Source organism: Pezoporus flaviventris, unplaced genomic scaffold, assembly GCF_033815535.1.
Source record: "Pezoporus flaviventris isolate CSIRO_AGI_PZ_B2104156 unplaced genomic scaffold, CSIRO_AGI_Pfla_v1 ptg000045l, whole genome shotgun sequence".
Classification (NCBI taxonomy): domain Eukaryota; kingdom Metazoa; phylum Chordata; class Aves; order Psittaciformes; family Psittacidae; genus Pezoporus; species Pezoporus flaviventris.
The window spans coordinates 24,118,793-24,190,312 of record NW_026892593.1 but is presented as its reverse complement, the minus strand read 5'-3'; the positions used below and the strand labels follow the sequence as shown (position 1 = coordinate 24,190,312).

General features: G+C 42.6%; 2 protein-coding genes across 5 annotated transcripts; both read left to right on the top strand.

The window, feature by feature from the left end:
• Positions 1-30,795: 30,795 nt before the first annotated feature.
• IFRD1 (interferon related developmental regulator 1) lies at positions 30,796-42,522 on the top strand. Of its 2 annotated transcripts, XM_061467708.1 has the most exons (12): positions 30,796-31,128; positions 33,152-33,256; positions 34,156-34,237; positions 34,684-34,808; positions 35,108-35,265; positions 36,586-36,636; positions 36,736-36,914; positions 37,018-37,126; positions 38,644-38,778; positions 39,898-40,026; positions 40,978-41,073; positions 41,835-42,522. In XM_061467708.1, the coding sequence occupies exons 1-12, from the start codon at positions 31,083-31,085 to the stop codon at positions 41,922-41,924; spliced, it is 1,305 nt and encodes a 434-aa protein (XP_061323692.1). In that variant the 5' UTR covers positions 30,796-31,082; the 3' UTR covers positions 41,925-42,522. The 2 variants fall into 2 exon arrangements, with proteins under 2 accessions (XP_061323692.1, XP_061323693.1); XM_061467709.1 differs by lacking the exon at positions 36,586-36,636.
• Positions 42,523-43,891: 1,369 nt separating this feature from the next.
• Positions 43,892-52,452, top strand: LSMEM1 (leucine rich single-pass membrane protein 1). Of its 3 annotated transcripts, XM_061467727.1 has the most exons (5): positions 43,892-44,195; positions 44,402-44,530; positions 46,383-46,523; positions 47,284-47,421; positions 49,168-52,452. In XM_061467727.1, the coding sequence occupies exons 3-5, from the start codon at positions 46,397-46,399 to the stop codon at positions 49,374-49,376; spliced, it is 474 nt and encodes a 157-aa protein (XP_061323711.1). In that variant the 5' UTR covers positions 43,892-44,195; positions 44,402-44,530; positions 46,383-46,396; the 3' UTR covers positions 49,377-52,452. The 3 variants fall into 3 exon arrangements, with proteins under 3 accessions (XP_061323711.1, XP_061323710.1, XP_061323712.1); XM_061467726.1 differs by having other exon boundaries at positions 43,892-44,530; XM_061467728.1 differs by lacking the exons at positions 43,892-44,195; positions 44,402-44,530 and having other exon boundaries at positions 44,537-46,523.
• The last annotated feature ends 19,068 nt before the right edge of the window (positions 52,453-71,520 follow it).

Genomic DNA, 71,520 nt, shown 5'->3' with positions numbered 1-71,520 from the left:
CCCAGAGTTATCCAGTGGGATGAGAAATTATTTCTTATCGTCTCTCCCTAGTTTTGATTTTGTTGAAATGCAGAGGATCTTACATGTAACTTCCATTATCCATGCAGGAAAAGTCTTTCCAATAACTGTACTCTTCTGCTAGGAGAGCTGTGAGATCATGGCTGCATTTGTAGGCTTTTCAGACAAACATTTTTTCTGACTTGGACCAAGTCTGCTCTAAGTTGTAAACCTTTCCAACCCAAACCTCATGAGAGTATGTGTCTCTGGCACGAGGCAGTTCTGTCGAGAAACACCAAGCTACTTCCAAATAAGAGCTACAGGATATGGTATTATGCCTTATAGACATTCCTCAAGCTGTTCGATTCTTTGCATGGTGCCTGCATGCTACAGAGATTGTGCATAATATAACTGGGCTGGCCATTAAAAAGATTTCCACAAAGGAAAGGTCTGCTAGAAGTTTGTGCCAACTGCATGTCCCTGCTTTAAATCTTCATTCACAGTAAGAGGGTATCCTAGGGCCATTCCAGAAATAACCCATCTACTCTCACTGCCTACGGACAGGGAGGCAGAGGATAAACCTTAACTTGTGAAGTCCTTTTTAAGAACTAATCATATACTAATCCCATTGAGCAGCCTGCTATGGTTGGAGACATGAAATGATACACAGACGTGAGAAAAAACCCTTACATTGTCCCAGGGCTGCACTCAAAAGTCCATGTACAACAGCAGGGGTCAGTTAAATGCTCAGTTACTGTGAATACCCTGAAAATCTGGCATTTCCAGAGATCAGACATGCAAGTTAGGTGCTCTGCACAGCCTTTTGCAGACTGCTGTTTTGCAACTCAGGCTCTACAGGGCTAGAAGCAAGTCAGGAAAACAAGTGAGGCAAGGGGCAGCTTGGATGACTGCTTGTGAAAGCCTTCTGCTGGAAAAGGCTCTGTGCCAGCTTTTTCTTTTCTATGACGTGTTCCTTTCAGGTTTGGGTCCAATGCCTACCTCTGCTTCTTTTGAAGAATCTTTTTCCCTTTGGACATTGCATTCTTGTTTCACAGGAAAGGAGAGCCATGGGAGCACCAGTAAGAAAAGCATTTGTAGCTCCAGTATGCAGATTTCTGTCCTCTCATTTCATTTGCTTTGGGCCTCTCGCACATATTCAAACCCCTTACAGCCCCAGTCACTGCTGGCAGCAGTGTGTTTGCCAGTTCCCAGTTTCTTTGAGCATTAGAGGTATTATTAGGGCATCACCTACTTCTGCAAGAGAAGGAGAATACTTGGAAACCTATGTAGCAATTGGAACCTAATTTCCTTAAAAAGATTGACAGGGCTTTTTTTTAGCTTGATTGTGCCTAGGAAACATCTGAAACGTGTGCTCAGCTGGTTGAAATACATAAGCCTAAATTAGATTCTCTGCAAGTGGTTACAGAAACTTGAATCTGGAATCTGGAATATTGATCAGGCAAGTAGCATGGCTGTTGAAAAAACATGTATATGATGTATAGCTGTGTCTCACAGTCTAACCTTGCCCATGCATGCTCCAGGTAACAGACCAGACTAGTCAAGTGCCTGCATCAATATTAGAGGGAGGAATATTTTTATCTTGAACATAGTTAATCTGTTTCCTGCAACCCACATTTGAAAGGCTGTGTCATGTCTTGGGCTAGGAAAATGGGATCAAAACCTTTCCTAAGGCAAATTCCCCTCTGAAGTGCATCAGACCATCATGCCAGCTGTCCCTTCACTGTGCTGCTGGCGAGCCCAGCCAGGTCTGTCTGCACTGCTGCTTCTCACCAGCAACTTTCTATGCCAGCTCTTGCCCCTTGCAACACCAAAGGCTGAGCACTTGATGTTTAAATAAGACTACACACCCTGAAAAGTGTACTACTTTGAATGAGTACGTGTTTTGTAGCACATGTTCAGAACTTGAAAACCACATGGGAGGCGGGCAATGCTGCAACTGCCGTGAGTGGTGGGTGCAAAACCAAGGTCTCCCAACAGTCAGCAGTCTCAGAAGTTTCCCAGTGTGCTATGGCTGTATACTGATGGCACGAATGTCTGCTGCCAAGAAGAGTGCAGTAAGTCTGTGCTACTTCTCTGAAATTCCCAAGTACAGCATAAACTCCCTGTGAATTGCTACTTTTTTTCACTTTCAGAGATGGATCAAAGCATAGAGAACTCAAGAAAAGAATCACAAGGGGTGGCTGAGCATGCATCTGTCTTTTAGGTTATTGAAACTCATCACTTAACTCCTCAAGCTCACCTTTCAGGAGTCATTTAAACCCAGACATAGCTATGTCACTGTAGCAACATAATAACTTAGAACACGTTCTTGTTAGAGGATTCAGCAGCAAATAAAAGCATTTTCATTTTATCATATTATCTTTTATGTAACAGTTTCTGGGAAATTTGCATTATATTCCCTCTATGTATCTTCTCACCAACACAACACAAAGACTACACGTTAAGCTGATGCTTTCAGTCTGTGGCAACAATAGCATTATGAAAATTATTTTGCTTGCATGGCAGAAAATGAAATTTACTTTGGTTGAAATTGGCTTGGTCAGTCAGATACTTTTTATTTTCATCCTTTTATCTTAGAGCTGGAAATGGATAAATGACAATAAAGACAGAAACTAACAATTGGTTATTGAAAACTTTGCTTGCTGCTCATTTAAGAAATACCAGTGGGCCACTAATGGGCCAATTTGCATTGCAAATAGTCTGCTTTTCCATCAGAGGAATACAGTTCTAGAAAGTCTGTGAACAGCTCTTTTGAAATAGTGAAGGGGATGAGTCTAACGGAGCACATGCCTATCATGGGTTTTCCCATTAATACTGTAAGAGGCACAGAACATTGACTGGCTGATTTACACACAGTCCAGAATGCTGGGATCTCCTGGGGGACACTAGAGCCTTGTGGAGATGAGAAGGAGAACTTGCTCCTTCATGGCCCCAGCAGCCAAGGCAATTAAAAGCTGCATCTCAAGACTGAAGGCTGCACACACAAGGCAGTGCACGTAGCAACCTGCCCAAGGTGCCACAACTGAGGTCGCTGCTAACTTCTCTGGACAACAGAAATCTCTCTGGAAATTTGATGGCAAAGTACCTGGACCACCAAATTGCTCAGACTCTAAAATAAACACATCATGACTACAGAGACTCAGAGACAGGAGCTCTGCTTTAGGTGTATTAAACCAATGGTTTTTTTTCTCAGGCTACGGTGAGGGACATGCTGATTCTCATGTCAGTTTGTTGGTACAGATTTCTGAAGGCAGGACAGTGATAGCTGGTTTAAAATGTGGCTGTGTGTCTGCAGGGGTCTTTCCAAAAAATCTTCCCTTCTTGTGAACACATACGAAAATAATGTGATAATCTATTATAGTATACTTAATGATCTGTTTCCTGTCTGTTCTGCCCTTCCAGGTGGTCCAGATTCTTTGTAAAATGAGGTATTTTATCCCTCATCACAGATAGGGTCACACAGACAACCGATCAGCTTTCATGTCAACAGCATCATTTCATTACCGCAGGCAATGCCAATAGACCGAGAAATCATAATCTCTCAATTTCTCTGCTAACACAAATATTGCCCTGTGCTGGACAAACCATTTGAGAAAGCTTGAAAGAAAAGTAACCCACTGTCACTTGAATGACTTTGCTGCACAAATCTGATGGATTCTGCACTGATGGAAACCCAGAGCAGAATTCAGACCGGCTTTAAATATGTGCTGTTTATTCCTTCTGCTCTGCCAAGTCATCGAAAGAGGAACACAGGCACACAAAATGATTCATGCAGGAAATCCAGAATACTGCAGAATTCATCTCTCTGCTGTGACAAGCTCATTTTAGTTTCATGCATTTTATTTCTAATGCGAATAGCTTTCAAGAGAACACACTGCTTCTGTGTTTTATCCAGGTTGCTCAGGATGCGGTGCAAGTGACATGCCTTGACACAGACAAGAATTAGGCAATACAGTACGATCTTTTGTGAATTCAAGGATTCTGCATTGCAAGCCTTCAGACTGGAGATGGCAGCGCTGCAGACACTGTTTACACTAGGAGTCAAGTTTAAGTCATGTAGCATCTCCCCGAAGGACTACCAGGCTGGAGTCAAAGGGTAAGCAGTGCAAAAAGAAGAATTTCTTTTAAGCAATCATAGAGAAAAATATATTCATTAAAAAAAAAAAAAAAGAAGAAGAAAAAAAGAAAAGAAAGAGGTAGAATATTTGAGCTTGGTACCTCACTGGTTTTCAGCTTACCCTAATCATCTGTATTGTTCCTGCAGTCACTCTGCTGTTACTGGCCTGAAAATCCCTTTGTGTTTTTACAGGTTTTGAGCGAAATCCTGGAAGCAGGGAGGGAGATAAGAGTGGACTGCCAACAGCAATCATTCAGTGCAGGGCAGTCTGCAGTGCTGGGGAGCGCCTGCCCAGGCTTCCTGGGGTACAGCGCAAGTCAGGGCAGCCTTGGGTGTGCCAGGATGCAGGCAAAACTGCGAGTCCTTCCTCCTTGCGCTAACAGAAAGCCAAATAACATGAAAAATAGCCCATCCTTTTCAGACATCAGGCATCTTTCTGGCCTCTCAGTGGTCTCACTATGGCAGTGAGTACACTCAGGAAGGACCATAGAGCATCCAGACACCCTGTGGATGAAGCAGGGCAAAGGTACATAGCCCTGCTTGGAGAGGGAGGGACCAAAGCCACCTCATCCCTTTTTCTTTCACCTCTGTTTGTGTAGGGAGAGAAACCACTCCCACTCCTGAAGGTCACCAAGGGCAGGTTTCCTTTGCTGCTCTCTGAGCCTGTGCTTGGCTGTATCCTACCTTAAAAAGCTGGTATCTGGTTGGAAGGCACTGAAAAGCAACACAGATAATGATGAAAATTTAACTGTGCTTTAAAACTGGTATTTGCCAGCATCTATGCCTCATCTTGAAATTCGAAGCACTATTAGCAAGAAATGACTAAGCTGCAGGCATACATAGTCTTTCTGGAGGGTGGAATTATGTGTTCTGGACTGAAAGCTGCGGGGATAGAAGAAGCACTTACTCACATGGATGCAGCAAGCAAGCCTCAAGTGCCAGTTCCTGGCTGCTGGTTTTCCTTCTTCCCACTGGAAAACGGAGCTCGACACTAGCATAAGCACAAAAGCCTCAGCATTACAGTAAAGGACAAGGCAACATGAACTTCCACAGCTTTAACATGTTTCATAATATTCTTCTTAATTCTGAATGTTGTAGCTCTTTGTGGTGAAAAAAAAGAACCACCACCAGCCTCCCTTTTTTTGTAAGGGTAACTCACACTCAGTGTTGGGCAACAAAAGCATGGAAACATAATGTGGATGCACCTGATTATGACAGAAACTAAGCATAAATTAACAGAAAACAGAGCAGATTTTAAGTAGCATTTTAATCGATTCTGCTCCATGAGTACATCTTTAGAAGGGTTGGTCTGACAACTCTGAAGATAAAAGGCACGACACTTTTTAGAAACACTGCAAAGGCTTTTAAAAGGCTTTCAGAGCCTTTTAATCCTACTTTTGTGTTCTGACAATCATCTTCCTCAAATTAAATACTTCCTCGGCATCAAAGATGCCCTTGGTGCAGGAGCTCTCTGCGCAATTCTCCTTCCCAGAACCACCGTAGTCTTACCCACAGCTTTTGGGAAGGTTTTTCTGATGAATCCAGTGGGTTTGCTCAGCAGGGGAGAGAGATGTAGGCAACAGGCTCGGTTTTCATTTGGTTCAGCTTTTTCAGGCGTCAGGATAACCCACGGGTAATTTTTCCCATAGATTTTGGCCTCCCCACTCCTCCCTTTTGGTATCTGTTTGGCCAATGCTCATGGGTTTCTCACCAGCACTGCTACCCGCTCTGCACTATCCACAATTGGTTTGATGAACAAACTTCTTAACACTGCCAACACAGAAGTGCCCAACTTTTTTTTTTCTAAAATGCTTTTGTTTCCCTCTTTTAGTCCCATGGCAAGTTTTGTCTTTGTTGCATGGTAGGGCAAAAAATGGTGGGAAAGGTCTGTGACCCAGGAGACCACAGTACCTCTTCTATATGCCTTCTTTCAGCTTCAAGCAGTGCACAGTGACTGGGCAAATGGGCAGCTGAAGTTAAGTCAGAGAAGAAAAGGAAGCCAGATTACAAAAACAAAAGTAGTTTTTCCTTCAGGACGATCTTGTATTTCAAGAACCGAACTCTGACTTCCTTGTCCTTTGTCTTCTGCTTGTTGTTACCAACGCTATCACACAGGAGTCAGGAAGGAAACAGAACAAAACAGTTTTAGGGAGATAACGTTATTTGCAAATATCTGAGAGTACTGTTAGGAATCACCAGTCTCCTTCTCTGTTAAGAGGATTTTAACGGTATCTTCTTAGAATAACCTAAAAATGAAAGAAATATCTGGGGAAGGTTGGGTTCCTTGTGGTTGTTTAAAAGTCGCAATACAGACTTAGAGCAGACATTTAACTAGGACTGGCTTCACACAAAGGAGAAGTATTTCAGCTTCTGTCAAATCCAGCGCTGACGCCACAGGCATCAAACTCTGCTAAGGACTTGGTTCCTGCCAGTTGTTTTGGCTATGGTGGTACCTGCATGGCTGAACACTGCTGCTGGTGCAAGCCCCTCTGTGGGTGTGAGCAGAGACAGAAGTGGGCTGTGCAAGGGGAGGGCTGAACTTCAGCCTCTAAGCACAACCCAGACACACCAGCTGCTAGCAAAACAGTGGAGGAAGATCTCCTCTCCAAACATAGAAACCTTGGTAGCAAAACACCATCTCACAGCTGCAAGACAAGTCCCAGGTACACAGGAACACTTCTCCTATGAGGAAAGGATGAGAGTTTTGGGGGTGTTCAGCCTGGAGAAGATTCCAGGGAGACCTTATTGCAGCCTTTCAGTTCTTAGAAGGGCCCTATGAGAAAGACAGGGACAGATTTTTCAGCAGGGCCTGTTGCAATAGGACGAGGGGTGATGGTTTTAAAATAAAAGAGGGGAGATTCAGGCTGAACATGAGTTAAAGATCTTTACAATGAGGGTGGTAAAACACTGGTACATGTCCAGAGAGATGGTAGATGAGCCATTCCTGGAGACATTCAAGGCCAGGCTGGGTGTGGTTCTGGGCAACCTGATCTAGTTAAAGATGTCCCTGCTCATTTCAGGGTGTTTGGACAAGATGACCTGTGAAGGTCCCCTCTAACCCAAACTATTCTGTGATTCTGTAATTTTACCTACGGCTCCATGTGCATCACATCTGCCTAGCAAGAAAACAGTTTTAGCTTTCAGAGTTTGGAAGATGCATTACAACAAAATACTTGCTGGGAATTAGGTAACACACAGGCTCACTGGACTGTTTGCTCTCATTGTCAAGGGAAACTGAAATACCTTCAGATTGAAAGCTAAAAAATCTGGCCATGCTGAGCAGGTTATAGTGCGGCAATAAACACAGAGCAGTACCTTGGTTTGCAGGGCAGGTTTTCTTTGCTTTTCAGATGGCCCGAGCCATTTCACAGCAGCCAAAGACCCTTCTCCATAGCACCCTGCAATGCAAGTAACAAACATGGGCTTGCAGCTCCTCTAATTTTCAGGCAGCCGTATTAGCCGAGCTGGAAGATTAAAATGGCAAGCCATGAAGGAAATCAGTGTACTAGTTTAGAGCAAAAGGATTCAGGCTGTCTGCAAGTGCTGTGCATAAGTAAGACACCATTCTACCTCTCCTGCTTAGCAATTCTTTTTCTTTATACTCCATTTATGCTATATTAACTATTCATAAGAGATCACTTTAAATCCCCTTTGCAGTCAGCATGTGTACATCTCATCTGAAGACTCATGGCTATTTGTTGAGGTTCCATAGCCATGAAAACACACTGGGTAATTGCCACTGTGAGGGTTTTGATGAACAGGTAAAAAGTGTTTTTAAATGGCTTTACAAAACCAGCCATTTTCCCATCTGCTCTCTCTTTATTTATGCACAAACTAAATTATTTTAGGTATGAATGCTAACACGTGATTGAGAAATAGATGTTAAACTGTGGAGAACCAACTGAATTTCATCTTTTAGAACTGGATAATTACTTTTTGCCGGTCTAAAGAGACAATGTGTGTGCTGCGCTGTGAGGAGCAGCATGCAGTGTGGTACTGCACCCTATTGGCCTGCAGCGTTATTGAAACCCAAGTGCATTCTCAGCACAACGCAAGGCAATTTCTCTTATATTAAACCTTTGTTTCAGCCAAGCTGTCTCCAAATGCAGCATGGAGGTAAGAGAGAAAGAGAAATTCATGTCCTGGAAGAGAGAGTGTGACCTACAAAGATAAGAAGAAAAAGTTGGTTTAGAAAAGCAGAAGAGACTGAAGTGTTCTTTCTCACTAGTTAGTGGGTAGAAGCAACAGAAAAAATAACATGCAAGCAAGGAAAAGGGAAGAAGGTTTTCATGCCACTTCTATGGAAGTAAAAGGAATGCTTTAAATCATTAGAAAAGAGTGACTTAAAAGTGTGACTCACATGGATTGGATGTCTTTAAAAGATCGAGTTCAGGGGAACCTGGACAACATTTTGGGAACTTGGTGCCAAAACTCAGATTCTAGAAAAGATGACGAAGAAGGCGCCTGAGTACATGGCCACTGATTTTACCTCAGAAAGACAACATCAGAGCAGCCTCCCAGCAAAGGGGGAAGAACAGGCTTCCCAGAAGGGGGTCAAGGCAAGGACAGAAGTGCCGAGGGGCTGGCAGGCTGTAGAAGAAGGCATGGATACAGGGTCAGAGTGCTACTCTGAAGTGGACAGCAAGATCAGAGAGATCTCACATCTCACACAACAAGTCAGTCAGGGAGGTGCAGAGGCAGATCCTCAGGTAGGGCACTTCTCTGCAGAGGAGCCTTGCCAGTGCACCCCACTGGTTATTTGGTCATATGTTCCTATACCATTGACACAACACAGTGCGTACTCATAAGGTAGTCTTTGCACAAGCAGCCTATAAAAATAAACTCCTGTTGAGCTGCTTATTCACTGATCACACAAGACTGTAACTTCATGTACATCATTACTCTTAATAGCTCTTTCCCAGTCCAGTCCCACTGGCTGTCATCTGTGTTGTGCCACCTCTTGCTTGGTGGGGATTTCACAGTCATTGCAGAGATCACCCCATGGTTGTTACATCCTTGCTTGCTCCCACACTGCTGCCCACCATCCCCACCTACAGAGAACTATCAGAGCTCCTTGTCCTGCCTGGCCTCTGCTTTAATCAGTTTTGGCCTGAATAACTTACACACCCCAAGGCTAAATAGGCTAGAAATAAATGCCAGGGACAAGCAGCTGGCTACAGTCACTTCTGGACTAGTACCTTAAGAGAATGGCTTTTAGGATGTTTGTGTGGTGAAACCACAGTTGTGGACAGTTGTATTTTTAAATCCACTGGATTGTAACAATATCAGAAATGGCCTGGAGATAGGATTGTTGGGTTTTCCCTCCTGAAGACACAGGCTTCAGTGACTCTTTGTGTCATTACTTACTTGTAATTTAATCTAGGATGCAATGCAAGCTGTACATGCCTGAGCATCCAAGTGCCCGCTTCTCACACAAGTGCATGATTTGTGCTGACCTGCTGTGACTTATTCTATGTATGAGACTAAATCAAAGATGAAAAGCCATAAGAAAAAGGAGGGATGGGGTGGAATGGGATAAGGGAATATCCAACACTTAAAAGGCACTGCCATTGATGTATAAGCAGGGATTTCAGATGTCACACGGCAGCTTTTCCCACAGCTAACTTTTTAAACAATTTAGGTTACATATTTGGGGGTCACAGAGGTTGTTAACTGATGGAATCAGGAGCTCCTTTTAGTTTCAGTATTATTAGCACAGTTCTTTTCCTGAGATTTGCTTTGCTTACATCTCCAAACCCCTTTTTATCTCATATACACACCAACAGCTTCACTGTCTTTCTCTCACCATCACACTGTTCCTCCAGCTGTGGTCTCCCCTTCCTTCCCCCACCACTGCATGCGGGACCTACATCTGTCGTTGGTGCCTAGCGACACCCTGCTGGGGCTCAGGTTCTCCTTGGGTGTTGCGTTTAAGGTAGGGCTTCTACTGGTACAGCTCTTCTGTAATGCACCCATCTGCTTCTCTCTGCACATTTGAATGCAAAGCACCCCTCAGACTGAGCACTTTTAGAGTTTCAACCAGCCAGGAAGAGTGTTTTGTGTCAGTGGCTGCGATATGCTGCTCTTGGAACGCTGACACAGCTCAGCACATGCATACAGACAGAGGCCATACCGCAAGCACTGTATGTTTAATTACTAATTTCTATGAGAAACCTCAGCATTTTCTTGCTCTCACTTTCTCTGGCATTTGTGTGCAGTCCCCGGCAGGAGACAGCTTCATCCCAGCAGCTATTTGTCACTGAAAGAGCTGCTGCTGGCACAGACAAGAGGCGAGGAGGTGAGAGCCAAACACCCACCACAGCCCTGGCTCCAGTGACAGCGACTCACTTGGGAGCATTGCAAGCAGTACACAAAGAAAGCCAGCATAACAATAAGGCCACAGATGTCAGTGCAGCCTTCAATATCAACCCGTATATATTGGGCGGGGGAAACGAAATCAGTGCAAGGTAGAGCAACCCACGGCAAGGTTAGCTTGTGCTACCAGCCAGGAGGGCACCGCAGCCATGCAGGGAAGCGGGAAGGCACAGGTCAAGCTGAAGCCCCAGAAATAAAGCAGCACATCAGCCCACCTGCCAAAACAGTGCTGGCTGCAAGCTGCTGCATACCACAAAGCAGGCTGTGTGCTGTGAACAGAGACTGATGGGCAGACAGGCATGTGAGAATAGCAACACCACACCGGTGCCTCTGGGCAGCCCTATGGACTGCTGAGCTCGTACACCAGCCTGCTGCAGACCTATTCCTCTCCCCAAAGGCACGGTCCATTGGATCACCAGACTTGCAGAGTGACAGAAACACAGTCTTCCTCCCAAGGAAGCCACGCCAGGAGCCTCCTCCTCCTGCCTGCAGCGTGCAGGCACCGGCTGGCCTCACAGTTGGGTGCAGAAAGCAAAAGCCACCATCGCTTCCAGAGCAACCAGCACCATTTGCAAACGTGCTTCCCCTCACCTTTACACCTCTCTCTGCTGCATGTGAGCCTGCCCGCTGCAGCCAGCAGCCTGCCTGTGTGCAGCCTGTGCCAGGAAAGGTAAGCCCACCCGGAAAGTGTTTGAGAAGCCCCTCTTGTCCACAGTCAGCAGAGAGCAAGACAGCTCTCCCCACGCTCTGTAGTTAAGAGCCAGATACATCTTCCAGCACTGCACTCTAGCTTAAGGCAGAGCATTGCCACCGTGCTGGGGTCACATGTAGGAGACAGGAATTCCCTCTGGGGTTCCAGCTAACCCTGGGGGAGGTGTCCCTCTGTTTTGAGGGATAACTTTACAAGGGCCAATGTTGATTAAGGCCATACAGTTAAACAACTAAGCCCTTGGCCCCTTTCTTTTGTATTATCTATTTCTGTCGTTGCTAAACATTGCATTTATTGGGTTCAAACTAAGGGTAACAGCAGGTATCCAAAGTGAGTAAAAACAGAAACAGAGCTTCTGGAAAACTCCCCAGGTCCAGTTTGCTGCTGCTTTGGCAGGTGCTAAACCTCAGCAATATTCTCTGTTGCCTGGGGGATGGATTACTGGCAGAGCCAAAGTATCTTGAGTACCGGTTTAATGTGCAAAGAGCAGGCATGACCGTAACACAGGAACGCAATAGTGTAAATGGTGATCCGGCATCATAGCTCTTGCCTGCTCATTTTGAAAGAGAGAAAATTTAATTTTCATTTGACTAGCCACCTGAGACAGGCAAACGTGGTGTGTATCTTACAGGACAGGGTCATAAATATTGCCACTTTTCAAACCTCTAAGAACAGGCTTACTTGTGCCTGTTTTCAGTGTTTTTCATTTATCCATCCTGGTTAGATATTTGATACTGCCTTTTCTTCCTGTGCGAGCTAACCTCTGTCTTTCTGGCCCCTTTGTGACATGAATGAATATCAAATCACTTCCCTACTGTTCAAACTAACAGGGAAACAGATTTAACTCTATCAAGCTGATTCATTATTTTGTGATGTCCCTCACCCCCAGCTGTCAGCACTGAATATCAAGGCAAAGTTTCGATCACTCCATCTTGCTTCAGACCACCCTGGAGGTGTTATTAGGTCATTATGAACACAACCTCTCTTGCTTTATTGTTTCATTACAGTTCTTAATGCTGTGGCAGTGCCATCAGCCAGCGGGTGACCTCCTGTGATGAGGTTTTTGCAGGGAGCACTGGACAGCCCCAGGTGTTTTTAAGAATTCAGAGCATGTTTCCGTGCATAACATTCCCCTCGTGATGCCCCTGACGAGCTGTGTGACAGGCAGACCTTGCTGGGGACAGCGCTCCTTGGGGTGCAGTTCTGCTCAGGACTTGTCACTCGGATGGCTGAGGGAGGCACACTCTCCCCCCCCCATGACAGATCTATGATGGAGACCTGGCACACTGAGTGCCAGAAGGTTATAGCAGCGAAAACAATACTGGGGGGTGTAAGAGCTTCTGGGGAAGAGGTCAGGGGGCAGCTTGCAGCACCTTCAATCATAGTGAAATTGGAGTTCACTGTGTGAGAGCTAATAAAGGGTTAATGAAATTTTGCTTTCGCCAAGCATATGTGGCCTGCACAAGATAAAAGCTTATCAAACATGACCATCCTGTAATGCAACACTAGTGAGAGAAACTGAAAGAACTAACACCCACAGGACTGGTCAGAACTGGCTCAAGACCCAGGGTGAAAAGTTCACCTTAGAGGAAGACGTCTTACTTCATCCCCAAAGACCACCGAGATGACCACCAGGAGGCAGAGAGCATGCGCCAAAAGGAGGAGACCAGGGCGGACTTATGGAAATCCTTTCGGAGAAGCAATTGTAATAATTCCTCCCTGTTCTCGGGGTAACTATGAATATGTATTCGGCTGATGCAGTAGAGAACAGATAAAAAGCTTGTGTACGGGTATAATGGTGTGCCTCCGGCTATGGTCATGCGCCCAGCGCTCTTTTCTTTGATCCATTGACTTTGTCCCTATCAAATTTTTTTAGAAGTGAGCACATTTCTCACAACTGGCTCCATGTGAACTGGGGCTTTTAAAACAATTTTGTGAGAAGTGATTGCCATAGAGGATAAATTTAGTCAAATCTTGTGTACTTCTATCTGTTATTACTTTCTTATTACTGTAATGGAGAATACAGAGAGCACAGATACATTTCTTGTTCCATAGACCTTGTGATCTAAATTCACGTTGAAAGATGAGAGGAAGCCTGGTAGACAGAAAAAAGAGAATGGTACTGAGTCCAGCTTCTTACGATCCATTTTCCAATGTAATTCATTTTTAGTTTGGTTCACTAAGGACCTGGAGCTGTGCAACTGCAGGGGCTGCCTGTCCTCCTGTCTGCCTCCCCTCCCCACAGGCTCCTGAAGCTGTCAGGCTGTTTTTACGCAATCTGCCAAAGAAGTACAAGTCTCAAAGACATTTAACTCCTGCAGGGATTGCTGGCGTCTGGGTAGATCTAGTAGAGAGTACTGGAGGAGCGTCCCAAAGGAGAAGAGGAAAGGATAACTCAGCCCTCCTCCACTGCGAGGCATCGCCCCCCAGTGTGAACAGCACACTGGTGAGCCGGGCAGCATACATGTAGCTCTGAACTCACCAGAGCATATATTGCCTCTTGAGCTGCCAAAAATATGGAGGCCTGAGAGGAAGATGGAGCACTGCAGTGAGGACTAGTGAAAACATGATGCACAGCTCAAGGAAAAGAGGGAAAGTCCAATGAGAGTGGGTGCCAAGGTGACAGGGAGGTGACTGGGATCATCACGTGTAGGAAGATGTGGGAAGACCCATGAAATGATCTGGGAGGAACCAGATTTTGTCTACAGGACAACTACCGCAACTCTTGTGCGGGTAACATAACTGCACACCTGGGAAAGCTGCTGGCCTGCAAAACCTGGCACCCCTGGTCCCTGATTTAGGCACAGGAGAGGCACAATGGAGTCAGCAGCAAATCAACATCTGACCCATTGGTAAGGAACACTTTCAAGGCAAGGTGAGCCTGTCATTCACCGAGCCACTCAATCTCCTGTTTCCTTCCTGGGGTCAATGATAAAACTGAGCAGCTAAGTGCAGTGGAAGCATTTTGGAAAGCGCTGCAAGCCCCACCTGCAGAGCTGCCGCACCTGAATATGTGTTCTTCCAGCTTTCCTCCTGCTCACGTGCACACACGCTGCTGACTGAAATGCTTCTTTCAGGCTGCCGTCTGCCTGCAAATGCTTGCGGGCATCTGCTTCTGCCAGATAAGGGGAGTTTTCCCACAGGTACATGAAGCAGTTATGAAAACACAAATAAATCATAAATATTTTATATTGTCTTCTGTGCACCTTTGTTCTCACCCATTGTATGAGAAAGCACTGCCTGATATTCGTTGCTGTGAGCAGCCCCTCAAACCATACCAGAACCCTGCCCACTGCCATGGCTGTCACCATGCAGTCCGTGCTCATCCTGCCATTCCTCATTCCTCATCCGGTGAATTCCTCATTAGGCCACACTTATCTCTAATGGTTCTAATTGTGCTTTTACACACATTCTTAATGTGTGAACTAGGAGAGTCCTAAGAGCAGCAAAAAGAAGAGTATACTTGCTTATCTTACTCTGAACAGAATTGACACAATATACAAAATGAGTCCAAATACTTAGCACAGTTTTTCCTGAGGAATTTCATGAGAGCCAGTTGTGTTTCACACGAGTAATTGCCAGTGGGATTAAAAAATAGAGAATGACAGGTAAAAATTACTCAGTTCATTGCATGGGGTAGAGGTTCATACAGAAAATTTTCTTCAAGCCTATTACTTTACTCCACCATGCAAGAAAAATAGCTGTGCCTAAGGCTGGGATTTACATTTCTGGGGGTTGCATTCATTTTTGTACGCAAAATATTTGTGGAGAGTAAATGACTATGCTCCAGAGAGTGCTGTGCACTGACAAATCATTTATTATCCCAAAATAATTTAATCTGATCATATGGAAACCATGCTGAACTCCAGAAACCTGGATGCCATACAGGCAGGCTGCCAGCCAGGGTAAACCAAAGACATTTTGTCCTTGGGGTGGGAAAGGTACACAGTTGGCATGAGCACTTAGAAAGAAAATCAGCATCAGGAAGTATCTTGGCCAAGAGGAACTTGGCAGAGCAGTATTTTAGCTCTGCTGAGGGACTGTGTATGCCCATTGAAATGGTAACATCTGTGGAGGAAGGGCAGAGCGCGTGGGTACAATGCAGTTTTATGGCAGCACTGCTTAGTCAGGGAAAGGGACTCCAAAGGGAGCCAATGCAGCCAGCTGGAGGGCTGATGAATGGAGTAACGATTGTGGAAGAGATCAGAAAGCACAGGAGTGCTCCATCACCCCCCGTAACAGCAGCAGTATAAATTTCTGAGCCTTAGTGAAGCTTGTAGTTGAAGTGCATTGGTGTGATTTTGGGAAATATCAAGCGCTTTTCGGATTCTTAAATCATTAAAAATTAATTTGAGCACACGAGCAAGCCAACACAGGAACAAAACTCCAAAGAATCTGAAACTCAGCACGAATGAATGGAACACAGACAGAATACTGTGCTTCTGTTCACAAAACGAGGGCAGAAATTCATCGTATTTTGTATTGGTTTGATGGATTCCCACTGGACTCAGCTGTGCACCTCAAGAAGCTGCTCTCTGTGCAGAGCACAACAAAGACCATTTTTGCTCTGAAATGTCTTGTGGTGGTGGGCAGCAAAAATAGCTCCTAAATATATTTATTTATTTTTGTTCAGGTTACTGCTGTTTTTTATTTTGCCTTTACTGAACTTTTACGAAATATATTCATTTTTCTTCCCTTTACCACCGCTACCAAATCACAATAACTATAGGGACATTGTCAGCTCATCAGTCCCAAAAAGTAAATTAAAGTCCTTTCTAACCCTGCACCTCTCCTTGAACTTTCCTGGGGAATTTCCATTATTTCACATTTACCTGTTTCACATAAAGCCCTAAATGTTCTTCTTCTCTTTTTCCCCACTCTGAAAGAGCCATACCGACAGAGAGGAAATGTCTTCAGCAAAGCCATAAAATTGATTGCAGAGCTGCAATATCAAACGCTTTCCAAAACACCAAGAAATACAATTTTTTTTATGTTTTCTAATATCATCATGGGTGTTACATCGATACTACAACAGGCAAGTCAGTTCCAGGGAGCACTGCAATTTTCAGCTGGCAATGGTCCTTCTGGTGTGCATTACCTTTTAAGACGCTTTTCTGGCATCTAACAGCTGCCTTCAGGAAGATTTATATGCTATTTGGGTTTGTTTAATTTGTCTTCACTGTTAATGTGCCTTTGTTATTGCGGTGTGGAGTTCATTAACTGCACCAGAAGATGGCAGCAATGGAAACCACTTTCGTGCCTCCCATTCCTAAGTGCTGTTTCATGCTGAGCAGCAATCAGCGATACGATAATATCAATCAGCGTTTAAAAATTGTTTAAAAAAAAAAAACAAAAACAAACAAACAAGAAAATCAGTCTCCATACTGAAAAATATTAAAAAAGCTGTGAAATGTGGAAGGAACTACGTGCTCCCTTCCTAGCATTCATAGGTCATGTTTTCAACACCTAAGTTGCAAAGACCAGGGATAGAGATGTCAATAACTAAAACTGACGGAAGGCATGCCTTTCCCAGACTACCATGTCCCAAAAAGTCTGAAGTAGCCTTAATCCATTTGATCTTCATGGTACACACCAAAAAGCATGTGAATCTGGAGTGGAAGACTGAGGAGGGTCTGAAGAGAAATTGTAAAGATCAGATACATTTTTGGGATGCTGGAGGTTGACTTGTGTCACTGAATCAGTAAGAATAGGCACTGGGAGCAAGATGTTTATTTAGTTGTTTTTATAAACCATGTGCAGGAACACACAGAGCCAGACAGAGCGTTTCCTTAGGAGGAATGCGTGTTTACACTGGCAAATTAGCATACATATTTCCCACAGGACACAAGCATTATTAGACCTGTTATGAGCTCTGTCAGAAACCACTGAGGAAAGAAGGAATCTTATTTACCCTTCTAAATATGGACCAGTCTTCAGGGCAATACAGCTGCTAAACTTACTGACATGGGTGCTTGTGTTGCAGCCAGGATTTATCATGCACGTCAAATGCAAAACTGTCTCAACTTCAGTGACAAGCTTTTGCTACTAGAATATATTTATATTCTATATATATGATATATATTCTACATTTATTTACTGCCTAAAATAAAGAGCACATGGGGGAAATGAGCTGCCCTGCTGGGGGTAGTGTTTGTGTGCTGCTGAAAAGCACGGGCAGTGAAGCTGAAGGCCACAGTGAAGCAGGGCAGCAACGGCAGCGCCAGCACTGAGCACTCCGGCTGGCACAGATGCTCTGATTCGTCCACAGCTTTCAGCACAGCTGAGGCAACCCTGAGCACATGTCCACGTGGAAGGTTAGGAGGCAAAGGTTGCTGGCTACGTGCTCTCCTGAAAGGGAATTTGAGCAGTGAGAAAAGACATGGCCCCTCATCATGTTTCTTGTTGAATTTGGGGATGTAAGTTTTCTTGCTGCTTTTGTAAATTAACAGGAACTCCCACCCCAGAGAAATATCTGCTTTCATCATCAATGTATCCCCACAGAAAACTGTAACACTGAAGGCTTTGGCTAATCGCTTGTTATAATGAGATAGATAACAAAGTAAATCATGTTTATGGCCATAAATCTTTCATGCCTCGCACTTTTCATGAGTGAGAAATGAGTTGCAACTACTGAAAACAAATGATGTTATGAGTTTTCATGAGGTTTGCTTGAGTTAGAAAGGCTAATACTGCCAGAAGGAATACATGGGGTTTGTAGCTACGGGCCATTTCAATCAAGATAGAGACTTCTGAGCAATTTTGCTTTCTGAAAATTAAAGATCCACAAGCCTTAAGGTGTAACAACCTTTGTTGCAAGAAAATCTCACTAAAACTGCTCAGAGAGTGCCCTGTGCAAACCAGGTCAGTGATTATTTTGATGTAAAGCACCATGATCTAAACAAAGTGCAGATCAAAGAAACCTCTTTTAGTTATACTAAAAACCTGTAATTGCGAGGTTAGTTAATTTGCAGAACAAAAGCTCTCAACCTCTGGGTTTGTTCATAGTTTAATATACTCTGTGTCTGAGAGCACATGAGGAAAATGGACTTTTGAACCTCTAATCATTCCTATGGTTAATGTGTATGAGGAGCCTTCTCTTAAAAACCTCAAATGTAATTATGTCCTATTATTACCTGTGTCAAAAATTTTATTACAAGCTACATGGAGTATTCATTCATCCTACTTGTGTCTATAATACTCCAGTATGTAAATCTGTCTCTCTTCCTTATTTCTAGCTACTCAACTGCATCAAAAGGCAGCCATAGTTACATTTTCAGCGTGTTATTCTACTGCTCCTGAGATATTTTCAAACAAAAAAATGGAAGGAATGGTACCTGCAGCACTACTGGTATGTTGTTAATCTATAGGGTATGCCTCATTCCTTCACCCCTTTTTATATAATATATAAATAGACTGGAGAGATTTAAAGATATTTTAATAAACCTAAGTACCATTATGTATAGACAAATTCTGTGACGCAAGAAGGGGGAAACAGTGTCTAACTGTCCTCTGAGCAGATTTTCTTAATGCTGGCTAAAAGGGCTGGCAGCGGTGTGGCATCACACCCAAGCATGGAGGTCCCGGGCAGCAGCATCCCAGAGGGGCCTGCTCTAATTTTTTTTCTCCATAGGCTTTGCCCCGCAGGAGGAGAAAAGGACTTGTAAGCTCCATCTCTCTCCCTGCTGCAGGCTGGCTGCTGGCTGCCTTTTCAAGTTGCAGCACAGAGCTTTACTGTGACCCTCCTTAAAAAGTGAGATGCCCTCTGAAATGCCCGAATTTAGATGCAGATGTATCATAGCGATGTCACCAGACAGAAGGGAGCTTTCTCTAGATTTAGCAGTGGAATCTCAAAAAAAAACAACTCACCAAACACCACCAAAACCCACACAAATTGAAAACAACTCAGAAGAATCACCTTGCCCTCCCTTGTTGCTTGTTCCACCTAGAGTTCTCATAACCACAGAAGTAAAATCTTATGCAATACAATACTGCATTGTATTGCACTATGTCTAGTGATATCTTTTCCATTATAGCCTTGCTGATATCGTTTTCTGTCCAGAGTCCACTCACTCTGTTCTAGAAATAGCAGGGTGACAGTGGAGTGGAGCTGCCACACTTCAGGAGACCCATCACCATGCCTGATCGTGACCCCTACCCACATGCGGAGGTCCACATGCTGGTGTCCCAGCCTGGCCTTGGCCCATGCCCCTCCCCATGGGCAGTATGCCTGATGGCTGGGGCTGACAAAAAGGCAGTAAAGGACTAGGCTTTGGTGCTGACTTCTTGGAGATGAGGCTTTTAATGACATTACTGGCAGGTGTGGCAAAGTGCTGGCATCATTCTGACTGGTTTGGGATGCTGACCTCAAGGCAGAGGAATGCTGCCTGTGCTACACATTGTGATTATCACCTCCAAGGAGCCAGCTCACGAGGCACCACGTCTGTGGATATTTCCACTGCGTCCCTGCTACAGTATTCATGACAGCTCCCATTATGGGGCATTTTGAACCCCCTCAGGGATGGTGGGGGCAATCCCTCTGTGCTGCTGCCTGCAGACACAAACATCAGAGGTGATGGGTGAGGAGGCTGCAGGGAATCCCAGAATCACTATCTCTTTGAGAGATACCATGTACATGGCAGGGGGCTGGAACTAGATGATCCAAACGTCCTTTCCAACCCTTACTATTCTATGATTCTGTGTTCCTCAGTGCACAGCAAGGGTCCAGCAGGCATTATTTTCAGTACTTTTCTCTCTTATACAAGAAAGCAAGCTCTGGTGACAGATATGTGGAGCCTTCTGCATCTGAGCACTCAATGTGAAACTGATGCAGGGTCACGTTATTTTCCTCTCTCTTTTTTTTTTTTTTAATTCAAAGTTTCTTCTTCCTCTTTCTTCTTAAGGTCCTTTTGCCAGGAATGCCCAAAGATCAGGAAGACAGCACGTTTTTACCCACAGACCTCACCCTGAACGAGATTTTGTATTTCCGATGGCACATACATGTGTATTTTCCAAAAGCTTCTCTTGGGCGCGGGGGCTTACACAACACTTCTCATGATCAAATTCTGCTTTGCTTAAACCACCTGCAAAAATTGCTTGCATGCCATAGGAATACCTTGCAAGGAGGGTGAGAGCAGGCCCCCAGAAAAATGAAGAGTTTGTGCTGCTGTGTCCCTGAAGTTGAAGCACACTTGAGAGCGGGTGAGAGCTGTGTGGCAGCGGGGCAGGTCAGTGAGATGGGGGTGCTGAGCACAGAATCAGGCAAAGGTGACAGAGCTGGGACAGGCGGTGTAGGCTACTGACGTGGCAAAAGTATTGTGGCTTGTCACGTGTCACTGAGTAGCTGGTTGTGAAAGACACTGTTTAAACAAACTGCTGCGTACATTTCCATGCCAGTACCTGTCTGCCTGGATTCTTATTTTCAAAGGGAAGCCCTTAAGCATATTCAAATGAGTCATTACTTTTGGTCAGCATTGACACCAACTGGAAAATCTAAACATTATTGCCCTGTACATCCCCCGCACTCCAGAGATCACACAGGAGTTTCCTATATGGGTTGCATCCTATTTCTGCTCCATTCACAGTCTCTTTTTTTCTGTTTTCATCTGAGAGCTTTCTTGTTCTGCCAGGAAGGACTCTCCGATGCCTGCCAAACCTGTACATTTCTTTCCTTGTTGCAAAAGCACTTCTGTATAGTTGCTTATTGAGCAAATAGTGACTATGTGGCACTAGCAATTTGATTCTGTTAATTTTATACATCATGAGCAGTAGCTTGAAATGCTAATGCAGCTTTTGCAACCAGGAGTGAGTCCTCACCTCTGGGTGAGAAACCCTGAGTTGAAACCAGGGCCCACCAAAACCTTCATACCCATCTCTGCTTATTTATATTTGCCTGTAATAGGGTAACCGTACAGCATTGCATCCAGGCATTTCCCAAACATTGGAGGAATGTTACAGACATTCTTGGGCAGAAACTGCCTGACTTTGAAGCGAGTCAACTTGAGAGTAGTGGTTAGAGCTTCTAGTTAGCACATCCAGCACTTCTAAGAATAGCTGGAAGTGGCCACCTCTCAGAAAATAAGTTGATGAAATCTTCCAGCATTGCAAAGATCCCAGTGCTTCTCAGAGTAAGTCTGAAGGGTTCGAGTAAGTATGTGAAAGAGAAGTGGAGAAGGATGAGTGAGAGAGGAATCGCAGTGGCCATAGTGAGGGAAAAGGAAGCTGAACCCCTTGAGGGAAGAACAGTGTACCCAGTGACACAGAAGCCCTGGAGTGAGGGAGGACTTGGAGATGGTGAATAGAGAGGGACAAGAAGGGAGCACACAGTCATCCTGTGGAGAAGAGGAAGGCAGGAATGCATCTGGGATGTGCCAGGACTTTGACGGTGAGGCACTACAAGGTGTACAGCCTGGTATTTCTTTGCTTTGATTTAAGTAGAATAAAGACCATGTAGCTATTGGCTCTCTTTATACCACAGAGAAAGACAGAGCCTCCCTTCTTTGGAGATTACCTCTGCCACTCCTATCAGTATCTTGCTCAACAAGTCTCTAAGCCAGCAGCTGAAACAATTTTCCCTCCAACAATGAGCCACTCTTCATATTTCCAGTTTTGATGTAAAGAGAAATATGAAGACTGTGGAGCACGGGCTTTGGCAGGTCCCAGCAGCTACATTGAGACTTGCAGAGAGAAATCACCTTCCAAATAAGCAGCAATCAAGCACCAATCAAATAATCATCTTTCAAATAAGCAGCAGTTTCCACTGACAGAATGAAAATAGGGCTGCAATTACATGATAGCTGATAACAGCTTTATTGTTACATTTCCTTCCATTTCAAGAACAAATTTATAATTAAGAAATGTCACTTTTTGATATTCATGATTTGGGCAGCCTGGCAAATGTATAAGCAACAAGTGAGTGACTATTCAACACAAAATATTTTCAACACAAAAATATGTTCAGCACTTCCAACAGGAATTTCTTGTTCCTGGGAGCAAGCAGCCTAATGCTGCCAAGTAATTACCAAGACATCAGAAGCAAGAGGGTGTTAATGAAATTAAGAATGCCACATAAAGTGGAAGGTGATGTATTTATAAAGGAGATTTTAACTATTGCCTAAGAAGAACTGACCATGAGGTCTAGTGAAATTAATAATAAACTAAAATGTAATAATCCAGGGTGAAAGATCGTGGACTTCAGGGATAACATGAATTTCAGGTCTCAACTAGGGAGTTAATGAACTGTAAATCACAGGGAGGAAGGAAATACAATACAGAATACAGGCCTGTTTAAAGCAAACATGATGGCAAACTATTTCAGACAGGGTATTGCCAAGTGACAGAGAAGCAGGAAAGCTGATGGCAATGATGAGGTGTCATCTGGAATATTGGTCATCTATGTCAAAGAAAGATAAATTCCCATAGGAACCACTGCAGAGAAGGACTTCAAGAAAGGACACAAAACCCCACAGCATTTAAAGCCCACATTCCTGCTGCCCAACTTCAGGTACTTCACAAAGACACACAAATTAGGAGTATAGTCACTAGGGACTTCTGTAGTCAACGGGAAGAGATGGGCATCTCCAGTCATTCAGCCTACCTAAGTTCTGACTTGGCTCCTAAATTAGATGTTTTATTGAAACACTTTAAACTACACAGGAAGAATATTGCCCTAGGGAATTGGCATGGTGCTCTCAAAAACAAAGGCTTGAGAGAAAGGAACCAGCTGCTCCAAGAAGGGTAAACATCACAAAAGAGGTGAAGGTCAGGTTCATCGGCAGGACAAGCTGATAAATGCTGGGCACAAATAAACTGTTCTGAGAAACAGAAGGTTGATCTTTGCAAACAGCCTTCCACGGGGAATAAAAAACTTGGCTAGAATTAAATCGCAGCTGAACGAGTTCATTTAAGAGGTTATGTGATGAACATACCTGGAAGAGCAAACATTTGGACTGGCAGATACAGAAAGATCTCTTCTGATCCTCTGTGCTATGCTGTTTCATTTGGATTTGTTGTTACTGAATACAGCCAGAACTAATCCTTTATATCTGCATCAAAAGGGATGTCTTGCAAAATGATGTGTGTTTTGGTAAAGAATTATTGAAAGTTACCGCTGCCTTGCTGTTAATAGGCATCAAAGGGAAGGATGGCAAAATCTATTTCCTAGGACCAGAACTGCTCAAGAGGAAAAACGAGAAGAGCTACAGCACTGAGCGTCTGAGCTACCCTTGTGCTGCCTATCCCTGCAAACTGAGCAAAATGCTTGTGCTGCCCAGGTGAGGGAGGCCCACTCTCTTAAGAGGTGGGCAAGCACATGGCAAGGTGCTATTCAGAAGCAACAGAAACACCATAAACGTGCTTGTAGTTGTCACTGGCAAATATGGCGCGTGTGGCAGGGTGTGTAACTGTTGGCAAGTTAGGCCAAGTAAGTGTCCTTCCACTGCTTCTGCTGTTGCAGTAATGGAAAATCATTGCCCATAGGCCAGGCCCACAGGTTAAGGCTGAAGTGCTTGGGTCACCTGGCTAAAAATGCCCCAGCAATACAAACATGGACTATCAATTGCAGCTGTGTATTGCCAAATGAGGTGGCAGAGCACAGCCAAGTGCCTGGCAAAAAGCTAGAAAAGGACATGGGAGTGTGAGCCTGGAGGGGTTTTGGCTAAAGCATTGGCGAAAGTAAGATCTGGAGTATTGTCTCCTGATATTTAATCCTTCCTAATTTTCAGTGAAATGAGCCTCTACACACACTGCCTGAAAATAATGGGGCAGAAACAGAAATATCTGATTGCCCTACAAATGACACTGAATATTGGCTAACCAGTTTGGTCAACAGCATTTTAGTGCAATAGAAACATGTTTGCTAAGGGGAACGGATGTGTATTCCTCATTACTGTATCATATGCCAGGGTAAATGCTGTGTCACAGTCTTCTAATTCTATCCAACCCTGATATTTTGAAGCTAATTTGGAGGGATGGAAGTGATTAAAAATTTTAAGTTTAAACTTGAACCTGGATAGAAAAAAAAACACAACAAAACCTCATTTCAGAATAGCAGAAAACTGCTGACTTTCCTCAGTAATACTTAGGTCAACTTAGTGGTTGATATTAGGAAACCCAAAATTTTGCAAAACAGGCAGTGAACCAAGTGAAGCAAGACACAAACTGACAACATACGAGGCTTTAACAGGCACGAAATAGTTGCTTTTACAACACAATTTTACAATAGCACTGACATTCATTACTCAAAGTTGTTTTTCACTAAAGCCACACAAGAAACAGTAAGCTAGAGAAATCCAGCATCCCACACATTTTTTTTGTTCACCCTTTTTCTAGCAAAATCTTATTACCTATTGCAAAATGTTTGCAAGGGCTTTATGTTTGACAAAGAGACTCATCTTTCGTTTTCCATGGGGGCACAGTTGCTCTGTAATGCTGTTATTGTTAGGGATAATGTTTGTGGTCAGTTGCTATCGACAGTTACAGTCGAAGTTCAGGCAGCCAAATTTAGACATGAAATTAATAATTGCATATGTACCAGAGAGCTTAAGTATGAATTGTTTCTTCATGACTTACCAGGAAAAATTCTCACTGAGATCCAAGAAGTTTTGGCATGAATAAGTTGTGAATATGGAACAAAGGATCTGCCTCAAGAAAAGGAGGCAAGTATCAGTACAATATGGATAAAATCAACCAAAACATCTGAAGTATGAATGCAGCTGAACTCCCCTGCCATAGAAAGTCAGGGTGGTCTGTGACTGAGGATGTGCTCAGCTGCATAAAATATACAGTGTTTGATGAAGTCCACATACGTTGTACTGCAGAAATCAGTCATTTAAAGAGGACTGTAAATATGAAAAAAAGCATGAGCCATCATTCTTGTTATGTGCCGAGTACAATATATTCTTCTAGCACTGTGTATATTATATAAGCATGACTTTATGTAGGGCATTGAAAGGTTGGTACGTGTGACCATTAACCACGTAGCTGATTTGCATGGTCATGCCTCTGTCTCATCAGGCAGGCTTGCTAAATCCATCCACTCACCGTATATAATTGAACTTTCCAGATTGCTGTCTTTTCCCTTCAAATGTCTTCTGCATGTCCATACACTGAGGGCTACAGAAATAAGGGAAAACAATATGGGCTGCTTTCACATCACCTTAAAGCTCTGAGCTTCAGCCAGATGTAGGCACCAAGAGCTTTCCTCAGTGTCTGCAGTTACTCCTTCAGCTAAGACAAAACTTTCTCAGGCTCTAATAATAGTGACTCTAATACTGAGCCTCCTATCACATTTATAAAATAAAAAAAAATAAATGCTCTCACATTTTTAAAATAAAATTATTTATTTTGAACTTGGGGTTCTTGGGGTGTACTTGAATCACAACTGGTCAGGCTTCCAAAGTATAAGTAAGAAGAGGAGAGGTAAATGATGTAAGAAAACTGAAAGGACCTCCAGTCTTTATGCTATACAACTTTTGTTGCAATGTAATGCCCCTGAAATATTATAGTGGGAACTGCTTAGCCCTCCAATACGAGTTCCAGCAGTCAAAGGGAAAAAGCTGCAGCTCTTGGCTTTCCTCTCTGTATGCTTATTTGAAGTTTGTATCTTACTGTTGTCCAATAAAAAAATCATATCCCTTGCAATTGCTATCTCAGAAATGTCATTAATCACTCTGTAAGACCTGACTGGATACACCTTCATGTATGCCTGGAAATACCATGCATCCATCTAAGCACCTTCACAGTGAAGACCTGACATAAGCTTTCCCTTCCATCTTAGTCCTTCTCCCCAGATACAAGTCCAGGTGCAGAGGAAACGAATGAGTTGCCTTCACCTACAGGGCTGAGTAAAACCCCAACCAAGTATATACCTCTGTAGCAACTACGGCCAGAATGGAAGAGGGCTGTGGCTGTTAATTTGTTATGGGCAGATTTATTTTGGGCAGTGAGGCTACACATCAATGCTGACACCATTTAGAGCATTAAGTGTTCCAGAGTGAGGACCGTGGCACTGCTAACAAGTTCATACTCTGAAGGCCTATCAGTCCTGATAGGCCGCGAGAAGCACAGGTGTTACGGAGTATTTGTGCAGGGATTGCTTTAGCATAACCCATCTTCCAAGCTTTGGACTCTTTCTTGGTGCTGAGATCTTTTACGATTGTGAGAAACTTGACTGTGCAATACAAGGCAACCAGCATAAGCCTGGGATTCTCTTCTGTGTCTGAAGAGAGTTGTATCCTAAGGAGTAGCAGAAAGAAGAAAATCCAAAGGATTTTGTCTGCAAAGACAGCAAAACCGTCATGTCTAAAGAGGAAGAAAAAATACCCACATGAATCAAGGATCCACATAATTCCCTCATTTCTGACTTTCATTGTGTAAACAGAGTACATCTGGCCATGCCTCCAATTGTTTGTAAATAATGATGGTTTACATGTCTTTAAAATAAACTCTGACACACAAATACTTGCTAAGCCACATCTACTGAGTCAGTCACATACAGTCACATATGTATGTCCCTCTTTGCTGAAGTTCTTCATTAGACCTCTTCCTGGGGCCTCTGTTAGCAGGAAGCTGTCTATGCTCGAAGGCAGCCCTGCCATAGTGCAGCCGTGTGGCCTTGGATCAGCTCCATGAGAAAGCTCTAAGGAGCAATAGCAGCTTACCATTGGTCAGAAGCTGTGCTTACGCTGAAGCACTCTCCCCTGGTCCTTGCCTGAGTGATATTACAGATATGCCTGTGCCAGCCCCTATGTGTGCTGGTACAGATCCTGACCCATCTGCGATGATCTCGGATCCTTCAAATCACTGTGGGCTTCTCCAGTGACGACCAGACTGGTGGCTGGCTGGCGCCGGTATCGTAACTGAACCGGATTCTTACCCTAACTGGTAAGCCCTTCCTGGCTTTACCTCAGACCTCCTTGTCACTATGGTCACTTGGGTCACTGCTGGCTATCTGTACTGTTAGCTGAAACTAGTAACCACCACCAGACCTGCTTTTCTATTTTTGTTTGGTACTTTTGGGCTTCTCCTGCTTAGTAGGGAAGCCACTGCCATGCCTGCCTTGCTGTGACACTCCGTTCCCAGCTTGACTTGCCACTTCTTGAAACTTGTTTCTTTGAAGGATGCCACTTCTCATCTACAACTGTTATCATTGGTGCCAGTGGGATTGTGGCTTCCCTGACCGGCGCAAGCCAGACGATAGGTACACAGATTGCCAGCACCACATTACTCTTCTTCTAACCAAAGATTTTTGATAGAAAGGTGTCTTGAGCCAGCCTACTGGTGCCATGCATTCCTGCCAGTAGCATAAATCATGACAGTGGGCAAGAAGTCAGCAAGTGAGACAAAGAGTCTGCTCTGTCACAGAGAGATGGCAAAACTAAGCAGTGATATGCAACTCTTCTTGTGCGATCTCACTGATCTCTTGGTCAGATATCCAGGGAATCTGAGCAGCCTGGAGACTTGTGCATTTCAGAAGCCCAAATGTTGTGGTTTAAGCCCAGCTGGCAACCCAGAACCAAGCAGCCGCTCGCTCACTCCCCTCAATTCCTCCCCCCGCTCCTGGAGGGATGGGGAGGAGAATCAAAAGAATGTAACTCCCATTGGCTGAGATAAGAACAGTCCAGTAACTAAGGTATAAGACAAACCACTGCTGCTACCACCAATAATAATAAGGAAAATAACAAGGGAAGAGAACACAACCACTCACCACCTGCTGACCAATACCCAGGTAGAGCCAAGCAGTGATCTAGCCCTTTCGGGTAACTGCCCCCGGTTTATATACGGGGTATGACATGCTGTGGTATGGAATACCTCTTTGGCTAGTTTGGGTCAGGTATCCTGTCTCTGCTTCCTCCCAGGTTCCCCTCCTCCCTGGCAGACCATGAGACTCAGAAAGTCCTTGGTCAGAGTAAACATTACTGAGCAACAACTAAAACCACCGGTGTTATCAGCGCTGTTCCCAGGCTGAAAGTCAAAACCACAGTGCTGCACCAGCTACAAAGAAGGAGAAAAATGACTACTACTGCTGAACCCAGGACACCAAGTGAAATTCAAAGTGGTCACATTTCCGAAGCAGTCACGACTTCTCTGGTCACCTTTTATAATTTTTTTTGGTTGTCCAAGTCTGACAACACCTTTCTGTGCTTTGGCAGTTGCTTTTTCCACCTTAAATGCAACATTCTCTCCCTCTCCAGGGCTTTACCTCCACCTGTCCTGGTGATACGTCTCCATAGAATCACGGTTTGGGTTGGAAGGGACCTTACATCTCATCCAGTTCCAACCCCCCTGCCATGGGCAGGGACACCTTCCACTAGACCAGGTTGCTCCAAGCCCCATCCGACCTGGTCCTGAACGCTGTCAGAGACAGGGCAGCCACAGCTTCTTGGGGCAACCTGTTCCAGTGTCTCACCACTCTCACTGTAAACTTCTTCCCCGTATCTGATATAAATCCATGCTCTGTCAATTTAAAGCCATTCTTCCTTGTCCTGTCACTAAATGCCCTTGTGAAAAGTCCTTCTCCAGGTTTCTTGTAGGCCTCCATTAGGTACTGGAAGGCTGCTGTAAGGTCTCCCCAGAGACTTCTCTTTTCCAGGCTGAACAAGCCCAGCTCCCTTTCCTTGTCTTCACAGGAGAAGCTTCACCCTTTCAGTTCTTCCAATTCCACCACGAATTAATACTGTGGCTGTCGCACCTGCCTGCTACAAGACACCTGGACTACCACATGTACGTGCACAGTTCTGCACATTGTTCAGACTGTCACACCTGCAAGGAGTTCACCATTAAATCTAATCCCTCACCAACAGCCTCAAACAGCACTGCTGTGAGATGGGGCTACCAGCATGAAGGAAACGACTGCAGTTCAGTCCAGGCCAGACAGCTTGCACCTCTGCCATTAATCGATGTATTAAGAGAGCCAGCACACAGGAAATGGTTAGGACATGGCTGACTTCACTAAAATGGTATTGGTATCTTGTACTGCAAATACTCCCACCATATAAGTTTGCTTGGCTGCTGTTAGGTGTTGTAGAGTACCCAACATAGTTCCCTGGTTTTAGTAACTTGCGTACCAAAGCGTACAGTTATGCCTTCTGTATTTAATTGCAAGTCCTTGTCCTCCACCCGCTTACCTGGAAGGCTGTCCTTTGCTCTAACATTTCATCATGAAGAAAACCCAGTGGCTTTGAGACATCCATGTGTTGCCCTATACACATGTGGTATGGACTGACTTCTGTCTCTTTTTGGCTCTTTACTAGGATGCCAGAACTGGCTAGACCTTTTCAGCAACTTGACTCTCCCATGCTCAGTGAACTGTTCATCAGGAGGGTCTTACTCTACAGCAATGCTCCACCAGTGCCCACATGTATTACAGTCAACAGCTACTGCTTCCCCAATAAACGCTACTAGTGTTTCCTTACTCAGCATGCACAAACAGGTCATTAAACCCCACTTCCTTCATTTTTCATGTAGCATTTATACAGAATTGTTATGAAAGTTCACCTTCCTGGAAGTCAGTGTAAATGTATTTCGTATGCAAAAGAATTCCGTGTAATTGCTATTAAGTCTTATGTAACTTTCCAGCATGTTCCGCAAAGTTGTCTTCCCTCTGATCAACACCACAGTACTTGTGGCCCACATTCATAAACATTCACATTTCAGAAATGCTATAAACAAATCTCTTTTCGATCGATAGGAATGTTATTTTTACTTGAAGATCGGAAAACAGTAAAAAAAAAAAATCAATTTTGCATTAAAAATGAAACCACTTGGACCTGAAGTACCAGTCTCTACACTGGAAGATGTAACTAACACATGACAACAAAACCCGTTTATGTGCGTGGAAGAAAACCTGCTGTGCGCAGACCAGCTCAGTCCCGCGTGTTGTGAAGCAAGGGGGGCGCAGCTGACTCCTGAGGGCACTTCTCACGAGCCCTACATCGCGACCAGCGCCAAGGCAGCCCCGTACCCCTACAGTGCTCCCCCGACAAACCGATCCAACAGTGCCCGCTGCCACCGCCGGACACGGCACGAGCCCCGGCACAACAGACCGGCACGTACGTCCCTGGCATCCCCCGCCCAGGAGACAGCTCGGTACTCCACATGCCCAGAAGGGCGCCAGCGCGGGGACACTCAATCGCACCGCCCCTCTGCCCCGCGCCTGCCCCCGAAGCCATCCCCCTACCCCCAAGCGTCACCGAGCTCGGTGCGGGCTGCGGAGGCCGCTGCCAGCTCCCAAGGCCGCGGCACAGCGCTGGCCAGACCGGGCCGGGCCACACTGCTACTGCTACTGCTACTGCTACTACCACTACTACCACTACCACTACCACTACCTCTACTACCGCCACCGCCACCGCCACACCCGTGCGCTGGCGGCCAACCCCGCCGTTCCCAGCATACACTGCGGCGTGCTCCGCCAAGCGCCAATGACGTCCCCATCCCGCCACCGGGCGGCAGCGCGGTGGCGTCACGGTCTCACGCAACGAGTCACCCGCGCGTGTCGCAACGCCCAGCCATTGGTGGAGGCAACGGCGCGTCTCGTGGTCCCGCCCCCGCATTGCGGCCGGCTATAAAAGCGGCTCCGGCACCCGCTCCGCGCCTTTAGCCCCGGGTGTCTGAGAGGAGAAAGATGCATCGACTCCGCTCACGGGCCTCCACGGGGATTTCTGCCTTCGCCGCCGATTCGTCTTCCGCCTGCTTTCGCCAATCACCCCCGCTGCCCCGGACCGCGAAGTCAACCTCGCAGAGGCGTTGGAGTAAAAAGCGATCCTGCTCTTCTATCGGCTGATTGTCGCTGATTCCCGGGCGGGGGGGAGCAGAGAGACGGAGACCCGGAGAGGGGCCGCGGGAGCCGAGCTGAGCGCCGCTGCGACCATGCCTAAGCCTAAGAAGCGGGGGAGCAACCACCAGCGCGGGGCCGGTGAGTGTGGCCGGGCCGCGGGTGGGGACTCGGGGCTGGCGGGGGCTCGGGGAAGGCGGCCTTGCCGGGTGGGGAGTTCACGCGCCGTTTCCTGTGGCCGCTGTCGGGGGAAGGGAGGCGGCCTTTGCCGGAGTGAGGGGCCGCGGCCGGATGGGCTCCCCGGCTCCCTGCAGGACCAGCGGAGAAGCGGCAGGACGGGCGGGCGCGGCCGCTGGGCGCGACGGAGCTGGAGCCCGGCACGGGCCGGGCGGCGCCGCCAGGGTGACAGGAGCCGACCCCGAAACCGCCACCTCACGCCGCTTGCGCGCATGCGCCCGGCGGCGCGGGCGGCCCCGGGGTGGCGGCGGCCAGCGGCTGTGCCTGGCGCCGCCGGCGACCAGCGGGGCTCTGGGGACCGCGGCCGGCGCCGGGCCCGCCGGGGCCTCCCGACAGCCGCGGTCGCGGGTGTTGCATGGCCAGAGGCCCTAGGGCAGCCCGGGGAGGCCGGGCGCGCGGGGGGCTGGAGCTCGTCCTCGGCACGCACAGCCTTCCGTGTCAGCGTTGCTGCACGGCCGGCAGCGTGGGCCCTTCCGGGGCGGGGGGACAGGACAGCTGGTGCTGTCATTCCGGTGTCCCTGGTGTGGCTGCATGTCAGCGTATTGTGCTCTGAAAGGCTGCAGGGTCCTTAAAAGCAAAAAACAAAACAACACATCTTCTTAGCCTGAAAGAGGGTATTATAAAAGAAACAGTGTTCGTACAGTCTGGAATCCATGCGGCCAGGGTGCTGATGCCAGAGCAAAACAAAGGTTTTGTGGAGTTGGTGAGAAGTTTCACTTTAGCCTACCATAGCTGTGAGCAGAATGTGTTTCTAGTATCAAATGTTTAGGAAATGAGCAATTCACTGGGTCTTTCTGCAGCTGCTTTTGTTTTAGTTCGTGAAGGGCTGGAAACCAGAAAGTGGCCATGCCAGGTCTCTGAGCTTGCAAGTTTTTTCATCCATGCATTGGCTAGTGTTTTCCTTTGTAACTACAGGAAACATCAAAGGTTATGATCAGTGGTACAAGCAGGTGGTTTATGGCTAAGAGCTGCAAAACCTCTGGAGTACAGATTTAACTTGGACAGTGATTAACTTGAGGTTGATTCTGGCTGGGTGAAAATGGGGCTTTGGGGGGTTTTGGTAGTCAGGAAACCTGCCCAAAGCTGGCAAGCACTTTGCAGTGCCTTGTTAAATAATTTAGAATCATTTGAACCACAAAAAAATAGGTGGAAGAGCAGAATCCCAGGGTTTGTAAATGGCATTTGGGAGCTGTTGGAGAAATAGCAGTGAAACTATTTTGCTAATCAACCATAGATGCAAGTTAAGGGCTAGGCTAGGACAGCGGTTGAAATTACAGTGTTTTCCGGTTGAACTCTTAATCTTGTAACAATAAGATACAGGTATGAAAAGTTGTAGAGATGAGCATTGGTAAAAATAATACTGCTTTCTTTAAAAGGACTGAAGTTACTGAACTGAGGCCTTCTTGGTGCTGAGAGGGGACAACTTTTCTCCCCTATTGAAGCATTTAATGCTCTGGCTTGTATTTGCAATTCAGCTGGCTATAGGGTTGGACATTGCTTATCCTGCACATATTACACTTAATCATGTAAATTCTGCAGTGAACTGGGTAATGTATAACTTACCGTGGCCTGAAGTCTCTCTAAGTTGAAAAATAAGATTATATAGCAATTTTTACATAGCTTTTCCTAACAGTTTTTAAAGCACAGTCACAGGGAATTGCATTAACTTGAAGTTGACTGTAGAAGGATCCTAAATCTAGAGTTAGGAGTTCTACCAATACATTGAAAATGATCTTCCAGAACAGAGCCAACTAAATCTTCAGGTCAGGTGGGAGTGAGAGAACCATCAGAGGAAGAATATGTGCTTTCCATGAATGGGTCAGGGAGAGTGAGTCTGTTGGGAGGGTTGAATTCTACTTTTGGTGTTCAGATATGCCTTTTCCATGTGAAAAAAATGACCAAACTATTGTATTTATCTTTCCTTAAGGCGGTCAGCCCAGAAGTGTGCAGCCTTTTAGTGATGAAGATGCTTCAATTGAAACTATGAGCCACTGCAGTGGCTTCAGTGATCCTGCTAGCTTCACTGAGGATGGTATATTTTTCTTTTGTACCTATTCATCTGTTCAAAACCATAAAATCTTAATTGACTTAGCAGTTTATGTACTAGACTGTAAGTAGCAGTAGCACAATAATGGCATGATTGTTAATTTAATGGTTGTTGTTTTTGTTTGGCAAGCATATACTCCAGGTTTCATGACCCTCTCCTGAAACTATTAGGCTTTTTTCTATTAAAATTATACAAGACTAACTTTTGGAGACAGTAAGAATTATAAAGTATTGATAAGGTATTGATTTTAGGTATTAGGTATTAACATAGTTGAGGTGTAAGAACTGCAGAAGAATTTGAGATGGAAAGATTTGCCTGTTTTGAACTAGATTTATGCTTTATCTTCTACCATCTCTGAAACTTGGGCTGCTGTTAAGGCCTTTTTTGGGAAGAAGGGACCTGAAAGCCTCCAACAGTAGCATAAGGCAGGGAGGCTTCACTGTGAATGCTTGCTGCTCTTAACGGAGCTGCTGTCGCAGAGACATCTGAAGCGATGGCAGATGGGGCAGGCTGCTTAGGGAGTACTTACTCGCTGTATCAACAGTGAACACCCTGCTCTATTTCAGGGGTAGATGTAGTGTATTGCATGCAAATGTGTTGCTGACAGGGTTGGCAGATGGGTGTCAGTTGTAGCAAATTATGTAACAGATGATTAGCTTCATTCCTGGCACATCTAAGAAGCAGGTATAGAAACACCACAGATGTATCAATAGATCAATTTTTATGAAATTATTTTAAGGGGCAGTTTGTTGTAGGTATAACACCATTCTGTAGTTATTTATGTTAAATTGCTTTTTTTTAATTAGTATTAAAAGTATTAACTGTTGGATGCTACTCTGTCCACTAATAAAATGTGTGGAACTAAATTATTTTATCTGGATTAGGGCCTGAAATTGATGAAGAAGCCACTCAAGAAGACTTAGAATACAAATTGAAGGGATTTATTGATCTTACATTGGACAAGAGGTATAGTATGCTTTGAAGAAATGTTCATATATTGCTTACTGGTTTCCTCTGATTATGATAAGGGAAATACGCATCAAACTTCTTTATATGCTTACTGAAATGACAATTATTTCATGCTGGGGAGGACTGGCTTTTCTTCTGGATCTGAAAAGATCTTTTTCCCTCCAGAGTTTTTGGATAAGTGAGAGTCAGACTTCCCTTTCCTAATAGCTTGAAGCAGAGGGACTTTTATTTCTAGTCTAGTATACTGTTGTGAGTTCTATCTCCAATCTTAAGTCTTTATCCTTGAGGGAAGGAGGCAATTCATAGCATCTAATACTTGATGGTGCTTCTGTGGGTTACTGTATTTGACTGTATCCAATAGAAGAGACTACCGTAAAAAACAAAGGCTGAGCTTTAACTGATGTATGCTGATTTCAGGATGTCTTTCTTCTCTCTTCTAACAGTGCAAAGACAAGACAAGCAGCTCTTGAAAGCCTGAAAAATGCTTTTTCTTCTAAAATACTGTATGAATTTATCATGGAAAGGAGAATGACACTAACTGATAGCATTGAACGCTGCATAAAGAAAGGTAATAACATGCTTGCTATTAGAAGGCAATAATCCTTATGAAATAGCTCATTGTTTCAAAGGAATCAAGACTGTGAGGCTTCTCTAGTACTTTAGAGTGCTTAATAATTTAGTTATGTAACAGTCCTTTTTCTTATTTCATTTAGATGTCACATTTTACACCACCTAGAAAATTAAATTATCTTCTGGCTGTTGGCTTCTGCATTTCCTTTTGAAAGTTTTCAGACTATTATTTTTAAAGGGTTAAAGGATGGAAGCAATGCAGAAGGAGATCACTCATCATAGTATGTTACTCTCTAGGTAAGAGTGATGAACAGTGTGCAGCTGCTGGACTGGCATGTCTTCTGTGTGTGCAGATGGGGTCAGGAATTGAAAGTGAAGAGATTTTTAAGACCCTTGGTCCAGTTCTAAAGAAGATTGTCTGTGATGGAACAGCAAGCATACAAGCCAGACAAGCTGTAAGTATGAAATGTTTATTTGCCAGGCAGGGACAGAGGGCAGTTTTTGATCAGCTCACTATTGTGTAATCCAGACTAAAGGCTATTACACAAGTGTAAACTCATACTGTTGAGATATACTCTGAATGAGCCATAGCAGTTCTCACTGACTTAGGAAGTTCCGCATAAAAGTTGACTGTCATCCTCTTCTTCAACCTAGGAATTTCATTAAAGAACTGCTAGATCTAGTACTTTTGTGTCAAGTGTCTGCACTCATTATGTTGCAGTCTCCTTACTGCAGTTCTGAGGGCTGATGTTGAAGGCCTATAGGAGGAAAAAAAAGTTTTTCCACTGACTGTTATATCCTTCTTGTATTAATTTTAATTTCTTTAACTGCAGAGAAATGTTACTTATGCAAATAAATTTACATATGATAAAATTACATATAGCATATCTAGAAGTAAGTTGATACATTTGTCCTACCAAAGTATTTTGCCCAGTCATCTCACTTGTGCATCAGCAGTATACTTGAAATATTGACTGAAGACAGTCTAAAGCTCTTGCTAATATTTTCTTAAACTTTATAGTTATAAGTGATACTCTCCAGTTTGCCTTTATTATTACATAGCTGGCTACTTCTGTTGTACTCAAGCTGTGTTACAACAGATACTATCAGCTGGAAGAGGAGGAAGTCTTAGTTCAACAGCAGTTATTTTTGCAAGCAAACAAAAGCTATTGAAGCTTCTCCTATTTCAAGTGTAGTTTTGAGTCCTGTGTGGTTAGTGCAAACATCACTTTCAAACACTTTTGTCCTACTCTTTGTAGGAGGACACAGAGTAGAATATGGGGGATAGGGAAGAGATGAGTGGGACCTTGCAGCAATAGTTGGAAATTTCCAGGAATGGTTCTTGGAGTCCAGTGTTTTCATGCCATTTAATTATAAGAGAGAGCAGAAAAGGGAAAGTACTTTCACACAGTTGTGAATAAATGTGTTCATTACCAATTATCAGCATAATTTCTGCTAGCTTGATCCTAGTGGGATTTAAAATAATTGGGTGAAAGGAGTGCTACATGTTGCTTTATGTAAATTATATTAACTAAACCAGCATGAAAAGTAAAGGCTTGTGAGTAGCATCTGTTATAAAATCATCCTGAGAGTACACAGGAACTATGAGCTAACTACTGCAAAGAGGCTGAATTAAACAGTGTTGAAGACTTGTACTCTGCTAAGGTCTTAATCTCAAGTTTTAGTTGCTCTGGATGTTAAATTTCAAAGGTCAAAGTTTTGTCAACAATAAGGTTAATGTCAAATAATACTGACTTTTTTTCTTTCGTGTCTAGTGTGCAACCTGCTTGGGGATTTGCTGTTTCATTGTCACTGATGACATTACGGTGAGGAGTTAATACTTTTTTGTTTTTCTTTTTAATGCATTTACAATACAAAAATGTGTGAATCTTAAACCATTGCTGTTACTTTTTTCCTCTGTTCAGGAGCTGTACTCTACCATGGAGTGCCTGGAAAACATCTTCACAAAGGCCTATCAGAGAGATAGAGACACTAATGGTGTATCGAGTACACATAACACCGTGCTTCACATCAGTGCTCTCTTAGCGTGGACACTGTTGTTGACCATTTGTCCAATGAATGAAGTGAAGAAGAAAATAGAAATGTGAGTGTCTATCCTGGAAAACAAAATTTGTAATGACTTTTTATATGCAGTGAAGCAGGGTCAACAAAACTTACATCTTAATGAAATGTGACTTTGTCCTTAGGCACTTGCATAAACTTCCAAGTCTGCTGTCTTGTGATGATCTCAACATGAGAATAGCTGCTGGAGAAACACTAGCCCTTCTGTTTGAACTAGCACGCGAAACAGATGCTGTAAGTAGATGTCAGCAGCTCCGTCTTCTTGCACTGGGATGATAAGGCATATTACTTAACCTGTGTTGCATAGCACCCTAGATTTCAACAAGTGGCAGATAATTTGCTGGTTTATGTTCTTTATAGTGAGGCTGCCCAAATCTAAGTGGGTATAGCCGTGTTTCACAGCTATTTAGCTAGCATTTTTATACCAATTTCCACATTGAAAAACAGGGCCAGTATAACAAAACACATCAAACAGTACTGAAGAGCAATTAGAAATGTGGCATGTAAGCTTTAAAATGCAAATCCAGTGCCAGCTTTTAAGAAAAATAACAAAAAAATACAACCAAAAAACCCAAACAAAAAAAAAAAAGCCCTGGAGACATCCCAGGCTAAAACTCATTAGACACTTGGGCAATAAAGTTCCAGTGATTCAAAACCTGCACAGTTCTGCACCCACAGCTAAAAATATATTCTTCAGTAGAAATCGTGTTGACTTCCAGTATTGTGTTTTCAGTATTCTTATTTAGGTACCTTGAAAAGCAGAAATAGTATTGCATGATGGTTTCATAGCATTTGTGACAATTTTAGTCAGTTGGGACTATAAGGGGGAAGATTTTTAAAGGAGTCGCATGGCTAAGCATACCTTTACATTCTTCAATATGTCTTAACTGGTTTTTGAACTGTTTTATTGTCAGCAGTGAAGGAAACAGCCTCTACTTACTCCCATGGCACAGTGTGAGAGAGTTGCCTGAGTGGTTTCTAGCTTGAACAAGCTGGGTTTTGCCAGAACACTGTCCAAAGTGAAATGATAACTCCAGTTGAGTCAGGATATGTGGCACGCTTAACACTGCATAATCTGAAACAATATGCTGAGATCTGTTACAGTTGCAGACAGCAGGGATTTGGGTCTTTTGGCTATGGAAGCCAACTTTGAAAGGTAACAAAAATAAGAGAGATGGAAACTGATCCGTTACTTGGTCACACTGACTGCAAGTAACTAAAACCTTAAAATGCATTAATAAATGAGTCTTGCATTCAGCAAAAATATCTTGGGTTCCACTGAGGAAATGTCTCTGTAATCATTGCAAAGTATTCTCTTTGGATCCTTAACAGTCAGCACAGATTACAAATGCTTACTGTGTTTTGCCTTTGACCAGTTTATTTCAAAAAGCATGCAGTAAACTCAGCCTGGTGAATAGACATGACAACATTCAGATTAAAATAAAAAAAACACTGTACCCAGCACTGAAGGAGCTGTACTATTTCATGTGGCTCTGGCTACCAGGATAGATAGAGCTTGGTGGTGGCCTACTTGGTAAAGTGGATGCTGTGACTTTGTTCTTACTGGCTTAAATGCTGCAAATGGAACAGCAGGAAGTTAGTGCCATCTTGGTGTCTTTAAATAACAAAGTAACATGTAGGGATCTAGGTGCCCAGAATTTGGGGAGATCCATCTTCCTATTTGCAGGGGAAGATGTTGAGGCCAGAAGCTCAAGTGTTTTGTTATGTTTTTTTTTCTTTCCTTTCACTAGGATTTCTTTTATGAAGACATGGAACTTCTAACAGAAAAACTAAGAGCTCTGGCTACTGATGGAAACAAGCACCGAGCCAAAGTAGATAAGAGAAAGCAGCGATCTGTTTTCAGAGATGTGCTACGAGCTGTTGAGGTGATTCTTTGGTCTTTCTTTAAATGTCTGGATCTTAACTGTGCAGTGTACAATCTAATGAAAATGGTTTTATTATTAAATAGAATTGCTGTTTCAGTAAGAGCAACAGAAACAAACTATTTTAAATGATACTTCAAATTCTGATTACTTTATTCTGCATTTCTAAAAAAGTAGTTATATTTCATGTAAGTTTTTTATTTTGCTTCAAGCTTGACTCCATGTTTCTTTCAAGAAGGTTAAACATTATACTGTAAATACTAAATTCTTATTTTATTCCATGAGCAGATTTGTTTTCCATAGAAGACTTTGTAGGACATCCAAATCAGTGTCCTGAATTCTGTAAAAAGGTTCATTCTAAAATCTGCTACTGAACTGCTGTGCATAATAAACAAAAAAACAACTTGGTAGTAAAATACATTTCCAACTGGCACCTGTCAGGGGCTGAAGAAGGAAGGCAGGGGAAAGGTGGATTGTCACTGTCCTAATTGTTGTGCTGTAATCTTTCGGCTTTCCATATCCAAAGTAAGAGAACAATATGCAAAGCAGGACTTCCAAAATTTCTGGTTAGCAAGGTGTTTTAGAGGCTTCACTGTCAAATTTCTGTCACTTCAGTGGGTTGTTATTTTACACCTCTCAATAGATTTTTGTTTTTTTTTCCTTGCCAGATAATTGCTTCTTACATAGTTGTATTGGTAAGACCAACTAAATATTAGTTGACATTCAAAACAGTTGACCTCTCGGAAGCTAAAGAGGAGGCTTTGAAGAGATTCCGAGTCACTTTTGAGATCTGCCTGTAGAAGATGTCACAAATGTAGCTCACAGCACCTGAAAAGTGGGGACTAAATGAGGTTTACAGACAGACTTCAAGGTCACTGCTGAACTCAGAACTGGCTTTTCTGGAGATTCTGGAGTCCAATTCTTAAGCTCACTTTAAAGATGAAAGTCAAGTGTTCTTTCTTTAAAATGCTTTCTGAGTTGAAGAATGTCAGCTTCAAGTCTTACATGAGATTTAACTTTAGGTTAAACTCATCAGTTTATGAATAAATACAGTGTTTATATATATGTATTATTTTGAAGGTTATTAAAATTATACATGTTGTTTCCTTTACTTTTGAATAGGAGCGTGACTTCCCTACAGAGATGGTTAAGTTTGGACCTGAGCGTATGTATATTGACTGCTGGGTTAAAAAACAAACTTATGATACCTTCAAGGATATTCTGGGGTCTGGGATGCAGTATCATTTACAGGTGAGCTGCTGTTTGATGCATGCTCAGACTGTTGTTCTCTGTCTGGCTTCTTTGTAGCAGTTTGGTCTGAATTATGAAGTCATGAGTAGAACTTGGTGGAATGATGAGCTTTGCATTAGAAGTGTTAAAAGACAGCACTTACAAAATGAACTAGAGCTTTTTCTGAGTTGTAGCCTGAGTGTGCTGTGGGTTAGCAATTAGAAGATTTCTCTAAGAAGTAAGATACTTGAGCTGAATACCTTCTTAGCTTCAGGGGTTTTCCTGAATCTGTGCTTTCAGCAGTGCTGTAGTTGACCGGCTGTTAAAGAGCTACATGCCTCCACCCTTCCTGGTCAAGCCTGTGAAAAGGAATGCAAAGTTTTAGTCTAAAGTGATGAACACAACTTGCAGCCCAATGATGACAGCATTCCAGAAGGGAAAGAATAAGTCCTTATTTGTTCACTAGTCATCTATTCAGATAGGTAACAGAAACAGGAATTGTAGCTTGGGGTATATGCACCGAAATTGCTATGATAGTCATGGGGTTAAAATCTTCAGTCCGGTGCCAGCTGATTTTCAAGGTGACTGAGGGAGCCCAGGCATGTGACAGCTTCTTCAGTTTTTAAAATACATTTACAGCCAGATACTTTAAAATTGCTGTGTTGTGAAACCATACAGATCTGTGTCCCACTGCCTGATCTTGTATAGACAGTGTCATAGAACAGTGTCTTCATTTTCAAGGACAAAAAAATCCATAGGGGGGACGACCTGTTTCTGTCTCAAGAGGGCAGTTGTAGTTGTTAGCCTTTTTCTGATTAAAGGAAGTGTTCCCTGGCTTAATTGCAAAAGTTACTAAGATCTGTGTCAGACTGCTGCAATTTCTTACTGTAATACTTGATATTTAACAGTAGTCATCTTTGGAGACTTGATAACCAGGGGAGAAACTGATTGTTTGATGTGTTTCTTGTTTAGTCAAATGACTTTCTTCGGAATGTGTTTGAGCTTGGTCCACCAGTAATGGTAGATGCTGCAACTCTTAAAACAATGAAGATATCCCGTTTTGAAAGGGTAGGTGCTTGCACTTTAATATTGATACATTAATATATTTCTCCTAAATTAAATGGTATTCCAAACATGCGGTTGAGAAGCTGTCATATTTAAGGTGTCACTTTAGAACTAAGTGTTCTATCTTATCCTGAATGAAACCAAACCTTGCTTTTGTGGGTGTCTTTGAGCTCTTATTTTAGCTCTTCCACTGAGCATGTGTCTGCTACTGCTTTTTCTTCCAAGGAGGTCTGGAGGTTGATGTGCTTCCTGACTGGTATCAGATTCGTGCTCTCTGCGTGTGCAGCTAGGGCTCTAAGGAAAGCCATAGGATTTTGGGCAGGGACCTACAGGAAGCTGTAGAAACCAGGTCTTACTGAAGACAGTCGCAAACTTCGCAGTGTGAAGGGGACACTGGCAGGATGATGGTTTTGTTCTGTTCGTTGTGAATGTACTTATCCTGTACGAACCATTTGTGAAATGGTGCTGCCAAATTTAATTGGGGGGCAGACTTAATCTACGTTGTGCCTCTGTGTGATGTTCAGCGCTGACTGGCTTCAGGATTGCTCCTAGCTCAGGCTTTCTTACACAGTCCAAGTTTCTTTTAAATGTGTACATATTGAAATGAATCTGTCTTTGGTGCACAAAGATACTATAAATTTCAGAAGGCCTACCAATTTTTTCAAAGATTAATAAAAATTTATTTCAAGGTGCTTCTTAAGATGAAAAACAATGTACATAAGCTTTTTAATATCTGCTATTAATGTTTTCCTTTTATTTTGTAGCACTTGTACAACTCTGCAGCATTCAAGGCTCGGACAAAGGCTAGAAGTAAATGTCGTGATAAAAGAGCAGACGTGGGAGAGTTTTTCTAGATCTCCTTTTCCATGGCTTTCAATATTCATAATTGAAATGTATTTTTAACTTTTAAATGATTTTTTTATTTCTGTAGTCTGCACTTGTGCACAGAGATGTTGTATAAAGTCTGTAAATATAATGCATGTTGTTGCTTAGTTGCATATACACTGTACATAGATGGGTGTAAGATGGGGTGCAGGGATACGTTGTAACACTTGCATTAGACGCAACTTGCTCCAAAGTCTGAATATGCTGTTACTGAACTGTTCAGTGGGGTGGGCAACTGTAGTCAAATGCCATGTGTCAGATAGGATTCCTTACTTCACATCAAGGCAAACTAAATGAGTTCATTGGCCAAGTGTTCTGGTAAGAATGTGCTAACCTCAAAAGATGAACTTGCTCATGTGAAGTTAATTTGGTAGCTTTTTAAACTCCTCTGGCTGGCAGGTAGACAAATTTCTGCATAGTGTGACTATCCTGTGAAGTTCCATTACCTTCACTTACAGTGAAGTACTAAATGAGAAGTACTTGCCTCAATGTAAAATAAACCCAAGATTCTTATGCTCTGAAATTGGAAGTTTAATTTTTGGAATAAAATTGTTTCTTGTTGCTTGCTTTCTGTGTAAAAGTGATTACTACACGAATGAAAACTGAACACTAGCAACACCCAGAAGTTGAAACAGATGGGTTTATTTGCCTGTTCAGCAATGTGGTTGGGTTAGTCTCCATGCTTTAGTTGCTGCCTTGCTGAGTTCTGAAGGTGTCTGATCAACATAGGGTCTGTCATGACATTTCTCATGGTGAAATGTTGTCTAGGTCTGGTACTGCACAACACCTTCTCCCTTATCTTACCAGAGCCATTCCATCTGCCCTACTTTCGACATGTTAAAAACTACTCCTAGCCTCGGTTTCTAGCTCTAGAACACTGAAATGTGCCAATACCCTAGAACTGTCTTGTCATAGGGATGGGGGGCTGTTATACAATAAAGACACTAAATCCCAGCTAGCTGAAGTTTCTGAACTAGATGATCTGTAAGTAAAGGTGCTTGTTAAACATTCTTAAAAGTGTAAGTCAAGTTATCAGCAGAGGAAATGAACCTCACACCCCAAACCAACCCCACCCCCTAAAAATTACTGCTTGTTCTGATAAGGATGTTTTGGTTTGAGATTTTTTTTTTTTTTTAAGCTTCTGATTATAGCAGAAGCTATTCCAGAAACTCCATACATGCCAATCAGCTGTACCTTCTAACCTTTTTTTCACTGAAATAAGGTATTATGTGTGAACTTGTTTGGCTTACATAACTGATTCTACACATTACAAGGCCTTCACCTGAGGTCTCTGTTATTACTGTTGTGTGCTGTCAGTATTTGTCATGCAAGCGGAGAAGTAACTTCTGATCCCTGGGCTATATGAAGTTTTTGTTTCCCCATCCCAAGTGTTCCCACAAGCCTGGTGGTCTCTGCCCTGGCTGCTGGTACTGCCTTTGGCACCCTTTGCTCATGTAAAGCAGCACTTTTGATAGCTTCCTGTCTTGGCAGTGTTTTCCAGTGCTTTCCACAGCCCCTTCTGGCTGATGGCCCAGCACGTGGTTGCCCTTTCCCCCATTACCCTGCCACTGCCAACTGCAGACCAGCATGGCTTCCAAGGCTGGCTGATGAGGGACAGGTCTCTGCTGCCCTGTATGCTCTGATGGGTTTGTAGACCTTGCCTCTGGGCTGCAGAGACCTGGGTCCTTGTTACTTGGTCCAGGTAGCAGCAGAGCTTGTCAGCTTGGGGTGGGAGCTGTGAGTCAGAAGATGGATCCTCTTGTTTCCTGGAAGACAAATACTTCGTCGGCTTAAAAGGTCTCGAGATTCTAGACGTAGAGGATGACTTCAGAATGGGATTGTTGTTTCAAGCTGTGATGCTTTCATATGAGTGTCAGCTGCCTGTCATTGCAGTGTGCTGGAACATCACATTTGGCAACATCAGAGAGAGGAGCTGTCTGCGAAGGAACAGTTACCAGTGCTCACAACACAGCTCATCAGAATCTGACTTTTAAAGAGCTAGCAATGTTGTACAAATTAGTCTATCCCATAATACTCTCCCACTTGAATTGGTAAGGTGTGGGGGAGGAGGAGGAAAATACCCTGAGTTTTTTTAGCCTATGCCTTTAATGTACTCACGTCTGCAATACTGTAGATATGACACTTCTGCATAGCAAACTGGTTAATCATAGCTACGGTCTGGTAGCTATGACTCTTCTGCATAAGCAAATGAGTTTTGGAAAGGCATCATAAACCAAAAGGTTAGTGAAATATTGATCATCAGTAACAAGCCGCCTCATTTTCCATGACAGGATATTATAATGATAATTCCAATATAATAAAAAATAACCATGTATGTGCTGATTCCTTTATAAACAGATCAATACTGTGAAGTCAGCATACTTAGCCAAGATGAAGTCTAAATATAGATGGAAAGGGACAGGCTGTTTCTTAGCTGCCTTCACAGATTCTGCTGGGGTTGACAGCTTCCTATGGCTCTAAAAGTAGAGAAAGAACAGCAGAACAAGTGTTCTTCGGGTGATTTTCACTGGCTGATCTCTTCCATACTGGCACATTACCTGAACGTAGTTATGTTGTAAGTAATGTTTCACTCTCTTGCTTTTTAATTGCTTTTAGATTTTACTTCTTTCTTTTCTGTGAAGAATTTTTGGTGTGTTCTTATTCTAATTTTACCAGAACAGCTTAAGAAGAAATTTAAAAGTCACATAGGGAAAAAAATATTTAAGCAAGCTTAAAGCATAAGATAAGAGTAACTCACAAAACCCCAGTGTGTAGATCAGTTTGTTGGGAGAATAATACCTTTGGCCAGTAACATTGATGTCTCTCTTACCCTCTCTCCTTTGTTTGGCATGTCAATAGAATCAAACAAATGTAATATACTTTGTTGAATTAATAATGGTTATCATCTTCACTGTGATTACACGCACAGTGAGGAAATCAGTTTTAAATAATTAACAAAGAATGCAGAAACATAATAATATTAATGAATTGAAGGTACTCACGTTTATTACCACTCAAGCTGTTGAGTCTTCCCTGAAGTTGCAGGGAGGTACTAATCAAAATGTTCAAGAGAAACAACTGCTCTTTGGAAGCTAAAAATAACCAAAAAGCCTCTGTGCCCCGAGGTGGTAACTCCTAGCATGCCATTGTTGAAACACTGGGCTCCTAATGATGGCAGCTGGCTACGGATGTGCTTGTGGGGAGACAGCACAGAAGGTGCTGCCTGGCACCATGTGGCAATCTAGTGGAAGGGCAGTGGACACAGTCATCCGTCCTGAAATTACTGCTGGACACCTAAAAATCATACTCTCGGTAGGGGGAACCACTACTGTGCCAACTTTCCACCTTATCTTTGTATTTTGTAGCAACGCTTCTGAGCAGAGGAAAAGATTAAGCAGTAATCTTTCCTACACTCTATTAAACAGAAATATGTGTACATGTAGGCCTGTCAATCTCCACTATTAGGCGAATGAGACCCATTGCCAGGAAGGATTTAAGCACTTAGTGTTCAGACTTAGTGCGGCTCAGTGAAGTTTGGCTGTGTGGTCCTATCCGGGGGAATTACAGCAATCTTCTGCATTTGGTTTGATGAGGGAAGGAGTGGGTCTTTTCCCTAAACACTCAGGGCTATTCCTCTAACTTCAGGTTTTTAACTTAAGCACTATGTTAGGAAGCTGGTCACATTGTGTGCAATTCATAGAGGAGCCTGCTTAGGTATTGCTTCTTTTCTATGTATAATCTTCTTCAGAACTGTATTTATATAAACAATCATTCAATAAGTTCATGCACCCAGACTCTGCTGAGAAGTGCTGATTAGGCACCATCCAGTGTGTTTTTTCAAAGCAAGCAGTATTCGTCTGAAAAAAAGGCTTTTCTGTCAGGCTTTAATTTGTCCAAAACTAGCATCTATGTGGAGTAGAGCTGTATTTGACTAATTTTTGCTCCATTCATCACAAATAGTAACTTCACAGTGATATTCTAAGCAGAGGACCTGAGTGACATCCTTCCCGGCAGTGTCAGTGAAGGTTTGGCTTTCACTATAGTCAGGCTATCACCCTATATTCTACCAAGTACACACCAGATCAAAAGGGTTATGCAACAAAATAACTAAAGTCAAATGAATGGTGGTATCTGTCAAAGAGATTTTTCTGTTTCTCTCCTTCTCCACACACATACATATGTATGCATAAGTATGCACATGTGCACAAACACAATGCAGAGATTTATAGTCATCAAAGATCTCCAAGAAAAAACAACTGCTATGTACTGAGTTACCCTTGCCTTCAAGACCTAGGAAGTATGCTGGTCCTTCAAATCCCTTTATTTTACAGGTTGTTAAGGCTGCTCATCATTTTCTTAGAACAGGACACCAACTGTTACCAGTTATTTTCCATATCCCTATTTTAATTTACTTTTTTAATTATTAGTTCTTTTAGATACAATGGAGAGGCCTTCCTTGGAAATTAACCTGCCCAATACTCAGGAAGAAGGGAAACTTTACGTAGTTGATTCCTTAAACAACCTAAACAAACTAAATGTTTGTCCAGATGGATCCCAACATGTGCTAGGTACGTACAATAGGCGATGCTCTGTGGTTTTCTGTACATACAACAGGCCATCAAAAAGAGTTATGTATGACATTTGAAAAGCCTGATCTTATAGTGTATCACTGCTGTCAACAGCCCAATAGGCCAATATGTATGTCAAGCTCTGCACTGAAAAATGTAAGAAGATGGAAAATGGTGTAATTTAGATCAAATTAATTGTTTAGCTGCTCCTGCTGAGTATTTAAGTTATCAGGTTCTTGAAAATCCTTGCATTTAGCTAGGGATTCACTGTCAAGCATGAACTTACCTTCCATTTCAACTGGGATTCATTGAGTGATCCCTTGCAGGATAATGTCTCTTGTAATGCTCTATAAACACCTACTACATAAATTGCATTGTAACTCTGTGAGTACTGTCACAAGCAATAAATTCACAGATGGCAACAGAAACACTAGAGGAAAAACTGTTCCTTCTTTTAAGACACATCTCCTAAGGAGTCAAACCAGTTACCTGAAATATTCCATGACACTTTCAAGCATTTTAATTCACAGCCTCTTTATTTACAGCTTCAGGTATGGGCTCTCACACTTCTACTGGTTTTATATGGCTTTTATCTTTGATTTCTCATGGCAACCAGAATATTTTCAGTCAGTAAGAGCTACAATATATTTGAATTATGATACATTCTGCATTGTTTCATGAATCTATAAGCATTTTGTCATGTTTATCATAACCAACCTTAACAAACTTTACCACCAAATAATTTATCATCTCATAATAGAGGAGGAAGAGAACGTTGGTGCTACTGAAGAAAACACGTCAGGGAGCAACATCAGGAACCAGCGCTTGTTCTTCGTCACCTTCATTCTTACTTTGATCATCAGTTTGGCACTTGTTTCATTTGTAATATTCATAATAAGTAAGTAAACCAAACAGTGGTTCTTGAAAATATAAGGCAAATTAGAAGAACTCTGCTGAAATATGTCATGCTACCATGCAACATTCTACTGCTGTATCTGCATGGTCAAAGGTTTTGGCGGGATATAGGCAGTGGGTCTTGGTCCTGGGTCCAAAACCACAGGCCTCTACTCTGTGACCTAGAATGCACACTTTTCTTCTTAGTGAAAAGGTTTTATGAGCTTCAACAGCTGTCAAGAATTCAGCTCAGCAGGGTTATACTGTGCTGCTAAAAATGCTGGCTGGAAATTGAATTTTAAAGATGACTGTATGGCAGTGAGATACTTTGACAACATGCCTTCCATTCTTTTCCAAATAAAACTCAGTCCTGGTGTCATTTTGCTGCAACTGGAATTACACCCAGGCTAAAGCTTAAATCAGGCTACCTGCATAAGGACCTGAAGCTTGCCAGCTAAACACTGACTGGAAATTGGTTTGGAACTACAAAAATGTCAAACATAAGAACCAAAAAAAACTGATAAGATGTATAAAAATTGGCATGCATCATTCAGTCTGTAGATGAAATTGCCATTCTGCTTCAGCTGGGCTGGTTGGGCTGGCTTAGCTAAGGTGACCTTTGGCTACAGGTGACCTTTCTTTATGGAGCCCTTGCCATCTTAGGCTTTTCTGGACTAATGGTATTGAACAGAGTATGAGATGCATTCTTTTAACTTACAAGTTTATTTTCAATGAATTGGAATCCATGTGAAGTTAAGATTTCTTTTATCCTATAGTAGGGGATTCAGTGGGTTATAGCAAAAATCCTCATTTTCCTTTTTGAATAGGAAATTAACCCTTGACTTGTGGACACATGCTCGAAGAACAGAATATCAGACAATTAAAGAGCACAAAGGAGATTTTAAATGGCATAATTGTAAAACCCTAATTAAAATACCTCATACTCGAATTCCATATTTATTTAATGGGGAACTGCTAAAAGTGGAGCTCCAGTATAGAAAAATGAGCAATGTGCCCCTCTAGTGGAAAACTGGTAAACAGTGAAAAGGCTACTTACTAGGGTTAAAGGAGTTTGCTTAGGCTCAGGTTGGTGTAGGTTTATGGTTTTTGAAACTGATTTCCAGTAGTGCTTCAGATTATGTTACAAATAATCTGAGATTATGTTTGCAATCCATAGACAGATTTGTTTACCACTAGCACTACTAGTTTAAGCTTCAAAACATGGGTAAATTTTGTTAACTTCAGAAGGCCAAAATAAAAATAGCTCCAGAAGTGTACACAGCGGTTATGCATACTGGTGTTCCAGGGGAAACTGGCCTCCAAATGCCAGTATTTGCAAGACTTCTTCTTTAATCTAAATGCGTTAGGAAAGTGATGTGGCTGTAGTCTGCTGTGTGTTTTAGTAATTCTACTTTTAGAAAAATACAGATGCATGCTGCCCACAAATAACACCCTGCAGCCCCTAAATAAGACATATTCCTGTGGACAGCAATGAAATTGATATACTCCTGAAGACTACAAAATTTTTCTGGGCCGTATTTGATTTTGTTTCTCTACACTAACCTGAACCAGAAAATAAGCAATTAAATAAGCAACGTAACTTCTTATCATTAGGTCCTGCAGTTGCTTTCCAGTTTAATATTTTTGCTCATCATAATTCCCTACAGACTCCCATGGGAATGCAAGAGAGCATAATGATTTTCTTGACTTAAATGCTGCCAATTTAATGTGGTACATTTTCCTTTTCAAGTTCAAACTAGAAACAAGATGGACCAAATATCAAGCAGACTAATAGCTGAAAAGAAGAACATAGAAGAGCTTAAGAAAATTAACAATATGATATTAAAGCATCTAAATCAATCAGGAATTAAGGAAAATGGGAGCTACCTCTTCACACAGTCTCCTGATCTTCACAGTTACCTCTTTGCCCATGCTGAGCTGAAAGTCCCTGAAGAATAGATCTTCTTTGGTATGAAATTCAGTGTATTTATGTACTCAAGCTATTTTCACATATGGCACATGGGTCACTTAAACATTCTGACATGGTCACAGGAGCATTAGAAAAGCCAGATGTATGAAAGACAGTAGAAAACAGTTTTTTATCCTGTTTCATATGAATATAGAGTTGACAACAAACTATGATTTATAATAAATGATGGATTATCAATGATTTTGGGCAAGAGTTCCAGATTCTCCGTGCATTCTAAATTGAAGGGCTAAGGGCTTAGTTTTACTTTAAATGTGAGTGATCACAGAAAATAGTAATTTCTGTTCACATGATTTCAGCATGACCTTGTTCACTTAGTCATTCTCCTCTTGGTTTTTTTTTTTTTTTGAACAAGTTTTGTGTTTGCTTCTGTATTATTTGTATTTAAGGATAACTTCAGATTCCTTAACTTATAAATAAATCCCATTTCTGCCATGGACTTTGGTGGTTTTCCTTTCTGTTCATCTAAACAGATTGACTTACTACTGCTTTTGTGAGAAAACAAACTTGAGTAAAATCAAAGCATTTCATAACATGCCATATTCCTCCCAAATTTATATTGGCTGAACACGTGTATTATATTGTCTTATATGGGAAACAGGTTTAGAGGACTCAGTCTGGGAATACCCATCTCATAACAATGCTAAGTGTTCTGTCATCAGTATTTGCTGGTAGTTTCTGGGAGAAGACCAAGTGTTTTTATAAAGCAACATGGGGAAAATGCTACATGTTCTTGTACTCTTCCCTATAGTTGTTGTTGGCTACTACCAGAAAACAGCCAAGTAAAATCTGGTCTGAACCTTCATGTTTTTAAAATGGAGCAATACCTCAGAGGGTAAAAGCAGGAGCCAATGCTTTCTTGCTCCGACTTTATACAGCTGTGGAGACCAACACCCAGAAGAGTGAACACTTAACACACTGGTGGGTATTGTTGCCATTTTAGCATTAAGAACCTTCTACTGGCACATACATTAAGAAGCCACCTCCATTATCAATAAATTAATCGGTTACTCCTATCTCAACAGTGCAATGGCAGCTGACACTATGGAGTATGTGCAACATCTTCTCTTTTACTCTGAGGTCTGTTTGTCATTCAATGCTTCCTTATCTCTTCTGGACAATTTTACAAAAACATCACCAAAGCTGACAACTTTCATCGCAGTCTCTTCTTCCAGAATAACTGATAGTCCTTTCTGTGCTGGCTACTTCATTGTCTACAACAGAGTGAAGAACTACGCCCAGGAATCTTTCCTGGTATCACTCTACTCGGATTTGCCCAACCATTCTATTCCTGCTATTAGGAGTGCTTTGCTTTACACCTATGTTTTAGACCACCTACTTTATATTTCTTTTCTTTTCCTGACACATTACTATCAAGTCACTCATGAAAACTGTGAAGTCATTCTCAAGACTTCATTACTCCTGTTGTTAATGCCCAGCTGCAGTTGCAACTATCTACTCTGGACATCACAAGTAGTTGTTACAAAGATGACTTTAAAATAGCTAACAAAGAATGATAAAAAGTAACTGTAGAAGTTGTAAGGAAAGAAATCCTAAAAGCTCAACCCACACATCTTTCTGTATATGCTGGTAAACAATGAAAGAAAAGGTATTGTAAGACTAAAAATATGACACTCGCAGCATTGCTTCTCTGTTCTTTGAGCTGTCAGCTGATTTTTAGTGACAATATTAAGTTCGCATCTCTCCCACTCATCTTGTAGCTATTCTAAGTGCTTTCAAGCTCCTGTCTTGCACTGACACACATCTGTACTTGTTAGCCAGGGAGAAACAACTCTAGTATTTGGTACTCAGTGCATCTCAAAAACATGGATTTGTCACATCCTTTGTTGCAACTGCAGCTATTAGAGCAGTGTGTGGTCCACTAGAAACTGACACAGTCAATAGTTTTTTTTTCTGGCAGGAGACTGTAAATAAAATCTGTGCTATAGCAACAGTCCCCAAAGAAATTAAAGCTTAGTTATCTCTCTGATCCTGTCCTCAATTACTCTTAATCTAGTTATTTGATCAGTACTCATAATAAATCTACTTTTCCTGTCTTCATTGTTGATTAGAAGTGTCGGGGCGGTGTGGGAGAGGGTTCACTCCATGGTTTGATCCTGCAAGGTGCTGAGTGCCCTTATGTGCCACAGACTTAGGACCAGCTCAGGCATACAGATGTGCAGGCATGCTGAGTACCACACAGGTCTGAGGCTCCAAGTCATCCTTTCTTGCTTCTTCAGTTGCAGTGGTCAGCTATTAAGATTAGTGACTGAAGCAGTGCAAAGATCCAAGGGCCTCCTAGGCTCATTCTGCTAGCACTGCTGAAACACATTTGTTGTTGGAGCCACTGGTGTACAAGGGAGAAACGGAGCAGCACTGCTTATGGCTGCTTATGGCTTCTCATCTCAAGATACCAACATCCATTTACAGTTAGAACTGCTTCCATATGAGACCAGAGCAAGGGTTTACAGGGCTGCCTTGACAGCAGAGTGCCACAACCATTCCACCAACACTTTCTGGAGTACCCCCCTAAATAGAAGAAAGTAGCGTTTCCTGCATGGGGACATTTCTGTCTAATCTACTGACAGTTAAATAGTCCCAAAGAAAGCTTGACTCCTAAAATTTTCTACAAACTTGACCCTGAAGTGAACTTCAGCTCATTCCAGAGCTCCACAATCCTCATCTTGAATAAACAGCTAAGTGACTAGTAAACTCCAAGCTCCAGCTGCATGTGGTGTAACCGCCGTGCTGTATAGGTATATTACAATGTCTCCTGTAGACACCGGCAGCACACCTCAGGAGTCTTTGCAAAGTCTGCTATAATGACAAAGAACAGGAGCAAGGTGATCTGACAGTCACAATTTCATCTTATAGCAGCCACAGCCGTTTTCCTCAGTAGTGATGCTACTTTATCTCTGATTTGCAGGCTATAGAGGTATCTATCCAAAATAACTTCGTTTTCAGTATTTTGCTGAGTCCACTGTAAATTAAAATGATGCAAAGGGGTTCGGGCAGATGTAACAACATGCAACTGACACTCATCTCTCTCAACAGCTGCAGCTGCTATCATTGCTGAAACAACAACTTGGCTTCAGGCAATTTTCTGGTGAATAAATCTGGACAATACTAGAAAGATGTTGGTAAGCAAGGAGAAACACTTGGAAGATTTATCCAGTAAATTATCTTCAACTTCCATCAAAAGCATCATGGTGTTGGTCCCTGAAGTGCTATCTGAACCTTTAGGTGGTTAGGTAGTATCAGTAGACAAAATACTTTCTTCCTCTGGTTAGTCTGCTGAGAAATACACTCCTTTGCTTCAGCTATCCACAACAGCCCATGTTCTTGTTAAGCCAAAACCATTGGACTGTATCTGACTATGTGAAAAGTACATCTGGAGAGACTACACAGTAAAAAATAGTAGTGGGTCAGCTAGTGCAGGCATTTAATTTCCTTTTTTGGGGGTCATGTTACCATGAGAACACCAATTTGTACTCGGCCTTCTGCTCTTCTAGAGGGAAACAGAGCTCAGCATCTACAAGCAGCATGTAAGAACTGAGGACAAAACATTCTTTAAAGAGACCGGTCTATGAACCAGTAGGAGGTTAGGCAAATCCAAGCAGTAGGTATCTTCAGTAGAAAATGATGCACAGACAGTAAGGGGGCATTTTTGAGAGGCAGTCAAATCCATCCCTTTGCCTGACAGCAGCATCAGATTTACTTCAACTATTCCTGACAGATGCTTTTCCATTCACACTGTAAAATATTTAAATGATGGAACTTCCACTGCTTAACTAACCTTATTTTTTTTCCTTAAGTCTAACTAAAGTTTTCCCTGTTGAAATTTAAGCCCACTATTACCTGACCTATTGCTTGTGAATATGAAAAAGTTTGTTACCTTTTTTTGTTATTACATATTATACTAACTCCACAAGCAATTTTACTCTTAAGACAGCTTTTTCACCCTCTGAGATACTTGCAATTTTAATATAACATTTATTCTTAAATTCTAGTATGAGTTCAGTTCACATGCTTCCTTCACTGGTAACAATACAAAGCTGAACATGGATAAAAACCTATAATGATGTGCCTACTCTGAATCTGGAAAAAAGAGAAAACTCCAGGAGTGGCAAAAGGACTGTCACAAATTTTGTTAGACCATATGCTCTCGAAGGTGATGTACTGAGTGCTGCACACAGTCCAGACTGTTCAGGAACACTAAATGCTGTGTCTAGGTATTTGCAAAATGAGCAGAGTGAAACAATGTTGGACAAAACAGCAGGATTGTCAGAACTAGAATCCCTTGAAGAACAAAACCCCTTTCATTGAGTTTGAAGTCTCTGAAGATCAAATACTTATTTTCATTCTACCAAAGCATAATCTTGTTAAATAACACATGAAATTACTTGCAAATATGCATTTTCAGTTCCAAAATTCCAAGTTTTCTTACTCACTTCACCCTGACTGGAGTTTCAGCTTTGAGACCCAGAACCTACCCCACTGAAAACAGCACCAAAGTAATGTCCTCTATTGAAAGTGTCAGTGTTTTGAAAATGTTTATTCTGACAAATTTGCAACCAGTTAGTTACAACTGGAACTGTGATTAAGCAACACCTATACATACATATATATAGAGGTGTTTTAGTTATATATATAAAAGCCAAACAGCAACTAAAAATTGGTTTTATGTTTTGACTAGTAACTGAAAGTCACTATGTCTGAGAAGGTGCTTAACTTGATCTTCTTATAGGTAATGGGCATAATTTATCTTGGAAGATGTTGGCAAATAATGAAAGTTGGATTAAAACCTTAGATCGCAGCCCAGTGCTGCTGAGGTTAAGGGAACTGTTCTCTTCAATTAAGGAAAAAAGCACATTCAGTCCATTACATGTTGCTGTTCTTATTTTCCCACCATATTAACAAAGATACTGAGATTTAAAGAGAGGGACAGAGGGGACGAATGTATTGTCACTTCCTCCAGGACAAATAAATAATAACACTGTGGCCAAAGAGGTTGTTAGTCTTATCTGAGAACCCAATCAGTCTTAGAATTCAGGAAAAAGCTTCTATAGACTCAGTCTCCTCTCCTTTCTCCAGTTTCTGGAACACATTTCAGCAATCGGAACGCTGTCCACGATTCAGTGACGAGCCAGCAAAACCCCTGAATGGTAATGAGAACCTTCCAGTAGGAACAGTCACACCACAGCACTGCTCCTAATTTATCACTGTGAGGCAAAACACATTACACACAAGGGTGAAAGGACAATTTAAAAATCGATTGCCTGCCGATTTAAAAATTTATTAATAATTGTGGATTTGCTTTTCAAGTTCTGCACTGCTCATTTAACCTTGAACATTTTCTTCACCACACACGCATTAAGTGACTTTGTAAAACAACGCTTGTCTACAAGGTGACACAGAATTTTGACACATAGACTCCCTTTGCTCCTCAGCAAAAGCTTATGGCTAATTCATTAACTTCCAATAATGCTTCAATTTTTCTGTGAAAGGAACTCTGACGCATTTTCTTCAGAAAGGCCTCTCCCTGAGTACTTAAAATCATATGGGTAGATATGTAGGTGATAACAATATTTTCACTGATTTTTCAACAGAAGGTGTGACACTGATCCTACCTTTTGTGCATCAGCTTTGATCTGAAGCAGCTCTGGGGTTGCACTTCTTGTCTGACATGGATGTAAGTGAATGACTTTAAGAGAGTGCTCGCTGGTTCTAACGTTTAGGGGCCGGTCTGAACTACATTGAGCTTTACACAGAACTCGGCAGCAGAAGAATCCCCAGCTAAGTAAGCCAGCTCACTGAAGTATGTGGGGAGTGAATGAAACCTACTGAGCTGATTCAGCACCTATAAATAAATACTGACTGACTCATTGTGGCCTCCTTCAGAGGAACAGTGGTAACAGATAAAGCGGTAAAAGAGGAAACAGCCCTGAGCTGGAAAGCTCTTCCTTAACGCTCTGCACGTTCTGTGTCTCCCGCTGGAGAGACAGAGCAGCTGTCTCCCTCTCCAGGCAGAACAGCTGCTTTAAGGTCTTTATTCAAGCACCACGGCACAGGGATGCAGCAATCTCTGGTCAGCTCAGACCTCTGCCAGCAGGCCTGTAAAAAACGCCACCTCTTTCTATGTACGCAGTCCCCGAGAAGGGTTGCTGTTGTTAATTCCAGGAAGATCTTCCATTTATTAAGACTCTATGGCCCCTGCAGTGAGGGGAAGCCTGCTGGCCGTGGGAAACAGGCCCAAGAGAGACAGCGCGGCTGCCACTGCAAACCGCGGCCCTGCTCCCTTGCACTGCCCGACCGGAACCCCACACCTCTCCCAGCCCAACACCGGCGACAACTCCCCGTCGGCGCAGGCGCCGGGGCCCTATCGCTAGGCGGCGGACGAGGGAGACCCCTGGCGGCCGGGACCGGCAGGGCGGCTGCGAGCGAGCCTCAGGCCGAAGGGCACAGGAGAGGCGAATGTAGCTGCGGCGGAATCCCTCGGGAAGTGGCCTCGTCACCTTGGAGGGTCTGGTGCGGGTCGAAAGGCCGGGAACGGGCGCGGGCGACGGGCGCTTCTGCAGCCCAGTAATCCGAGTGCGAGCTGAGGGCACGGCGGGAAGCACGGTGGGCTGCAGGGCTGTGCCCGGAGACAGGCACAGGTGTGTCGGGGGTGAAGAGAAATGAAACGCCTCCCTGTGCTTAGGCCAACAGGCACTGCTGTGCAGAGCCCGTTGTCAGAAAAGCCTCATTTTCATCGGTGGCTCTCTTCCCTTCTTCCCCGAGGGACAGCATTAATTTGGTGGAAATTGTCAAGTCATGCTAGGCTTACTTATGGAGAAGCAAGGTGATTTGTCAAAAGTGCAGCTGATCAAAAATATTAGCTTGAGAGAAATAGGAATGCACTATTGTAAATTTTCGTATTTACAATCCAGTCACTGCCAGCTCCATTGTCATTATAGAATCATACCATCATAGAATGGTTTGGGCTGAAAGGGACATTAACGATTGTCTCGTTCCAGCCCCCTGCCATGGGCAGGGACACCTTCCACTAGACCAGGTTGCTCTAAGTCACCCCATTCAAACGATGATCAGTTAAATTGCAGAAGCACTGGCCATCACTTTGGTCGGAGCTTCCTGAGTTGTCAGGCCAGGAGAATCATGGAATGGAATCACAGAATAGTTTGGGTTGGACTGGACCTTAAAGACCATCCAGTTCCAACCCCCTGCCATGGGCAGGGACACCTTCTACTAGACCATGTTGATCCAAGCCCCATCCAACCTGGCTTTGAACACTACTAGGGGTGGGGCAGCCACAGCTTCTCTGGGCAACCTGTGCCAGTGCCTCAGCACCCTCATAGGGAAGAATTTTTCCCTAATATCTAGTCTAAATCTGCCCTCTTTCAGTTTAAAGCCATTCCCCCTTGTCCTGTCACAACATGTCCTTGTAGTGACCTATCCTAGGTCCAAGAAGCTACTCCGCTGTGTGCTACACTGGTACACCCAGGTGCCCATAACCAAATCAAGTGTAAAAAGGAATTAAGCAACATGAGTGTCTTGTGAAATACCCCTGGGTGTTCCAGTGCTCCTCTTCACTGCAAACATGGCAGCCTTTCAGGAGAACAGGGAAGAGCAACTGCCAACGTGAAGTCCGCACTGCTCTCCCAGCCTGGGGAGGTAGGATGGAGGGAGGAAGAAAGGGAAGTAAGGGAAGGAGGGAGGAAGGAGCAGAAGGAAGGCAAGGCCTGAACTGGAGGAGGGGGCTGTCTGATGAGTCAGTCCCAGAAAATACAGACCTCTCAAATACCTGCTTTGGCAATGTATGGGGCAGAGCTGGGGTAGGGGCTGTCATAGGAGGAACCTCAGCCCATCTTGGAGATGGGGAATGGGCATTTTCTGGCCAGCAGATCGTGCTGTGTGCATTTCCAGGAAAGGGTCTGTGGTGACCCTTATAGACATGTGAAATGCAGCCCTGCGTGGGGGCACGTGAGGTAGGAATGAAGGAGCCCTGTGCTCAGCACATGGCATTTGCCAGGCCCAGGAGCTGGGGTAGTGTTCTCTGAGAGGTGGTTAACTTGGCTGTCACTAGTCTGTTCAGCATCACTTGTTCTTCCTTCACATTTGTAAAAAATTACATTTTGCCAGTGACTAGAATGGCCATTCACATGCTGATGGAGGACATACTGCTAAGCCTATTAGACAATCACTGACATGGAGTCACACACTTGAGTCATTACTTTGACAAGGGTTAGGCATATGCATTGATTCGGGGGAGATGTAGGCCCTCTTGAAAATTACTATAATGCAAGGGGCAATTTTATATCCATGATCTATCCACTCATTTTGAGATGGAGAATTTTTTATGCCACTTAACACTTCCCAGTACTCTGAGGGCTAGTAAAGATGAGGGCATTTCTGTCATAAACATCCTCCATTATGTTTTATAGACCAACATTTTCTTTTCTGTAAGAATCTGGGATTTGTAGTTTGAATTTCTATGATCCTACTGGAGTAGCTGTGTTAGCTGTCCCCGTACAATGTTATTATGCAATACCTGCCAGCCCAAAGTAGCCAGCAAACTGCCTCTCTGCTCTTGAAAGGAGCAGTTACATACTTCAGAGTGAGCTGGGTCTGCTCCAATGGGTTGGACCTCTCATCACTGTGACACTGCAGCCTCCTCTGTTCACATTTCTTTCTGGAGGACCTCTGGTTTGGGATCAGTCATCACAGGATAGCTGCCACCTGACTGATTTATCTATTCTGAGTGACTGTAATCTGTTGCATCTTAAGACATTTCAAGACAAATCTTGCTTGTCTCCTTAAAGCTGTTATTCTGGTATAGAAGGAATTTTAACCAGTATTTATAGTTAATTTAGTTATCCATCTTAGCAGAAAGTGAAGCATCTTATTTATAACAGATATCATCCTGGTTCTGTGCATCTTATGGCAGAGTCATAGATTCATAGAATGGTTTGGGTTGGAAGGGACCTTCAGATCATCTAGTTCCAACGCCCCTGCCATGGGCAGGGACACCTGACACTAGACCAGGTTGCTCAAAGCCCCATCCAGCCTGCCCTTGCACACTGCCAGGAATGGGGCATCCACAGCTTCCTTGGGCAACCTGTGCCAGTGCCTCACCACCCTCACAGCAGACAGTTTCTTCCGTATATCTAATCTAAATCTCCCCTGTTGAAGTTTGAACCCGTTACCTCTTGTCCTATTGCTGCAATCCCTGATGAAGAATCCCTGTCTGGCATCCTTGTAGGCCCCCTTCAGATATTGGAAGGCTGCTATGAGGTCTCCACGCAGCCTTCTCTTCTCCAGGCTGAACAGCCCCAACTTTCTCAGCCTGTCTTCATACAGGAGGTGCTCCAGCCCCAAGATCATCCTTGTGGCCCTCCTCTGGACTTGTTCCAACAGTTCCATGTCGTTTTGTGCTGAAGACACCAGAACTGCACACAACACTCCAAGTGAGATCTCACAAGAGCAGAGTAGAGGGGCAGGATCACCTCCTTGGACCTGCTGGTCACACTCCTTTTGATGCAGCCCAGGATACGGTTGGCTTTCTGGGCTGCGAGTGCACACTGAAGCTGGCTCATGTTCATTTTCTCATCAACCAACACCCCCAAGTCCTTCTCCACAGGGCTGCTCTGAATCTCTTCTCTGCCCAACCTGTAGCTGTGCCTGGGGTTGCTCTGACCCAGGTGTAGGACCTTGCACTTGGCATGGTTGAACTTCATGAGGTATTGCCACCTCACAAGTGTGTCAAGGTCCCTCTGGATTGCATTTGTTCCCTCCAGCATATCAACCAAGCCACACAGCTTGGCATCACTGGCAAACTTTTCCTGTTTCCATTTAATGGACTGCAGGCTCTACATTTTTGTAACCACAGAAGTATTAAACAGGCTAATCAGAAGGGAAACACACCCTTCCCAAACAGTCAATACAGTCTCCAATCCTTTCCTTAGGAATAACAAGCACTAATACTATTGCTTGGCATGCAGTAAACTATTTAGTAAACTTTCCATCCAGGCTCTCCTTGCCACCTCCAGGTGTCCTTTGCAAGTAAAAAGTCTTTACGGCAGTTTCCAACAATTTGTCTTGTATAGCTTAATTCTCTTTGTTAAACATCTAAAAAAGCAACGAGGTTTCTCATTTCTAATTAAGTTTCCTCTTTGGGGGATTCTTTTAGGAATGCCACAGACTATACTTCTCACCTGCTTTTAATCTGTTGCCAGCTATTTCTTGTGTTTTCTTGTTCCTCCTGCAGAAACATAAACTTCATCTGGAAGTCCTAGCTACTGATACATTTACTTGAAACTGTTCCTTTCTCAACTGTGTGTTTTCCATGTAAATGCTACAGCTTTAACAAGTGTCACTGAGAACTATATCTAAATGCCCTGTAATTTGAGAGCTATAGCCCTCTCCTTAAGCCTGACACATGACAGCTGAGCAGTAGCCTTTTATTGAGCTACTGGACAAAGTAGGAGAGGATAGTAAAACTACCATTGCTTTTTTTGTATCCTGTGTAGACTATGATTCATCAGATGTACTCGAAAAAAACTGAGCAGATTGGGTGCTGTAGGAGAGAGAGAGATGTGTAAACAGCTCATTTCTTAATCCTGGCAGACCTTATCTGTGAACTAGATGCTAACTGATCAGCATTGCCAGGAGAGAGTATTAGATGCTCAGGGAGATCTGCTGTTGCAAAGATGTGTTTGCATGCTTCCAATGTTACAGGGCAAATTAGCTGGAGTTTTGAAGATCTCAGTTTTGAGCACAGAGGAATGAAGTGGCAGTTAGCTTGAAATAAGGTGCTGGGGAAAAAAAAAACTGTGTCCAGGTTTGTTTTTGTTTTGGTTTGTTTTTTTTTTCAATCCAGTAAGAAGTCCAAATGATTAGGAAGATAACCAAACAGGAGCAGTATCTCCCAGGATCTCTGTGGCACCCAAATCCTAATAACTCCTAAAGGTGGTATAATTCCTAAAGGTGACTAGCTATCATGATGACAGCCCTTTGTAAATCTACACCTTAATCTTCCTAGTGTGAAGTGGAGGTAGTAGCATTTTCCTAATTCAAAGAGACATGATGAGGGTAAGCTAAATAGTGTGAGTCATCTAGTGATAAGAACCAGATAATGGTATCTCTCTTTTTTTTATCCCAGGGAAAACAATAGGAAAAATCCTGTTTGGTTCAACAGACACAGGATTTTTCTCAGCGTTTTATTCTATCTTGGATAATGTGAAAGGAATAGAGCTTCTTAACCCCGTTGCTCTTATCTCTGGCAGTTCACGTTCAAAGCTGTATCTGAAAAGTAGTTCCTATTTGGAGGCCAAAGGAGGCATATGACCATTGTGGGGTTTGGCATAGTATGCACATGGGGATCAGGTCTTCCTGCAAAGCAGATGGGCTGCAGGAAAGCAGTGACATTCATTGGCAGATCTTGCTCCATTTTTAAGCTTTCCACTTTTCCTCACCTTACCAATTGCTGAATTGAAAACACAGACATACAATTCCCATATATTGAGACATATGGTCTGTGGAATATGTAATGTCTGACTTCTTCAAGGAGAGCTGTATACACCTGGGCACATTCACCAGCGCATGGAAAAAATAAAACTGCTTTGGTAGTGTAAGTGTTGGAAAAAGGGAGCTTGGGATGGGAAGGTTTAAACCAGGCACTAGAGAGAAATCTGAGCCAAGCTTTCCGGGAGACAATACAGACTTTTTCCACTAGGTGGTGGAAATCTGCCACCATCCAGAGCTTTTTAAAAACAAGAAAAAAATCCACGTAATTATGAAGGGCAGGCTGAATTAAGATAGAAAATAGCTGTAATAACAGCTTACAATGTATCGATTAAAATGAGTTCTCTGCCTGTTGAAGAGACAATCATAGAAAATTATTCTTAATGCTATCCCTGACACAAAGGCAAAAATATCGGTTAGGGAGGTTTTCTGATGTTTTAGAAAAGGAAATGAAAGGATAATTTAATCTGAATAAATTCTCTCACCCTCTAAGGAAGGACTGTCATCTGTAATTTCAGACCATGGAAACTCAGGAAACAAATCTCTCATGCATTTATTTATCTTCAACTGCCAAAATATATTTTTTAAATTAGTAATTTTAATTAACATGCTTCATACTTCTCCCACAGCCCAACACTCACTGTCACGTGAGCATTGTTTCTAAAGGTGTCCTCATGGTGGCAGCAAAACGATCAATTATTTAACAATAACAGATTTGAAAATGACACAATTTTCTGTTGTTCTTGACATAATTCATGCCTGGAACAGCAGAGACAAAGCGCATGCTCTGGTGCTGACATCACAGAAGGACCAAGGATTTGCAAAGTCACTTGCAATACAGCACCAACAAAAAACCTGCTGCTGACTTTATTCCACCCTTCGTTCTTCAAAGAAGCCATACGTGATATATAATTCAAGTTTGAAGATGAAAGCAACTATTATGGTCACAGATTTTGAAGACATTGAGGACTATATTATACATTTGGTAGCCTCTAGTCAACTGGGGCCTCCCCGGTTAAGCCAGGAGTGTTCATAAATGATGGAAAGTGGCTTGGTGAGCACTTCTGCCAGCTCCCTCAGTATGCTTCGCTTGGGTGAATCACATCTGGCCCTTTAGACGTGTGTGTGACTTAGGGCTGTAGCAGGTCGCTGACCGTTTTGCCTTGGATTATGGGGGTTTCATTCTGCTCCTGATCCCTGTCTTCTAGCTCAGGGACTAGGTACCCTGAAACTGGTCTTACTATAAAAGACTAAGGCAAAGAAGGCATTAATCTCAGCCTCTTCCTCATCCTTTGTCACTGTGTTTCCCTCCCGCTTCCAATAAAGGATAGGAGTTCTCCATAGCCCTCTTTTTGTTGCTAATGTATTTACATAAACATTTTTTATTGTCTTTTGTGGCAGCCAGATTAAGTTTTAGCTGGGCTTTGGCCCTTCTAATTTTCTTCATGCATAATCTCACAACATCCTTATAGTCCTCCTGAGTTGCCTGCCCCTTCTTTCCAAAGTCATAAACTCTCCTTTTGTTCTTGAGTTCCAGCCAAATCTCTCTGTTCAGCTAAACCAAGCTTCTTCCTCAGCAGCTCATCTTTTGGCACATGGGGGATGTCCTGCTCCTGCATGTTGAAGATTTCCTTCCTGAACCATGTTCAGCCTTCCTGGACACTTTTGCCCTTCAGGACTGCCATCCAAAGACTCTAAACAAGCCAAAGTCTGCCCTCCAGAACTCCAAGGCAGTAGTTCTGCTGACCTGCCTCCTTACACCTCCAAGAATCAAAAACTGTAATTTTGTGACAGCTGTGCCCAAGACGGTCTCTAACCATCACATCACCCACAAGTCCTCTGCTCACAAATGCCATGTTCAACAGGGCACCTTCCCTAGTTGGCTTCCTCACCAGCTGTGTCAGGAAGTTGTCTTCCACACACTCTATGAACCTCTTAGATTGCTTCTTGTGTTCCCCATGGACTTCTTTTATACTGGAGAAAGGGTTTGACCACCATTTCTCCTGGTCTGGCACAGGTTCCATCAGCTGCCATCATGTGAGCGGCAGGGTCCTGGCAGAACTCTTGGCTCCCCCTGAGGTTCCACTCATTCAAGAACCCCCCCTGTGCAATTGATGCCTTGTGGATTGTGAAATTAAGCTGTACTGTGTAGTCAGTGTGCTGGGTACTATCGGGAGAATTTTGAAAAAGAAATTCACAGGCAAGTGGAAAACAAAACAGAAAAGTGTCAGCACTTTTCTAGGGAATTGCCATGAACCTCAACACTGGTAGTGATAACCAGAAGAGGGCTTGTTCAATTCTGTCTACTTTAAAAGCCTTTCTTATCATCTCTGCTTTTCCTGGATAAAGTGATTGTGCCAGGGAACCTAGTTACACTTATCTCCACCTCATTGCCAAAAAATAATGGAGCATACAGTGGTTATTCTGAAACTAATGAAAAATACTTTTTCATGAATTAGCCATTCATGTACTTGGGTGACCTCTGAAGTTGATATACTTTTTCTGCTTTGTTTGGTTTTTTTTTTTTGGGGGGGGGTTTAGATGAATATTTGGTTGCTGCTCAACTGACATCTAACCAAACAAATATGCTGACTACATAGACAGTATAATGGGAAGTCCAGATCAGAACTGGAATGATTTGCTCTAACGATGAGAGACAGAAAATTTCAAGTTAGCCAGCAATGCTTAGACAGGTATTACCATAACTAGATTATTTTTCTCCTATTAATTAAAGGTTTTGTTCTTTTTCTTGTTTTCTTGGTTGGGTGTTTTTAATGGACTGCTGATATCCACAGCAAATAATATTGCAGAGGAAATGCTAATAAAGGAGGTGGTTACTCCCTTTTTATTTGCTTTCTGGAGTGTCATTCAAAAAGTTAAGTTGTTTGAAGAATTGAAGACAGCCTCATTTTTTGTCCTGCCTACGAATAAGGAGTAGAAGCTCTGCATTCCACAGTTCCACAATGGATTCCAGAAATCCATTATTCATTAAATGTTACACCTAATTTTAGGTCTCTCATTTTGCAGTGTTATCCTTCACCCTCAAAAATCTAGTATCACCTACATAAGGGTTATTTTAGATGCTTCTATAACACAGAATCACGTTAGCAATCCAAACCATTTCTTTTCTGTGCAGAGACTTTCACCCAGGACAGTATTATTAAAATGCACAAGCTATAGTACTTCTCTTCAACTTTGTTTGCCTTTTAACAGTCCTGGTAAAGTACTGTTTCATTTGCAAATGCTTCCCATCATGAAAATGGAATATATCAACATGAAATTTTCTTAACTGAGCTGGCTTGGGTACACTAGCAGCAACACTTATCTCAGATTATAGCGCTCACCCAAGACAGTAAGAAGCACAGGGACAAGCCTGTGCTGAATGTAACAGCTACATTTCCCTGAGAACCCACACTAGTTAGTTTTAAGTTAGGGTTTCTACAGCTTTACAAATCAAGCATTTGGCTGCAGAAGAGACAAGCTTTGGAGTCTGTGATACTAATTTCTACAATGCGAATATAACCTCAGGGTTCAAGGCAAACTTGGTTCCAGGCAATGGCATGATACCTATGCAGCTTACAGTTTCTTTTGTAAACCAGTGAGCATATGTGAAAAAATTTACAACCTTTATTATAGAACTTCTCTGTAAAGTCTAACGTAGGCTTACTCAGCACTTGTTAGACCACATCTAGATGATAGTGCATCCAGTGTTGGGCCCCCCCAGTACAAGGACCCTAATAAACTAGTGTGAGTTCAGCAGAAGGCACCAGGACAGTCAGTGGCTGGAGCACTTGTCCTGTGAGGAGAAGCTGAGGGAAGGAGGCTGCTTCGGTTTGGAGAAGAGCTGGCTTTGGGGGCAGCTCGCACCAGCCTGCCAATCAATACCTGTGGGGAAGGCATCAAAAAGATGGAGCCAGACTCTTCAAAGCAGTGCATAGCAGGAAAATGAATGACAAGGAACATAAACTGAATCAAGAGAGGTTCTGACTGGATATAAAGTACATTTTTTTTCTCATGAGGACAGTCAGGCCCTGGAACAGGCTGCTTAGAAAGGTTGTACAAGCTCAGCCTTGGACCTTGTCAAGAATCAACTTGAGAGAAATCATTGAGCAATCTCGTCTGAGCTTACAGGTGACCTTGCTTTGAGCAGAAGGTTAGACTATAGACCTCCTCAGGTCTCTTCCAATCCATGTTATCCTATGATCTTGTTTGTTAACATTTATTAATTCCTGTATGTAGCACTAGACAGGTTTTCAGTGGAGCGGTCTTTAGTTTGATTCACCACTGGGAGGCAACACCACTGCCTAATAACCTTGGTGGTCTGGTTTTCCAAGATGGAAGATCACTTGGATCACAGTCTCAACACTGAATTCATCATGACACTAGATAGTTAACTGGAAAGACTTCTGAGGGATTCCTCTAGCACACAGTACTGTAACATTGGAGCTGTTTCTCCAAAGAGAGAGAAGCACAGCAGCAACAACCTGAAGAAACTGGGTTTTATCTGTTCATGTTTGTCTGATGTGATTAGGTAGCTCTCAACAAAAAGTAGTTGCTTGAGCATTTGACTCCCAGGTGGTACATAACTTCCCTTTTCCTGTATCTATTTTTAGTTTAAGCTCTTTGCAGAAGAGGCTTTGTTATTTTGATTTTGTATTTTGCGGAGAACAAAGTAAATTCAAATTTAGTTGGTCTTAGGTATAGTAATAAACCCAACAAATGATATTCAAGTCAGGAGGATGTACAACACCCCCATGTATTAGCAGTAACTGCATGATATTGCAATTCCCTTAGTGCCATAAGGAGAAAGAGATTAAGGTAAGCAAGATGCCTGGAGGACAGAACACTTCCTATATTAGAGTGCTATAAAACCAGTCACCTGGGCTGGCTGCTTCAGCTTTTTGTAATATATACCACTATGGCAAAAGAGGAATTTTACCTCTGAGCTATGGTCTGCAGAGACAAAGGATAGGTAGGAAGTGAGAAGAAAACTTGAAGGAAGAATAATTTTATTCTCCTAATTTCTGTATACTAAATGGCTATCATTGTTTGAAACAGAAAATTTGAACACCTGTTCAAATAAGAGTATGAATGTGGAATGGAAGATAAAAGTATGAAATGGGTTAATAATAATAACAATAATTAGAATTAAATTATGCAATTTTATTTGTGTGTGCATATGTGTTTTCTGAGAAGCTGACAAGAGCTGACGTGTGAATGGTATTCATACTCTTCCTTCTGAATAAGAGAGCCAATGATAGTGCACTGGCAGCTTTCATTCTAGCATTTTCTGATTTCTGAATACCTGAAATTGCAACCTGAATATTCTTTTGCTGTAGGCTTTTTTATACTACACACAGACATATGGATGATAAAGGGCATACCCAAATGCACACATAGAAGCTGTATTAAATTCACACACTTCTAAACACATAATAATAAAGAAGTTATTGGTACTCAAAAATGCCTTTGATCTTACACACACAGGTGCAAAACCAGCTTAAAAAATCCAGAAGTGCAGGTGAGCACAGGTGTAACATTTAATCTCAACATGGACTTTTTCATTTTTATTAAAAAAGGGTTCTATCCAATGGGGGCAATTTTATACTAGTCTGGAAGATTGCTTAGTAAGCATGAGACAAATTCCAAGTGTTAACTGTTATGTCTGATGCTGAATTTAATACACGGTAGGAAACTGCAGGCTGAACATGTTCTAGGAACAATTTTCTTACATTTCAAGGTTCAGGAGCCCATAAATCTCTTATCAGGGCTTCTAAATAAATGATTACAAGAGACAGTTTCACCTGCTGTTGTACTGAAAATAGCTCCTTTTTCCAATTTCTATCAGTTTTCTTGCTACCATGAAGTCAGTTTGAATGTTTTGTTTGTTTTTGGTTTTTTTTTTTCCAATTTAAATAGCTTTCCTGGTCTAATCTCACCAAGCAAATGAAGAGAAACAATAGCAACAATGATTTGATTATCTTTTTTTTATAGATTGCTATCATGGGTGAGAGCACAGCCACCAACCATTATGCAAAGCCGGAACAGATGTGGCTGCTGATATCAGCTGCTTAAATACTGAGTACAAGATTGCATCAAACCTTCTGCAGATTTACATGATCAGAACTATCTATTTTTTTACTTTCTTACATCTGAGTTAGTAGAAACTTGTACTTATCTGAGTGTATTGCTTCCTTCAGGTATTTTTCCCCTAATGGATACAGTGGGAGTTTTGCTACTGACTTTACAAATTTTCACCCAGTTATGTCTAGAACTAGGTCCAGATATATCTATGGAGGACCTGGGAAACCTGCCCAGTGACTCAAGCAGGATCTTTTCTCCCTGTGGCTCCTGAGAATGTTTGTTCTGCCTGAAAGTACTGTATTCCCTAAAAGGCACAGGAAAATGTCAGCTGGGGCCACGTACTTAAAAAGTCTTGATGGTCATAGAGCTGGATTTTTCATATCCTATTAGCAATGTTCTAAGTTGCTTGTTTTGTATGTTCTTCTTAGTTTTGTATCTTGAATTTGTATCCTAGTCATGAAATACTCTTAGTATGCGGTATCCAGCTTCAACAAAAAGGACAGAGAATGCTCCTTTGTGCAGATTACATGTAGCCCTGTGGAAACAGCACTCAGTTGTGTGTGGGCTTCTGACCCCATGTAGCAAAAAACCTCAGTTCGCATTTGTCATCCCTGCCCCTCATCCCCTGAGTGAGTGCACAGGTCACTGCAAGGGGAGTCCTGCTGCCTTTGGCATGGGTAGCAGGGTGAGTGGTCTGCCCAGAATCACAGCTCCCCTGGTAACTGCAGCAGCAGCAGGGAGTAAAGTTTCTAGCCTTAACCCATAAACTTCTGGCCTTGGAGTTGCTGAGGGAAGGTATGAATAGTATTCTGGATCACTGTCCTTGGCCGACATTTAAAGTTTATTAAGATGCCCTGTGTCATGAAGGCTATAAAAAAAAAGAATGGTGTTAGAGGAAAAGACAGAAAGAAAATGGGTCTGACAGAAAAGGTGAAATGAAGAATATGGCTGTATTACTGGGACAGGCATGTGAAACAGAGGAACAGAGCAATTGCAGTGCAATCCAAATTGTTTTATGCACTGTCAGCTCTCATCTGGGATATCAGCATCATTCATTCTTCAGAAGAAAACTGGGATAAGCAGGAGGTTTCATCATGTGAACAGACTTAAACTTTAGCACTTTTTCAGTGCACCCACTTATCTATTAAAAATATTTTGCAAAGGCTTCAAGTCCTGGAAGACCTCCAAGTCACTTTTGATGTGATTTTTGGGAAAGTTTTAATAATGAAAAATATTTTGATCATATAAAAAAAATCATTCTTCAGATCTGAAGTTTGAACCTTTGCCCCTTTTCTGCTGTTTTGAAATCCAGAGACTTAAAAATGTATTAAAATGTTCAGTGCTGTGAAGAATATTTTAGCATGCTAAAATCTCACTTGGGAGTGCAGTTCCAGGCTTTCATTTTACTGATATTTTGCCAGAAATTTTTTCATAAAAATTTTTTAAAGGTTTGCAATATCCAGCTTTATGTATGAATGTGAATGAATTGCATATTGAAAGTCCTGGAAATTATATCAAGTACTGTTAGTCACATTTGAAAAAAAAAAAAACCAACCCAAGACTTAAGGCAGGCTGGGACTGATTCTACTTTTTGAAATCTACTTCTAAAAAATTGCTATTTTGTTATTATGGGATTTTTATCCAAAATGGCATTATACTTTATTGGCTACAAATGATACTCTATATTTATATTAGAATAGGATGTTCAGTCAATGTATTAGATTTGCATGCAAGGTTTTGGTGCTACAGAGATACAGGGGTGGCTTCCATGAGAAGATGCTATAAGCTTCACCTGTGTCTGATGGAACCAATGCGAACCAGTTCCAAAATGGACCTGCTGTTGGCCAAGGCTGAGCTCATCAGTGATGCTGGAAATGCCTCTGGGATAACATAGTTAAGAAAGGTGAAAAAGTTCCTGTGCAGGAGCAATTACAGTCAGAGAGAGGAGTGAAACAGCTCTGCAGACACTCAGGTCAGGGCAGGTGAAGGTGGAGGAGGTGCTCCAAGCACTGAAGCAGAGATTCCCTTGCAGCCTGTGGTGTAGCCCATGGTGAGGCAGCTCTGCCCCTGCAGCACATGGAGGAACCCATGCTGGAGCAGGGGGATGCCCGGAGGAGGCTGTGACCCTGTTAGAAGCCCATGCTGAAGTATGCTCCTGGCAGGACCTGTGGCCCCATGGTCAGAGAAGCCCCTTCTCTTTGTTTTCTGTCTAGAAAATTTGGGAAGAGCTTAATTTATGTGTAATATAAAATGAGGACTATTCTTCACTGCCCTATGTGAGCTGTAGTCATTTGGTCAGTACAAAATCAATGTTGATCGTTACCATTTGGTGGCGTTACTACTTTGTGCTTGCAGAATACAGGTCACTTTGGAAAATGCCGAAATGGAAAGGGTAATGTAAGTAAAGTAAAATATGTATGAGCTAGGGAGAAGGGAAGGTCCTAAATTAACGGAAACATCTTTGTGTTACAATATATGTGCTGAGGTTTGGTTTTGACGTTCTTTTCTAGAAGAGCTTTGATTAAATTCCATTTTTGTAAGCAAGGAGAACAGAATAAACCCCTTTATATTGTTTTCTAAATTTTATTGGACACTTAATCAGTAATCTTAGGAGCCAGTCCCTGATCATTTCTCAATGCCCTTTATATTCCTCTATTCCAAAGACAAGGATATTTAGGGAAAAAAATAGAAATCTGATATTTTTCTTCTAGAGGTCTGTAGTGTTTAATCACATTAAGAAATGCATTAAAATTCATGGCCATCTTAGCAGATGCATAAATAACAGCTGCTGATCCACACTTTTCAGATTTATGCAAGAAAAATATAAGTGTATTCAGTAGCAAGTAATGGTTATTATGTTGGTATTTTTTCTATTTAGAGTTACTTTCTGTTTCTATCAAAATCTTCCCGAGGCTGCAGAATTAGGTTTTTTTTTTTCCTACTTGAAAGTAAACATTAATTTTCTCTGATTAGATTTAATAGGGTATGTTAATTTTAATAATAAAATTATAGGAATGCTTGAAAAAATGGTACTTTTTAAAATTTTTGTTACTTACTTTCACACATGAAAAATAGTTGTGGCTGCAAAGTATATCTATAAATCAGACTAAACTTTCCTGTGTAATTCTAGAGAACAAAGCATAATTATTAGGTTTTTTGTAATGAACAAATCTGCATGGGGCTAGAAGGAAACAGTTTTCAGTACCAAAAAAAGCCCTTTTAATAGAATATATGTCAGTATATTGGGCTACTGGAATTATACTTTACATGTATTTTAAACTGTAATTATAGTATTCAATTAATATTAACATATATTTATTTTTGTTTATTCTTTCCTCTGAGTGTCAGCCTACAGAAGTCAAGTTACACTTTGGAAACAATGCAGATCTAAATGTTAGACAAGAGTACAAGAACTGCCTGAAGAAGCAAGTGCTCGTTAGAGAGAGTCAGCATCAAGTGATGTCCAGGGCGTGTCCCAAGAACAGCAGGTAAGTTAGAGCCCTTCATCTCCATGGCTGGTGAAGGCCATGCTAGCGTAGCCCAGGCTCATCCTGTTCTATGCCTGAATAGATGCAGGAGAGCAAGGTTGGATAGCAGAGCACTGTAGTCTTCTTAGCCACAACTGTGAGTTCAAGTGTCGAAGAACATATGTCTGGCATGCCATTGAACACAGGAAAACTTCTTTAAGCCTCTGGCAACATTACATTAAAGCAGTGCCTCAAGAATCTTTCTTCTTTTGCTCTGCCAGTTGTGCTATAAAAGCAGTATCTGCATTGTTGGAACGGATGCAGTCCAGTTGTCCCAGCTCAGCTTCACAGGGCAGTGTAATGAAGAAAAGCAGCACCCTCTCCTTGGCCAAATACAGCACAGCTTTAGAAGTTCCCTCTTTTTTCTGGGCTTTTCTGGATACTGGTTCAAGTTCACAAGTATCTTTTTAGCCCCCTGACTAAGACAAAAGTTATATGTCTGTCTGTTTGGCCACTTGCATTGTCAGGCTTTCCTTTAACGCAAGAACATGTAGGACAGTCTTCTACTAACTAAAACTCTTTTTGAGTTTTAGCTTCACCTGGCTTTTTCTGAGTGTTTGTGTCCTTCTGGATACTGATACGAGGAGGCAGGAAGGACAACACCGGTGTGTTGTGATCTTTAGAGCTTTAGTACAAAGCATGCGACAAAGCTGGATGCTGCTGGTTCTCATTCAGAAGATAGGCCATTCAGAAAGTAGAGTCAGAAAGCAGCACTTGTCTTCAAATATCAGGAAGAACCTCCAAACAGGAACTGCTATCAGAGGAGCAATCTAATATTGAAGGAAGGTTGGTAAGACCAGATGCACCTGCACTGAAAACCAATCAATACCAGAATGAAAAGCTGCAGGTTATCTTAGCTTTTCTGTCCTGTTCTGTACTTCCCTGTTTTGGTTTATCTTCAAGAAACAAAACTAGATTTCAATGGCAATAGCAGCAGCTGCAGTTAACAATCCCTGTAAATTTTTGTTTTTGCCCTTCAAATAGG

Coding starts and splice junctions, on each gene's coding strand:
- IFRD1 (XM_061467708.1), top strand. CDS start 31,083: ATGCCTAAGCCTAAGAAGCGGGGGAGCAACCACCAGCGCGGGGCCG. Junction 37,127..38,643: donor TAGCACGCGAAACAGATGCT/GTAAGTAGATGT, acceptor TCCTTTCACTAG/GATTTCTTTTATGAAGACAT. Junction 40,027..40,977: donor GGATGCAGTATCATTTACAG/GTGAGCTGCTGT, acceptor TTTCTTGTTTAG/TCAAATGACTTTCTTCGGAA.
- LSMEM1 (XM_061467727.1), top strand. CDS start 46,397: ATGGAGAGGCCTTCCTTGGAAATTAACCTGCCCAATACTCAGGAAGAA. Junction 46,524..47,283: donor TGGATCCCAACATGTGCTAG/GTACGTACAATA, acceptor ATCTCATAATAG/AGGAGGAAGAGAACGTTGGT. Junction 47,422..49,167: donor ATTTGTAATATTCATAATAA/GTAAGTAAACCA, acceptor TTCCTTTTCAAG/TTCAAACTAGAAACAAGATG.